Source organism: Sander lucioperca, chromosome 19, assembly GCF_008315115.2.
Source record: "Sander lucioperca isolate FBNREF2018 chromosome 19, SLUC_FBN_1.2, whole genome shotgun sequence".
Taxonomy (NCBI): Eukaryota; Metazoa; Chordata; class Actinopteri; order Perciformes; family Percidae; genus Sander; species Sander lucioperca.
The window spans coordinates 18,900,171-18,954,274 of NC_050191.1; the positions used below are offsets into that span (position 1 = coordinate 18,900,171).

General features: G+C 41.5%; 4 protein-coding genes across 5 annotated transcripts in view; 2 read left to right on the top strand and 2 right to left on the bottom strand.

The window, feature by feature from the left end:
* The window catches only part of si:ch73-217b7.1 (ensconsin), a 34,750-nt gene extending 32,970 nt beyond the window's left edge, over window positions 1-1,780 (bottom strand). The window contains exon 1 of the mRNA XM_031321906.2: window positions 1,697-1,780. Within this exon, the coding sequence (XP_031177766.1) occupies window positions 1,697-1,742 (46 nt within the window). The 5' untranslated portion in view covers window positions 1,743-1,780. The remainder of the gene's footprint in view (window positions 1-1,696) is intronic.
* An 8,175-nt stretch (window positions 1,781-9,955) lies between these two features.
* On the bottom strand, window positions 9,956-31,962 carry ppp1r14c (protein phosphatase 1, regulatory (inhibitor) subunit 14C). The gene is made up of 4 exons (XM_031321920.2): window positions 31,617-31,962; window positions 15,327-15,410; window positions 14,869-14,901; window positions 9,956-12,452 (listed from the first exon to the last, which is right to left on the bottom strand). The coding sequence occupies exons 1-4, from the start codon at window positions 31,848-31,850 to the stop codon at window positions 12,378-12,380; spliced, it is 426 nt and encodes a 141-aa protein (XP_031177780.1). The 5' UTR covers window positions 31,851-31,962; the 3' UTR covers window positions 9,956-12,377.
* A 1,384-nt stretch (window positions 31,963-33,346) lies between these two features.
* iyd (iodotyrosine deiodinase) lies at window positions 33,347-40,865 on the top strand. 2 transcript variants are annotated; one of them, XM_035995353.1, is made up of 6 exons: window positions 33,347-33,450; window positions 37,447-37,659; window positions 38,912-39,109; window positions 39,267-39,426; window positions 39,798-39,954; window positions 40,092-40,865. In XM_035995353.1, exons 2-6 carry the CDS (start codon window positions 37,461-37,463, stop codon window positions 40,272-40,274), a joined length of 897 nt encoding a protein of 298 aa, XP_035851246.1. In that variant the 5' UTR covers window positions 33,347-33,450; window positions 37,447-37,460; the 3' UTR covers window positions 40,275-40,865. The 2 variants fall into 2 exon arrangements, with proteins under 2 accessions (XP_035851246.1, XP_031177778.1); XM_031321918.2 differs by having other exon boundaries at window positions 33,368-33,460; window positions 37,455-37,659.
* Window positions 40,866-41,627: 762 nt separating this feature from the next.
* sec63 (SEC63 homolog, protein translocation regulator) lies at window positions 41,628-53,840 on the top strand. The gene is made up of 20 exons (XM_031321911.2): window positions 41,628-41,917; window positions 42,925-43,024; window positions 44,473-44,587; window positions 44,806-44,918; window positions 45,056-45,117; window positions 46,122-46,180; window positions 46,314-46,364; window positions 46,492-46,600; window positions 47,233-47,327; window positions 47,476-47,608; window positions 48,302-48,394; window positions 48,489-48,634; window positions 48,758-48,905; window positions 49,357-49,439; window positions 49,632-49,700; window positions 49,853-50,008; window positions 50,104-50,277; window positions 51,069-51,269; window positions 52,709-52,813; window positions 53,602-53,840. Exons 1-20 carry the CDS (start codon window positions 41,794-41,796, stop codon window positions 53,737-53,739), a joined length of 2,274 nt encoding a protein of 757 aa, XP_031177771.1. The 5' UTR covers window positions 41,628-41,793; the 3' UTR covers window positions 53,740-53,840.
* Window positions 53,841-54,104: the final 264 nt, after the last annotated feature.

Sequence of the window (54,104 nt, forward strand, 5' to 3'; positions counted from 1 at the left end):
ATACACCTATCTGAAAAAAAAAAAACTTCCCAACAACATACACATTAATTTCAAACTTTAACTAGTCTTCCTTTGAAAAAAGTTCAACTCCTGAGGCAAACTTATCCTGATTTGACTAACCAAACACGCCATACTGTGGACTATTTACAACCAGCACATTTTGTTAGTTAAAACATGTTGTTCATTCATCATTTTAAAGATGAATTCATAAATTCCAGGGTTAAACTAATGTTCTATCTATCACATGCCAGATTTCCACTACCACTTCCATAAGAAAAAAATATTTTAAAAAGTGTGATGACAAGTTTACGTGACAAGTTACACTGAAACAAAAAAAAAAAACAAAAAAAAACAAAAACATTTCCCAGTCAATGCTGCAATTTGTAAGGTTCTGCATGCTCAAACCCCAGGAAAGATTACAGAGCACCTGATGGCGGAGCATGATAGCATCAGGTTTGTGAGGTTATTTACTAAAGCAATACAAATAGACAGCTTGACATTGTCAACTGGACACCTTCAACACTGAGCAACATTTCAATGTTTTATCAGATGAAAGGAGTTCAGCTTTGAAATGTAATCCAGGACTGCATTAGGCCTACGTAAACAACTTCCAACATCCCAATCAGTGATGTCACAGCAGGTATTAGGCCATTGACAGCTAATGGAAAACACCTGCTGTCATGACTAATTGAGGTGTGGCCCGAGGTGAAACATGCAAATATAGGCTACTTGTAAATACTGCAGAAGACATTTTCAGTATTTAATTACAAAACAGTAATTAAATATTCTTTTTTCTTTGATGATTTTGGCGACATCATTGGCGATAAGTGGCCATTGCTTTGATGCTTTGCCCTGAGCCCAGCAAATTATTAGACTGACAGCAGCTCAAACACTGCTAAACACACCACCATTTATGTAACATTTTCACTATGCAATATGCATAGCCTAGGCTATAGGCCTATGTTTACTATAAAGACAAATTGAGATTCAAATTAGGCCCACAAACTGCCAGACAGAACAGAACAGTAAAACGTAACGTTACTGCAGAGTGGTCATTTTCAGTCCTAACGGTAATATAGGCCATAATATGATATAATAAATGACAACCCCATAAATGAACAGCTGTTCGGTGTTGTAGAAAGGTTTGAGGTAGCCTATTAACAAGCCAGTCCAAACTGTGGACAGTGTAACAAATTATTTTACAAACCCGTAAAGCCCGAGAACAAAGTTGTAGCCTGAAGACACATTAGCTATAGCTTCTGCCATCCCTAGAACAACCCTCTGCCCATTCCCATGAATTCACCTGTCACGTCAACTAATAATGAGGCATTTCGACGAGTTGACTAAATGTCAGCAACAGGTGTCTGCCAGCGCGAGAGGAGCTCAAACTGTCTTTCAACAACAACGACAACAAAGCTAAAACTGAAAACATCTGTGTAGTTTCGAAAACAGGTCGTGTTTAATAAACGTTAAGAAACCGGTTGGGTCAGTCGGTTTGATAGCCTAGTTAATCCCACTCCCGTGACCGACCCGGCGGCTCCGAGTGCTTGTCTCTGGAATTAAGCGGCAGCGTTCAAACACCGACACAACCAACTAAAGCCCCTCAGCTGAGCACTACTAACTACTTTAGGTAACATTCGAGCTTTTAAAAAGTTCGTTAAAGTTAACTTTTCTGTCTGTAGGAAGTGGAACTCACCTTGGGAATCGGGAGGAGATGCGTCGCTGCCATCCTGGTCCGCCATTTCTCCTGACGTCAGCTGAGAGGGATCAGCGGCAGGAACCCGAGCCAGGCCGGGCACCCTCCCACGGACAGGTGGAGGAAGACAGGCAAATAGGCCTACCTAATCTAAAGGTAAAATAATCTTATAATAGTTTAACATTAGCCTACATATTAGGGGCAGAATAAACTTACCACACAATATTAGTCTCAACCATTCACACATTTGCTTCATTATGGGCCTTAAATGCACCTAATAGGCTGAGCCTCACCTTGTGGAATTTGTGTTCTTACCGAGATCGATAAGAAATGTATAACTGGTTTAATCAATGTCTGAATAATATTTGTAGGCTAGGCCTACTGCTTGAAAAAGTACGGATTGATAAACTTGAGATGGAGCTAGGTGTACAAGTGAAACTATGGTCTCAGGTCTGTCTAAAGTATTGTGCTGACATCTACTGGCAATGTGGGTATATCAGTAGGCCTATGACATATTATTGCTACTGTTGGTCTTTTTTTTAAGAATATCGTAAGGATGGCTACAAATTACATCTAAAAGAGAAAAATAACACAAGACCAAATGTTGAGACTATAAAAGCTGGTGTTCACTACAGGACAAATGCTTTCAATGCCAGACATTAACACCTAAAAGCTATTTAAACAGTCGGTCCTATTCTCCTCCCATTTTACTTACTTCATATAAGCAAAAATATTGAACATTATGCAGTTTAATTGTTTGACTCATAATACACAGTAGCCTACACCTGATGTCAGAAAAGTTACTACGGATTGAAAGGGAACTATTTCAAGATTGCCAGAAATTTTGAACAAATAGGCCCTGCACAGCACACTCTCACAGGTGTTTTCAATAACTGGCTAATTAGACCTCAAGTCAGGTTGAAGTTGGGTGAAGCAAAGGTTTTACAAATAACATTAACAATGGCTCTGTTACTGTATATTCAAATGGCCCAGTAAGCCATTCAATTCAACAATGTTAATCCCACAAGGGGGAATTCGTTAAGAGCAGCTACAGACAACACACACATACATACAGCACATAAGCCTACATATAGGCCTACACCCTAGAAAGTAGTTATCCATGACAATGTGACAGTGAGACAGCGTGCACAATACCAGGACCTTGAAACTGAAGCAGCTAAATGGAATTCAGCCATCTTTAATTATATTATTTACACCTGAACTTTTCCTACTCTGACCTATCGACACGTTTCATGAAAAAGGCCTATAATAACGGTGTAATGGTTCCGTTCTACCAGGTGCAACAAAGCAAACGCGAGGGAGCTGTCAATCAAACACAGTCTAATCCGGAAATATAAGTGACAACACCTGTGTGGACTGACTATGGGTGTGTCAGGCTTTAACACATTATCTTGTCTTATATTTCCCAGCACTAAATACAGTAGGCCTACCAGTCAAAGGTTTGGACACTCTACCATTCACTTGAATGAGAAAGTGTGTCCAATCTTTTGACTGGTACAGTATAAAGTTTAGTTCTGTTACAGCTTTATCCTGACAAATATGAATATGAACTATACGTTATAGCTGTCTGGTGAAAGTCATGTATCTCCCAGAAAGAAAAAAAAAAACAGCACTGTTGTCAACCTTGTGACTATGCATTATTCTAATGATTCAATGTTTTTTTGTTTTTTATATATTAATATTATTTGGCTTAACAAGTAGGATCATTTTTTTTCAACCCAAAAAGGAACACTTCCTCTTTAGTTTGTATGAACAAATCCTTAAATGTAAAGATACATTCACTATACAGCGATTATAGAACAATGATATAGTAATAGCCAGAGGTTTTATACTGGCAAACCATTCCATGTATTACTATTGTCCTATATGTCCAGCAGAGGGAGCCCTCCTCTTACATTAATAATGTTTGACTCATCAAAACTAGCTTTTACAGTAATAGGGATTCAATGTCTTTCTCATTATGTTTCATTGATGCATCAATAAAATGTTTGAAACACAAGATTCAGCTAATTGCAGAGCTATTTAGAATTTATGAGGTATTGCTTAATGCCCAGAATATTTATGCATGAACGGCTTTGATTTATCCATGATGTCACATTCCCACAGATTCATCAATTCACCAGACGTCAAAATCTGGTGTTTGCCAAACCTGTCAATGAATCACACAGTGCACAGAAATATGAAAGGCGGTTTCACCTCACAAAGAAGCATTTCAATTATACAAAATGAAACGTGAGACAAAAATAAACCAGACCACTCTTATTTCAACTAAGTAGTCTGTAGTCATTTGAGCAAGGATTTGCTGTTCCTGGCTGGATGTATGCTAATCTCCGCACATATCGCTGCTATTTGCCAACTCTGCAGGTTTACCCCCCTCTGGACCCCCAGTAAAATGGCTACTGATTGGTGTACAGAAAATTGAAACCATGGCAACCAGCTGTTTGGCAATTCCTCTGATGGAGGAGACAGGAGAAGATTTTGGCCTGGAAGGTATATACTGGCAGACTCACACACTGACTGACAGATACAGACAAACACACACACACAATATGGGAAAATGCTGATTTCAACAGAGAACTTTACTTATTTAACTAGTCATATTTAACCCAAGCCCCTTATTCCCTGCTTATTTTTCAGACAAAACCCTTCTAGACAAAGCTACCCTCTGCTCTTCTTCTTTAGTGATTAGTGTCTGTTTTTGTTTGCTGCTTGTGTCAGAAGCCGAGAAGGTTAGTCAGAGGGTACAGGGCTCAGTCAGTAGGTGGTGGTTAAGCCTGGAGTGACGTTCAGGGTCATGTGCATGATGAAAGCCTCCCCAAACTGTCTGTAATTGGTTCCCAACGGAGAGGGATCTTCCCACACAGGAATCAATCTACACAATGAAAAGAATATACACAGTGAGTCTCTGCATGGCATGGAGTATTTACTTGCTGATCTGAAGTGAGGGAAGACACAAAAATATGTTGTGTATTTGCTTAACTTAAACGTGTGCAAGATTTAAAGGGAATGGATGTCAGACATTTCCACTTTGGGATGCTGATTCTCTGGTTGATTAATGCTCATGGCTCTACTATCAAGTAAGGGCGGCAGTGGGCTGCTGAGGAATAAGCAGATCGAGGAACTGATTGGTTTTGAGGACAAGCGGCCTCTTTGCTCCTCACTGATTTATTTGGATTTATTTGGATTTATTTGGATTAATTTGTGCGCTTATGTGTTTGTGTGTGTGCGCTAGCACAGGACCCACAGCATGGGCCAGCAAACATCAGAGTGGAGATCAGATACGTTTCTAGATTAAGCAGGACAATCCAGGGACAAACTGCATATTTTTATATCTGAAAGGATGTGGTAATAAAGCCTCTTAAAACTATTTCTATATAGCATTACCCATCCATGACTAAACAAGCAACAATCAAAGTTTAACTTTGAGAAAAAATATTTTGTGTATATCTCCCAAAATATTTTGTCTATAATCTATTATCTATAATAGTTTTATTCAAGAGTTCAAAACCTCAAGCCAATCTGCTTCATTGGGACTGTGTAGTTGTGGTTTGATTGGTTGGAATTGGTTAAAATCCTAAATACCTGATTGATGCACAGAAGTACGTGGCATCTCCTTTTTGTAACCAAGCCCCATCCACTTTAAACCAGTGAGACGAGCACAGACAAAACACACAAACAAATCCCTAATGTGAAATAACCCAAATTGTTCTAGCTTTGGCAGGAAGTGTGTTCAATATATATTCGCTCATAGTAAGAAGCTGATTGAGAACATATGTTTTTAGAGCCTTTAAAGTCTCTGATAAGGGCGTTATTCTTCAAACTGCTTTGGATTAGAGGAGAATATGGGATATAACCAAAAATAACCATTATTGTTATTACCTTAGGGAAAGAAATCTGTTTTTGTAAAAGTGAGAATGGGACATCTTTTGAATTTTGAGTGTCCTGTAAAATCCAGCTTTTCCTATTTGTACTTACAGTATAACTAGGCTGTTAAATCATGATCTGTCATTGCAATATTTCCGACAGTAATTAAAGGCAGCATAGCAGCTAATTATATGGTGCTGAACAGGTGTAGAAAATCAAGGAGATAATGAGGTAAACAATGCACAGGCTGCAAAAATTCATTAAAAACCAGCTTGTAGAGACATGTCGATGTTATGTGGGCAATAGTAACACATCGCCACCTACAAAACACTCGGCAGCACTGCAGGAAAGGCAAATAAATAGATGTCAGTGTAGTGGTTATATCTCTTCAGCCATGGATATTCACAGCTTAGCTTCCCATTTTCACAAGTCCCATAACCTTTTTATTGCATATATTGCCTGACAAAACGAGAATGAGCTTAATTTTACATTCATTCAGTTTTGCAGATGGTTTCACGATGGTGAAATCACACAATCCCCTGCAAAATAATAATGAAGCACATTGCTATGCAGGTTTAAATGCTGTCATCTCGTAAACCATGTATTCTGACAGTGCTGCCTTTTCATAGTAGAGACAAAAACAGATGATTAACTATACATTTTATTGCCATGATTGCACCACAGAGTACTTTTTCACTCCTGTCTTTTTATCTTATCATTCTTGCTTTCTGGCTCCACCTGTCTCTTTGTCTCTGTCGCTACATCTGCCTCTGTTGCCCTGTGTCTTTATCCTCATATTACCTTTCAAACAGCAGACAGATATGACCATCTCTCCATAGCAACACCTCACTTGTGTCACTGCTTTGAGAGCAGTTTCTGAAACCTCACTGTTCATTTTCCTGATCATATTTATAAAACAAAGGGCACAGCAAATCAGATGATTCATGTACTTTAACTTGCCCAGGAATGCTATTCTGTGGTTTCCCACTGGACTTTTTCTTTTTCATTTGATGAAATAATAATTAATGTATGGATCCAATAAGACCATTTAAGGCATGTAGTCAGTGTTGTTTTGGTAACATTATAGCCTCTTTAATGATCTTTGTCTCTACATAATTAACTAGAAACAGATGGCATAATAGAGAATGATCTGAACACACCCCCTGCAGATAGACAGATCCCCCAGCAGGACTCCCCCCATGTTGTCTAAATAGACTTGCCCTACCTTGAGCACACACACACACACTCAGCTGTACAGTGTATGCTGTATCTAAGTATGAGACCCTTTTACAGCAGACCAATCTCCTCCCTCTGGATATGCACAGAAAGGGCCAATCACAAGAAAGAAAACAAACCTCAAAAACAAGTAGTTTTTTTGCACAAACAGGCCAGCAGACATATGGCTTTGTGACCAGAGTAAATAGTGCTATTAATTCTAAATCTCTGACATTAATCCCTTTGGTGGTCCTGGTGGCATTGTCTACACTGCAGTGTTTATAACAGCAGTGTTTACTGACATCCAGGCATTTATTGTGTTGGATAGGCTTAGTGGGCAGCTGAACTATAAAGCTTTAAATACACATCTTGGCTCTGTATGCATCCCTACTGAATTTTGTCTACCACCATGACACTTCTATACATTTACATGAGCAGGATTTTAAATGATCGAGTATTTTTTACATTGTTATACTGGTACATTTACTTAAGTAAAGTATCTAATTACTTATTCTGCCACTGCTACACAATGAATGACTAACCCTATGAATACCCTCTTCCTTTGTCGAACCCATCATCTACCACTAGTGATGACAGTAACTGAGGTAAATATTACTATAAAGGCTTTGAACTTGATCTCACTGAAACAGCTTCAGACAAGCAGTTCCCGCTCATTCAGTCAAATCTGCTATGTTTGTTCGCCTCCAGCTATAGTAGTAGTAATAGTAGAAATGGAAAATGTTGGCAACGAAGTCTATGTGATCATTTACACACCTACATATTTTTATGCTTGAAGAGCAAGAGTTGTAACATTAATGTCTGGAGTGCTGGGAAATGGAATGAACTCAGCGTAGTGAAATTAAATAGATTTCCCACAAGATGCACTGCAGGTTTAGCCACACACACACATATGCAAGCTGTGTAAGTGGAACACATGCATGTGTGTTATAAAGTATTTACAGAGTTCGAGAAAGGAGGTTGTTCCCAGGATTCGGTTGTACTTAAAGTTGAAGTAGAATGAAATATTCAGGAAGTGCCAGAAACAGACAATCTTGCTGGAAATGACTCAATTTTGTTTAACTTTGTCTGGCCCACTTTGCAAATGCACTTTATTCATTTCGAGTAATGTTCCCGTCGTACTAGATCACATGCAGGTTACAGTAGAGATGGTAGGGAGTCCTGGAGTCCTGCATGACATGTCCTCCTTACCCACAATGCAACCATGGAGGTGACGGACAGATTCAACCCCTCTTTCTCTCTGTCTGGGTAATAAGTGACGCTGTATGGCTGGATTGCCTGTCATGTGAATGAATGAGCAGGCTATAACAGTGTGACACGTTGGCCCAGCATTTGTCTGATGCTGCAGTTGGGTTCCACAGCAGTGGAGACGAGATGGGATCTGTCTTCCAGATGAAGGGAACTGGAGGGGAGTCGCTGCTGATGTCACATCTCTCATCTGTCTCTTTACCGCCTTGGTCATATACAGTGTCTGTCTGTATTTTTTCTATTCTCAATCTGCTCCCCCATTCTCTCTCTTACTGTCTCCCTGAAGTATTGGCATCATGGATCACTGCATCCACAAGGGAAAGGGGGGGGAATATAGTCAAGTAGTAGAAGAGAGTCAGGGGAGCGGAGAGGAACGTATAGGATCAAGAGAGAGAGTGGCAAAATGAAGAGGGGGATGGGAAGATGTAAGATTTAGACTAGGGTCTGCTGGGCTATTTCACATTAAGAGATATGATGTGTTGCTGTTGTATTCATTGGGAATTTACAGTGGCTTTACACAGTAATAGCCATTGACAGCTCATAAAATGGCCCCTCTTTGCTCTCATTTCAATTCATACATCCATACAATTTCCTTTCTTCTGTCAAACAACTGTCTAGATTTACACCAGTTATAATAGTCTGAAACACCATGACCGTCAGCGACGAAGCTGGTGTGAGATTTGCTGGTGTGCAGCCAGCTGACTGATCCGGGCGCTCTGGCTGTCGGGGAGGGGGATGCTCCCGTCCTTAACTATTCTCCTCACATTCACCTTGCAGTCCCAATTATTCAAGGCCGCGTGCACGAGCGCTCCCTGCCAGCCAGCCCCAGCTGTGAAAAGTGGGTCATGGAATTTAAAGGCACACACAGCCTTGTTGCACTGCACAGCCGTGCTGGCACCGCTTTGGCTTTCTGTTCCTCCCGACATGCAGTATGTGTGTGCAATTCTGTTTCCTGCAGTGAAATCCACGAGGCTGTTTGGGAATGTGTGTGAGTGAATCAGAAGACATTCATTATCACGTTCTCTGTGGGAATAAAAGCTGTGGGACGTTCACTAAGTGTGTCATTCTCGCTGTCTGTCTCTGTAAACTGGCCTATATTCTTCCACATGACTTACCTTTAGAAATTAAAATGTTTGAGCTTTGATTTGCAGTGAGGTTGACTTGTGATGTAACATTTAAGTTTCAATGTGATTATTCTTTCTTTGCACCCTCTTAAATCTGAGATCAATTAACACTCTCTACCTTGCAACAATGTACAGTAGGCTAGTCCATATGGGGCTAGACATGCTGCAGAGAAAGGCTACTCATGCGCACATTGAGCAATAATGTCATACCCTGATGAGCTCTTTACAGAATCAGACCGGGCTGTCCTACTAAACTACTGCCACATTGTATGGCACTGAACACATTGGCAACCACCATGCTCTAATATGGCCCTTGTGAAGAAACACAGGCATGTGAAAGCACACACACACACACACACACACACACACACACACACACACACACACATACACACATACACACATACACACACACACACTCAACACATCCACACAAATGATATTTTGGGAAATATGCTTATTCCCTTTCTGGCTTAGAATTAGATAGAATTATCAATAGCACGCTCATATCTGTCCTCTAAATACAGCTATAACCAGCAGCCAATTAGCTTAGCTTAGCTTAGCATAAAGACTAAAATACAGGGGAGGGAAACGGGAACTTGTCATTTTTACACTTAGGTTTATGTACAGTTTAAACAAATATGTTATAGTGTGTTAATTAGTGAGCAGACAGACGTGAGAGTGGTATTGCTCTTCTCATCTAACTCTTGGCACAAAGACACATCCTTTACCCATAAAAAAACGAACACAAAAAACACACCGGAATGGCATGTTTAAACAGTACAGTCCTTCTGCATTTTTATTTTCAGCAAAAACAAACCACACACCACATTACAATTTAAAAACAAGAACGCTAATTGTGGATGTACAGAAAAAAATCTGCAGCTGAAAAACTGAATATTTTAGTCTTAATAATAATAATAAAGGTATAAAAAGGAAAGTGTTTTATTTTGTAAAATAAAAACGTTTGGGCCAACAAAATGTTCCCCTCAACATGCGACTTTAAAAATACATGCAAACGTAAAGCTTTCTAGTATGGACACTTTCAAAATACTCTCCACATGAAATCCCATAAATTATAAAATATCAGCCTATTGCCCCTGAACTGTTTCTTGACGGAGAAAATCCTAAAGAGTACCTCGACTTGAGACCTGGATGTAGTTGCCTATAATGGCTTCCTCTTCACATTTTCCTTTCACTTCACTGATCTAGAAACACATGATCTTTTTCATACAAATTAACCATTGCTAGCTGAGTGTGTTGACACCCATCCAGCCCAGTCCAGATTGAGGAACGGAAATGCAAAGAGGACGCCACTTTAGACTGTATGCACCCCTTAAATAATACAGACACGTTTCTTTCAGACACATTTCTCTGGCATCAATTGACAGTGAAATTGTGTTTTATACAACCAAAACCTGGGAAAAATATCAAAAACAGCACCATTTTTAAAATGTTCCTGTATTCTCTCCAACGTGACCTTCACGTTGTTTCAACACAAAAAGTTCTATAAAGTTAGACATGGTAGCTAAGTCAAAAAAGTAGTTTTTGCTTGATTATAAGTTCATAATATCTATACTCTTTATTAGTGTTTTTTTCTCTGTTCTTAGCATGCAAGACGGGTGCTTTGCAAGTGTTATGTTAAAATCAAACATTGCCCTGCTTTTGTCTTTGGCAGCTGAGGGTATATCGTAGGGCAGGTTTAGGTCTGCTCTATTCCGGTCGGTACTCAATTGACTGCTCGGAAGTGAAACCGGGCCCAACCCCATAACAGAGTCATGATTGTACCAGAGCTTACAGGTTTTAGAATGTGTTGGTGCACATTAACAACAGTATATAACTAAATCCACCTCTCAAACCTGGGATTATGCAATAACAACATATTTTCTGCAACCTGGAAAAGTTTTAATCATCTTAAAATTCCCCGTCCCCTTGAAGATGTTTCACAAACTTGACAAACAATCTCTGTGGAAATGCTTTATGTAATACTCCCAGTTTTGGCACACCTTCCCTTACAGGACCTGACAGGTTTCAGTGTCAAAGTTTCAAGTTGTCCTCAGGTTCTGACTCAACCATATTTGCCTTTTAGGTTGTTAAGGTTCAGTGCTGAGAATAAAAGTGAACTGATCCTGAATGTCCTTAAAGGCAACATCAACCACTATTAGAGAGGCAAGTTAGCAGGGTTAAGTGAGCCAGAGTGTAAGAAACAACTGCAATGTATGGGCTTTGTGTTTAAACCTAAATGACCAACTGATATGTATACTGATGGAGAGAACACTGCATAACATTATAAGTGAAAGGCTGCCAATCATATAGGTGTTTTACACAAGAACTGCAACACCCATCATGCCTTGCTGTAGTGAAAAGTATTCTAGAACAGTGGGTAAAAAGCAAAAATCTTCACACTATTTTAGCCTAACTTGCAAAAATATCCCTTTTCCTCTTTCCAGAGTTTACACATCACTGTAAATACTTGTACTTGATGTATTAACGCCTTGAGCTTAAAATAAAACTACAGAGCTCCCTTACATTTGCAAGCACTGACGGAGTAAGAATAAGCAGGGTGACTTTAAAGTAGGAAAAATGAAAACTGTTGAAGACCACATTTCAATCACATGAACAATAAATGGCAACATACAGTACATTTTATTTAAAAGAAGTAACAGCAAAATACCTCAGTAAAAAAATGACAAAACCATGAAGCACCGTGTTTACATAGTGCTTCAGTTAATTTCACACCTACTGCAGTACAAACATTTTTTTACCACCTCCGTTTTTGTTGGTGTTTTATGCTATATGCCTGTTGGGATTACAGCATCAGATTGTAACATGGCTCTGAAATGTGGAATAAGGTGGTATTCGTGTTAAAGCACAGTTGCAGTTCTGGCACGTTCCAAGGCATGACATTTTATTGTGGCTGTAATGCTATTTAACCATGTTGGCTCTGTTTTGCTTACGTACCTTTCAACAGTCAAATATTATAATACACCTTGTTGTTCTACGTGATTGTGAAAAGAATGACTAGTGCTATATGCATGGAGTTTATGGTGCCTGTTTGCAAATTGCAGGATAGTTAGTAATGCTGTTATGTTTAGATACGTTTTTCTGAGTGATGACAGTCCAGGTTGAGTGGGTTAAGTAGGTGGAGCTGAGATGAGTTTATGGTTGATTGATAGTTGAAATCACAGCCATTATAGGCCCTTCTTAGTTGGCGCACTGAGTTTTCTCATTCCCCTTATCCTGCCCAGCAACTCGCGGACAAAGACCTGCAAGGAAGAGAGGAAAAAAGAGTTAGACAAACGTTGCACACACCCATTCACACCAGAGTTGATCATGTTTCTTTCTTTAATGGTTTAAGATGCAACAAAGTTATAAAATCGGATTATAACAGTAAATGCTCCCAGTAAAGAAGAAGACCATAATTTGAATCTTTAGATGTCCACAAGCTATCTTCCGTTTCTATTTGATTTTCCAGACTAAAGCAGGCAAAAGTGTCCTGCTTTTATTTGTGTGATGGCTTGGATGGGATGTGATCGACCGAAGATGGGTCCTGCTTAACTGTTCAAACATCCGAACCGCTCAGTTCGCTTGTCTTGGTTCGGAGCGTGTGTGTGTGTGTGTCGCACGGTTCGTCAGTACACCGTTAATGTGCACTAACCACTTACTGCCGTAGTGCCCACTTTATACATCTATGTTAAAACACTTACTGGAAACGACAAGGGGGATGAGCGTGACGAACGCAACACATGGCAGCTGATTGGACGAATGCGTCACATTGTTCTTCCTGCTCCCGAATTTCAAAACAGACTCTAATGGCGTCTCGTTCTGAATACGATCTCGTATTTTACAAAAATAGTTCACCGAAAAGTGTTTCTGAAAACATTTTAAGCGAGAAATAGGCCATACAGTTGCTGAATCGGTCTGCTTTTTTGATCGACAAAGGTCAGTTTAAAAGATTTTCGTCAGATTCTGAGAGCCGCCAAGCCAACCAGTCCTCAAGTGGGGTGTGGAGTGCGGAGTGCTGCTGCTGCAGGTCACGTCACATGGAGAAATGTCAAGTGGGAGAGATAAGGAAGGCTGCCCGGAGTTGGAGGATGCGCTAGCGTCGTATATAGTCTGGTGTGTGGGAACATTTTGGATTTCATGTTACCTGTGATGACAGTGGAAATAAAACAATAGATAGAACTGCCACTGTGTGCATGTATTGTGCAACATAGAGTCAATATGCTAATTTTAGCTATATATCATATGCTGAAGTATATTTCTGGAGTGTTAAAGATTAAAAGAAAAAATAACAAGAACCGAAAACCGTGACCCTAAAACCGTGATACGAACCGAACTGTGGATTTTGTGAACCGTACCACCCCTAATAACTGTAGAGCAACATACTGAATTATGGTGGTTTTGCCCTTTAAATGACAATAAAGAAAAACTAGATTATGAAGAAACTAAGTCAGTAAGGAAGAAGGACAAAGAACCCACATCTTTTAAGCAAGAGGTTGTATAGAGGCCTGACTGAGGTGGAGAAAATGTTGGAATATAATCCCCCTCATTATATCAGGGATGACTCTGCTCATGACCCAATTACTGATGATGTACCTTTTTTCGGTTACACTTGAATGTATCTAAATAAGAGTGACATGACACTGTCATGAACGTGTCATAAACATTATAAACAAGTCATAAACGTTATGACATAACGCTTCTTTTAGTAAGTGTCATTTGGTTTTTGTCATGACAAGTTAGGGTTATGGTTAAGGTTAGGGTTCATGTGTCATGACTGTGACATCACACTGTCATGTGTTCATGACAGTGTGATGTCACTCTTAGTCGATACCTTTAAGTAAAGTGTTACCCCTTTTTCTAACAGTGCTCTCATTCCTTTTTTCATCTTCCCTCCATCACTCCCTACCTTTGTCACATTTCTCTCCATTGCGTCTGTCTTTCACTGTCTATCCCCAGCTGATGCCTTCTCTGTGGGATTCTGTACAAATTGGCATCTGTGCTACTCCTTTCTCTTACTGTGTGTGTGTGTGTGCGTGCGTGTGCGTGTGTGTGTGTGTGTGTGTGAGACATATTGGCATCTGTCAACCTGATTGGACACTTCTGTAGCTTTGGATACCAGTGACCTTGTAGGTGTTGTAGGTCACAGTCTGACCTAATGACACACACACACACACACACACACACACACACACACACACGCAGACGACAGATGGGGAGTCTAGGCTTAACCCCACCTCACCCTAACCCAAACGCTTAAGACTTCTATACACACACACACACACACACACACACACACACACACACACACACACACACACACTCACCTTCACACACTCACCTTCACACACACACTCAAATCCCTTAACTAGTAAACAAATTTAGTGTGTGTGTACACATTTATTTTGCGAACAGCTTTGTGTGTTTGTAAGAAGTCCTTTCAACCTTTCATCGTATTTAGGTCAGGATGACAGTAGAAAGAGAAAATTAATGCGAATGTCACAAGAAATTAATTAAGCACACACATACACATGTGGGGCATGATGCTTCAACATACAGTGCTCTATATACTGCAAATCGAATGGTGCATGTGAGCATTAATAATGTCTATCTACACACAAGCTGCTGGGCCAGTGATATTGAGCATTTCATGGTATGACAGACACCAAACACACTCACCTCTGTTGGTTTGTAGCAGTCTATTAATGATTCCTGTGTAAAAAGCAAAACAGGGGAAACAGAGTTGTTGATGGTCTTGACAGCTCTTGGATTTTTCTTTTTTTATTCACTAAGGCAAAATGTAAAGTTAATGTACAATTTGGTTTTTCAGTGGTTGGTGAGCATGATGTCAGGCTTTGCTATCATTCTGCCAGAATCAAACAAGAGTGTCTTTGAATGCACCGGCATTAAGAATCATACAGAGAGAAATCCATCCTACAGTAAAAAAGGCAGCAATGCCGATTTCTCCACTGACATACTGTACTCAATAGACCAGCATGCAAAGCAGTCACATGAGAAGTTTGACTACAAAGTGAGGATTTGGCTTCATCTCATCTAGTAAACATGCTGTCTAGCTCTTAATGTGTATTCAGATGATGTGTAGGCACAGAGACAGACACACAGTCTCAGAAGCATACCTGCAGTTTGCTGGCTCTCTCGTCGTCACTGTTGACCTCCAACAGATCGTCTATGTCTATCTCTACCTCTGGCATCTCTTCCTCCTGAAACACAAAAACACTCTTGGTTAGTGAGCTGCTAAAACAGATTCATGTCACGAAGACAATGACATGAAAACCAGCAAGAGGAGAGGAAATAACAAAACGCTGAGGCACTGACTCATGTTTTTACACCCTTTTTCTTTTTTTAGACTCTAACCCCTCACCAAAGCCAACCCCAAATACACACTTTCTCTCACTTTCAGTTCCTTCATTTCACCTCTTTATTTAAAACACTGTTTCCACGTCTCTGCACTCCAAGCTCCAAACAGCCCGAACGTATATTTGCCTATCAGGAGCAGACATCACATGGAAATGTCATTGTGCTATGCCGCGCTGCCGGGGCTGGGCCGTTTAGTGGCTCGGGGGTTAGAGGCTGTGTTCTGCTCAACACCACTTCAAAGGTCCTGTGTTCCTCCGGTTCATTTTATTTCACCACAGGGCTTGTGCAAAAGAGGCACGCAGGGAGGATCAACCCTTTCCTCCCAGCTACCACATAATATATCTTACAAAGTCTCCCTTCTGGGAATTAAAGCCAAAGAAACCATGTGCAACTGCAGTTTCTTCATCCAAGTGGTTGCCTTTACCAACCGCTGAACTGCTCAGTAACAACATACTGCATGGTTGCAGCAAAATGGACTCTGCTATTTCACCCCAATATTACTCAGAAATGCATCCATATCGGATGAATCCGCACCTCACAAGTTATATCCAATGCCAACATTAATTGTCAATGCAGGAAGTAGCGTGCCCTTTATGTAGTGAGGTGGGAAGTGAAGGTGAATGGGCATGTAGCAAATGGGACTTCCATACCATTTGCGTTCCATTGCAGACATGCAATTATATTTGCCTTTTTATTACCCATAACCATCATCTTTTCCTAACTTTAACCAAGTGTTTTAGTGGCCTTACCTTATAGTTAAATGTAATACCATAACCAATATCAAATATCAAGCAAAAGCAAGCAATTTAAAAATGTAGGCATTGGACTTTGATACTGAACGTATTTTGGAGTTGTGTAGAATTTTCCAATATGGACGTTCTTGTCTTCCTGGCTATTCAGCAGCTCCTTCCATCAGTGCAGTCAGGTTCAAATGAAGAGCCATGTCCAAGCTCCATTTAGTTTATTTTTGCCGTTTTTTTTATAATCCCACTGAGAATCAACACCCAACTCTTCAGCTATTTAGGTTATTAGATCTCTTTCAGCTTATTGATTTGGTATTTGGTTGATACATAATGGCTTTCACTAATCCATGACCATATAAAACCACACTCCGCTGTTTCCAGCAAATGCATTCACACCAGCTGACTGCCACAGTAAATAACTGGCTGATGATACGCCGGTCATACTTTGTATATATAAAGGTTTTGTTGTTGTTTGAAAGTTTCTCATGCCATCGATGATCAAAAATGGGTTCAATGGTTCAATTCAACTTGTTGAACCTACACCAAAATAAAGAAGGGCTATTATCAGACTGATCTCATGAAGTGGCGTATGTATGACACGCCAATTCGTATGCCATTATTGGCGTGTTATGAAGACGAATATACACTTTTTAGCATGTTTATGAACGCCGTTTGGCCTCCATTGACTTACATTACCTTGCGATTGTGTGTGAATTGATGCCGTAGCGAGTGGTATGAAACGGCTAAAATCTGCGTAGGGAGGACCGTTTGTTCTTTTCCTAAACCCAAAGCGCGTGTCTCGTTTCCTAAACCCAACCGTAGCTTTATTCTTTTCCTGAAGCCAACTGGTTCTTCTTTTCCTAAACCCAACCCGCGTGTGACGTTTTCAAAACCCAGCCTCGCGATAACACGTAGCCTCGCGATAACACGTAGCCTCGCGATAACACGCCACGTGGCTTTAGAAAGTGGCGTGTGTGTTTACGTTGTGACGTTGCAGACTGCCGTCCGCTGTATACAGCGTAGACATACACGCAGATAGCTGAAAATGCGTACAGATAACACGCCACTTGGCTTTAGGAAAGTGGCATGTACATTTACGCGAAGTCATGATGCCATATTGCTATTTTAGACTGAACACCCTTGTTCGGCAGTGAAAAATACTTTAATACCATTTTTGATGCATGGATGGTCCCTGGTTCCCTTTGCCCAGGCTAAAACATTTTCCAGTTTTAAATAGTATTGTGTGTGTGTGTGTGTGTGTGTGTGTGTGTGTGTGTGTGTGTGTGTGTGTGTGTGTGTGTGTGTGTGTGTGTGTGGTCTTGTTTAACTATATTCGTGGGGTCCAAAAACCGGGAGTCCAGTATACTTGTGCGGTCCGGACAGCTTTGTGGGGCCAAAATGCAACTTTAAAGGGCTAGAATTAGGTTATGGTTAGGCATTTAGTTGTGATAGTTAAGGTTAGGGTAAGGGGCTAGGGGATGCATTATGTCAATGACAGGTCCCCACAAAGATAGTGAAACGCAGTGTGTGTGTGTGTGTGTGTGTGTGTGTGTGTGTGTGTGTGTGTGTGTGCGTGCGTGCGTGCTCTCAGAGGGCTCCTCTATGCTTTTGCCTGGAGCGTGCACTGGTAATTTGATTTTAGCTCTCAGCATTAAAGATGATTGATGTGCACAGAATAGAATTAGCTCACAATTATACCTTTGAATTTACAATACCAAAGACAAGTAAGACAAGTGGCAAGAGTGGTACATTATGTGCTCTGTGTTTGACAGCATGACTACAGATGAATTTCCAACTGGAGTTTTTCATATCAATCCTTAACTGTGAGGATGCAAATTAAAAACAGCAGGAATGTACAGTATATGCTTCTGGTTCAAGCAGTAAACACAGAGAACTTACCTCAAAAATCCCACATGACATAAGTGACACTCACACCTTGTGCACATATCTCATTTGAATTTGTTCACACACACACACACACACACACACACACACACACACACACACTTGGCACTCATACACAGGCATTTGCACACAATGCTACCCCACCTTAATCACCATTCCTGAGCCGTTAAGAGGCATTTACACAACCTGCATTTTAAGCATCTCAGTCTCTCTACAGACAAGCGTCCCCTTCAACCTCTTTCTTTGAAATCTCTCTCCGCGTCTTAGCGAGAGGGTCTCGCTCTGAAATCCCCCCTCATTAAGGAAACAAAAAAGTAAGGTGGAGAAACGAGGGAATGTTACAGAACATACAAAAGCCCCTCATCTATTAGTATAGATGTGTGTGCGTTGTGGAACCAGAGGACTGAGGTTATATGCAAATGATAAAAAACATCAGAGAAGTTGATGTGAAAGAAAATTTGGATCATGGAACAAGGCAGGCAGACTAATCTCATGAAGTGACGTATGTATGATACAACAATTCGTATGCCATTATTGGGGTGTTATAAAGACACATACTCTCATTTTAGCGTGTTTATCAACGCCGTTTGGCCTCCATTGACTTACATTAACTTGCGATTGTGCGTGAATTTACGCTGTAGGGAGTAGTATGAAATGGCAAAAATCCACGTAGGGAGGTTGGTTGGGGTGTGGGGTGGGTAAAACACAGGACTTTCACCCAGGAGACCGGGAATCGCGTCCCACGTGTGGCGTTTCCTCGCTCTCTTGTTTGTGTAAAGCCAACCCTGTTGTTCTTTTCCTAAACTCAACGGTCGCTTTCTTCTTTTACTAAAGCCAACCCCGTTTTTCTTTTCCTAAACCCAACCGGTTCTTCTTTTCCTAAACTCAACCATAGCTTTCTTCTCGCGATAACACGTTGTTCTCGCGATAACACGGCAAGACGGCGATAACACGCAACATGGCATACACACAGATAGCTCAAAATGCGTACAGATAACACGCCACTTGGCATAAGAAAGTCGGCGTGTATGTCGACAGACGAGTTCGAGCAGGTTTCATTCCCTTAGGACAGATGAAACCCATTAGAGATCCAAACTAGAATTTCAAGAACGAATCATTACGGCTGCTCCTTCTTCAAAGGTCAGCTTGTTTACACCTGACAGCAGCTACCTGCCAGTTCTGAAATGTGAACAGAGCACAGAGATCATGGCCTCGGTCATGAATGCCAAAAAGAGGATACAAGATGTATAAAAACAAAAAAAAACAGTGAGTGGTGTACTGCTCACACACTGTGGTCTGCTGAGTTCCATAGGCTACAGCAGGGGTTATCAACTACATTTTTTCAAGGGCCAGAATGTTTCTAAGCAGACACTCCAGGGGCCGGACTTACAAATAAAGAAAATAAAATAAATTTATACCTAATACGCCTATTCTTGTATGAAATTTTCACTTTCTTACCGAATTAATGCTATATTTTTTTTTTTTTTTTACATGTATTAGTGTGAGCAAACTCCTAAAAAACATGGAAACTCCATAATGATAACTAGCTCTTTAACTAGAAAAAGATCTCAGACTAGGAAGCAGTTCACTGAGGAGTGATGGTTAATGTCTGTGGGAAACATGGTTGTAGTATGCAGCGTCCTGATTGGTAGAAAATGCTTGCAGAAAGAAATGGCTGTTGTCAGGTAATGGTGAATGATGAATGGACTGATAAGCAGGCTATGCATTCGTCATGTATGCCCCATTTGCAATGAAACGATGCTGTTGCAAAATAATACAACCAGCATCATCATCAACAATGAAGAACGCGAACATAACGATCGCATCATTCACGTGCATATTAAGTAGCCACATGCATCTGTTTTGGTCTTATAATACATCCATAGGTTACCGCTCCAGCGGAGAGGATGGCTCGTTCAGCCAGCGGTTAAATTTATAAGAATTTGTCCAAATTTCAAGATTCCCAGCAAACTAAGATAAACAGTTAGACTACAAACAGACATCTTTTGTTTTAGCTTGTTTGTAAAAATTCTCTATTTGAGAGTAGAGCTGTGTTCGCGTAAAACAGTGCGGTGGACAAGAGTGGACTGAGCAGACGGAGCAGATTGAAATATCGCTTTCTACATGTTTATGCCTGTCTTTACAGGTGAGTGCATTGATAAGTATTGACTTTTTACTCACAAAGGTTTTATTGTAGCCTACTTACAGTAACGAGACTAGCGTGAGTTGATCTGCCCCAGCGGCCATTGGTTATCCTCTTTGTATCGTTTCCAGTCAGGTAGTTTTAACGCACACACATCTCGGCTCAGCTGTGTGTGTGGAGTGCAGGCATCGCTGTGCAGAATCCCGGCATGTGAATAGAGATGCAAATACAGGGGCTGGGTTTGTGCTCTACCTGTGTAATGTTACCTGCTGTAAATGCTTGAAATGGTAAATAACAGAATGCATTTTTTCCTCTTCACATTTTCTGAATCCATGATTATTCTGCGGGCCAGACTAAACGCTTTGGCGGGCCGGATGTGGCCCGCGGGCCACCAGTTGATGTTGCCTGGGCTACAGAGAGAAACTTTAACCTAATAATACAGATGAATCTATAGTGTGTGTGTGTGTGTGTGTGTGTGTGTGTGTGTGAGTGAGAGAGACTATTCCACTTGAAAGCAGGCAGTCCATCACCCTCTGTCACTGTCATTGGTGATGACTAGGGCATGCATGGCCTATGTGTGTGAAGCATGACTGCAGGCAATCGCCAATGACGTGCAAATCTACACACACGCGCACACACGCACGTGCGCGCGCGCACACACACACACACACACACACACACACAAAGTGTTTGCCACCATCAGTCAGAGAAATGCTCACCACAGGGCTTTGTCTCTCTGTGGAGCTTGTGAGAAAGTACCGTACTGTGGCAAATACACTGCATGCAATGACAAGAATGGACACACTCATACACACTTAACATGACGATAAACACTGAACTTGCCACCGTCCTGCTGGTGATTGAGAGCCTGAAATAGTTGAGGTCACACCCACTGCCCCCGGGGAAAATCATTTTCCATCTTGCCAGCAGTGGAAGCACGACAAAATGACAGTACACAATGCCAGGAGACATAAAGGGACAGGCAAGATGCAGACACTCACAGGAATACATTACAAATAGTACCAAAATAAGTCTAAATAAGATCTAATTTTGCGCTGGTTTTGTAGACAGTAGACACTTGTTGAAAAAGCATTCATACAGAACCTCATCCTAAAAATACATGTTTTATGGGATATATAGTGAGTGCCAAAATATTGCAATGGCAACATTATAGTAGTATGTATAGTTTACAACGTCTATATACAGTAGTGCGAAATTAAGAAGCAATAAGAATGTTTGTGTATATGTATTAGAGACAAATAGAAGCACCATTTGTTGCAAATTTGTTTGTATAATGCAGAAGAAAGACATAGCGATGAAAACGGGAAAAGAAAAAGTTAGTGTGTATGCTATGTGTAGACGATAGTGTGTGCAAGAGAGATAACAAGGAGCTAAGTGTTTGTTGTAATGAAGGCAACTTTGAGTCAACTTCGTGTGAGAGCCAGCAAGCAAAAGAGAGCGAGACAGGCCAGCCAGTGTGTTTGTTGTTGTGTTTGTGCAGAGAAAGTGTGTGCATGTGTGTCAGACTTGTTTTCACTGACAGCTAAGCAGCCGGCAGCGTTCTCAGTCTGGTTTAACTGCAGTGAACTGAATCAAAGGTAATGTAAGCGGCCCGACCCTTTGACTCACCACAAACTCTTTTCATACTCTATTCAAAACACTCCCCACGAACAAAGAGTCAAACTCCTGATGACAGGGAATCACTTCACTCAGGCCAAGTGATTCATGATTATTCCTATTCATAGCCTACTTACATGAACTAGAGCTACCAGTTGTATTGAACTGCAGCTAAAAAACTTCCCAAAGAGATAATTGCTTAGGTCAATAGTAAGATTATTATGTTTGGCAGGTTCAGTATTTTTTTGTTGAGGTTTTATTTTAAGTATGCCATGCACAAACGTCCACAATCTACAGTTAATAATTAGATAATATCTAGTTAATGATTAGATAATCTCTATAAACAGATATCTGCATACGTATGCAGGTAAACAGTCTGTGTGGAGAGCAAAAAAGGCGGAACACATCGGCCAAAATGCAATCTGGGAACCTAAATATCGTCGGATGACGATTGAGCTTTTTAATAGCTTTTTTTATCTGCATTCGTATGCAGATATCTGTTTATAGTGATTAGCCAAAATGCCGTCTGGACCTGGATCTGGTTGCTAATCGGACTGTTATCAATAACCAACGCATGGAAGAGGAAGCCTTGGCCCAGATATCCGCTGGCTACACCCGAAACACCTGAAATATTGTCAGTAGGCCTAAATTTCTAATTTTGTTAAATAAAAACACATAAAACAACGTAGTCAAACCCAAAGCCAGTGTAGTCTATAAGATAATATTGTTATAATAGCTTACTCAGCGGGCAGCAAACATGCTAGCAGATTAGCTTGCTAGCGGTATTGCTAGGTCGGCTACCCCCTTCCGTTACATGAAACCTTGCAGGAATTAAACTTTTTGCCTCTATGCCTATTTGTTAATCTAGCTAGGTTGAATGTGCAATGTTGAAGACTTTATTTTAGAGAGAGGAAATATAACTGATTAAGTGTGTGTGTGTGTGTGTGTGTGTGTGTGTGTGTGTGTGTGTGTGTGTGTGTGTGAGAGAGTGAGAGAGTGAGAGAGAGGTTATTTTTGAATGGTGCAAAGAGCCTCTGCCTGTAATGGTATAGCCTATTTAAGTGTCTCGGCAATACACAGAATGTGGCCAAATTTGACAGATCCCCCACATAACACATAACTAAAATATTGAGCACACACACACATACATAGTCTGCAAAGTTTTCAAAGTGAATAAATAAAATAATAACAACCATGCCTTCTTTAATCACAGCTCTGCATGCAAGTGATAAAGATTATAGAGAAATATTAAAAACAGAATTGGCAGAGAAACATAAGTAAGGGGAATTGTAATAGTAAAATGTCAAAGTCATTAAAAAAGATCATTTTTCATTACAAAAGAAACAAAGAAAAGAAAGCAAATGAGGAAATAATTCCATAAGTCAAACAATGAAATAACAAGATATGAGAGTAACAGAGATGTAAACAAGACTGCAAAAGTGAAAAGAATTGAAGAGAGCTATGTATGAGAGCAATAATTAGAAAACATAAGGGGAGAAAATAAGATGCAGGGAGATGGAGAGCGCACAGATAAGTGGGTCACTGTGATGATGAGGCAGAGGAGGATTGTGCAACAAAGTAAAACCTCACAGCTCAGCTTTCTTCCTCTCACTACACCGCCATGCTGTGTCACATCAAAGGGACAAATTCATCTTAGGAGACTGTGTGAGCTGAGGGAGAGAGAGAAACTACTGTACTAAGAGAATGGAGGGTGAGGATGGGACAATGTCTCACAAAGTATAGGAAACAACATGTATACTTGGAACACTAACGACAGAGGGTGCAATGTTAAGAAGAAGTGTTTCTATAGCTATTTCCCCCTCCCTTTTCTCCCTCCTTCGTTTTGGACCACCTCCCTCCTCCCCCTCCGGCGATGCAATTTGCAGAAACCATACGGCACGGATGATGTGACTTCACTGGATAAAGTTAGCTGCTGCAGCAAAAGCTCTTCCCCACGCTGATTCAGCTCTACTCTAGAGGACATTGTATATCAGAGAGAGAAACCGGTAGAAAGAGAGGGTTGGGAGGGAGGAATAAATCCTCAAAGGAGAATTCCAGTCAAAAAATAGCAAGAATTCTGCAGGCTGAATTTTTGATGTAATGATGTAATTGTCTAATTCATTCAGTGCTCATTGTGGTGGTTGCTTCTCCACAATAGGGTTTTTAGTAGCCCTGCTGTCGTTTTCCTCAGGCCAGCTAGGTGTGGTATTGTACTCCTCATTCATTCATCCTATTATTATCTGGGGAGAAAGCCACACACTTAAAAAGTGGTTAACAACAGTCCCACTGTAGATACCTATAGCGTAGTGTTTTTATTTAAAGTTACAGTAAGAGTCGGATTGTGTAATACGTGATAAGACCGTATTGTGCTTTAATTATATTCCCCACAGTATCCGTCTTTACATTCTTTTCACTTATTGATACAGAGTGATGGTTAGCTATGCCTCTAAGGTGCCAGTATGCTTCCTCAGAAGCGCTTGTCGGATGGTCGAATAACTTCGGGAAACCCTGACACCTTTCCGAAGTCGAATTGTGGGGGGCTGTGTCTGTCCATTTCTGTAATTTCCTGAAATTCTTTTTTTTTATCCGACATCCATGCCTACTTCATGCTGTGACTGGTCAGCTGCGCAGAGGTGGGAAAGGAGCCAGGCTTTGAACTTCTCTTTTCTCTTTTTTTGTCTTTTTTTAATTTGTTACACAACTACATCTGCCATTTTCCATGTAAACACCTGAGTACAACACTGAATGCCTTCCAGGTAAGTCTGAAAATGTGCGCCATTTTCCCCATATTTAAACAATATCGAACAATATCATGTACTTTAAAGCTAGAAAGACAACATCATCTGCAAACAGCAGAGATGCCACGACACTGTCACTAAACTGAAGACTCACCCAGACATCAGAAGCAGCTTGATGTGCATAAACAGTAGATTTGACAACAGGCCTCGTTATTGGCATCTCACATTCACCTCAAACAATTCTTTCTTAAAGCTTTGTCTAGCCACTGCTGACGTGCACATGCTGTCTTGTGCTATAACTGTACAAGGTCAAAACCCATACAGTCATCTCATCCTCCTTTATTCAAAATCCTGATTTAAAGCTCAGACCAAGTATTGTTGTGGATTCAACCATGAAACAGTCAGCATCTGTCTTGTGACTCCCATTTCACAGTTTTGTGATTTCGGGGGCGCATGATTCATTTTACTGTGTTTACCAGGCACAGTTTCTCCCTGAGGCTAATGTATTGACAACTGGGGCCCATTTGGACCTTTGCTCTCAGTGCAAAGCAAAGCTTCCAGCCAAACTGGACTTAAAACGTCAATAGCACCAGGGTCATATGCTGTCAGCCAGTCAAATTAATGGATTTATTAAATTTCTGAGGCAATTAGAAACCCCTTTGTTGTGAGGACAGAGTGTAAGCAATAAACCAACTTAAACTTACCAAGAAAAAGGTATTATTATGTTATCTATTACAAATGTAATAGATAAGAGTGCTTCCTTACTGATTGGATCCATCGTTGCCAAATGTGCACAGTCATTCACATACAAAGGTAGACATACAAAGAAAACTACACACCCACATGAACACACCCCGCTGACTTTGAAAGTCAAAACAATAATCTTCCTTCTCTCTGTCTTTCCCTCAGTCTCATTCTCACAGACACGCGTAAATGACGACAGTGTTTTTGCATCTTTTTTCACAGTGCCAACCACAGAGAGTGAGTCAGTGTTTGTACACAGCCAGTTTATAAATTGTGTCGGCCTGGCGACAATGAAACCAGTGATTAACTGCATCATCTTGGGATGGGGGGGGAGGGGATGTCATAGGAAGACAAGAAAGTCAGTGTGTGAGTGTGAAAATTCAACATTTCTTACCTTTCACGGTCTCAGCAGTTTTCCATATTTGCATTTCCACAGCATGTCACTCGATTATGTTTGCCAATTGCACTTGCCATTTTAAGATTTAGATTTTTTTTCCGTACCACTATGTCTTGAGACTCGATGGCTATTTCATTCATTATTTGCAAGACCTGTAATTCAAGTAAATAATCTGCAGACAGGTTTCATTTTTCACCCTATCCACCCTATCCATCTTTATTTTCTCTTCCATGCAGCAGACAGACTGATATGCCTCCCTGGAGTTTGTAGAAACATCTAAAAACCACCATGACATCCTTGTAGTATCACAGTTAAAGCCATAAACACAGCGTACAGGGTGAAGATGAAATCATTTTATAATTTCATTACATGTTGGAGTAATGATATATTTCAGCACTGTGTTCTGTGGTGGCATCATTCCTGGCGAGGTTATCACACTATCGATATAGCAAATAAACCTTTTTGTATACTTGGAAGGCATATGTGATTAACAGTGTCAATTACAGACATAAAATGGCAAATCTCCATATATGGGAAAGCCACAGGGATGACAGCAGAACAAAAGGGAGAGGAGAGGGAAGAGGATAAGAAAACAGGTGGGTGGGTGTCCCGGTGGGTTGAAAGTTGAGACGAGAAAGAGGAGGGAAAGGGTAGGGAATAACTGCAGGAATGAAGCATGTAGAGAGAATGACAAAAAGGGGAACAAACACATTATAACCTTTGCACCCTGTTTTGCTTTTGAGATAGACATTTGACGCCTTTCTGCTGTTTATAACCGTTTCAACAGCTGGGGGCTCTCCGCTCGCTAAAAGGCCATCTTGTCAACACCTCTGATTTGTTTAGCAGCAGATGCATGTGTCTGCAGGTGCTGTGTGAAATGTGTCAACGCATGCTCCTCGGACACAGACGCTAAGTGAGCGTCTATTTTTGTCGATGTAATTTAAATGGCAGGGAGATAAATGTCTTCCCTGCCAAGCAGAGATAACAAACACAAGAATGACCTTCCCCACCAGATCCATAAACACATCAGGGTCACCCATTAAAACAAATATCCAATTGACTAAGTCTCCCACTGGGGGTGGATCTGTCAGCCTGGCTGTATTTAAATGAATGGTGGCCATTCCATATCCATAAGTTTTTAAGGTGTGCATGTATGTTTCTTCCTCTTTTTCAGTTTAATTCCCACACTTCCTCACTGCTCTTTCCCCTCGCTCTCTTTCGGCTGATTATAAATGGACTCTGAGCTGTAACAGGGAGCCACCATTTTCAAAATAATGAGGTAATCAAGCTTAGCCCACTTCCTGTCATCAGTCAGAGTGTGATGGGTTCAATTGATCACTGAATTCACCTCTGACAGTTGATGGATGCACATTTAAATGGGCTAATAATGAAGACACACCTTATATACCTGCAGTATAACAGTATCCTAGATGATACAATAGTATCTGCTTACAGATGTATGTCTACAGTATGTGTAGATATAGTATATATCTAGTATAACCTTAACGGTAACACAATGCCTTTGTGTGTCAATATTTGTGTGTTTATCCCCAGCGTGCTATTCTTAAACCTATTGAACGTTGCTAATGACTTGGCTTGAATTGCACCTCCACCTTTGCTGCCCAGTGAGGTTCACATCATACACGGCCGTCCTCCTTCTCAGCAAGAAAAACATGAAAGGCGAGCGAAGGGGAATGTTATTGACAAGGGCAAGGGAAAAGCAGGGGGAGGAGAGGGGATAATGATGCACAGAAAGAGATGAAGATGGGTTTTTTTTCTACCTACAGTAGAAGTCAGTGTTTATGTCAGCAACAAAACCCACATTCCTTTGTCCATTGCGCGCACACACACATACAAACTCTGCCTTGAGACAGCCCTCCTACACAAAACAGTATGGAAATTAACCAACCCCCCATATTGTGGGAATGATCTAGAGAGAAAGAGGGCAGCAGACCTAAGAGTTAGTATTATCCACGAGAAGATGCTCCATGTCTTAGTTCCTCTTGCTCTATGTGGTCCAAATATGCACATGTGTGTGTGTTACATTTGAGTTCAAGGGCTCATGCTCATCCATTCATGGAAAAGGAACCATTCGCCAACCCAAAAACTGCCAAAGAGATGCGGAATCAACCCACAAAAGCATGTAGCGCCTCAATTACACACATCCATACAAAGCCAGAGACAGACACAAACACACACAAGGCCCAAGGGGTAGAGCGCTGTATGTCGGCAGTGTCTGCGCTCGCACACATGAATAAGCTTCATTGAGTGGGGTTCTATTGACGCAGAGCCATGAAAAAGTAGGGCATTACAGAATCTCTCTTTCTCTCCTCTCATTCTGCAGCATGCACCCCAACAAAACACACATGAAACTGCAGAGTCAGATTTACCACTCTATCAATCTCTGTCGCTCTGCTAGACTCTCTCATACACACCAAGTAAAGACCAACGTCTGTTTCTCAACAACTTCCATCGATTGTATGGAGGTTTTTATTTTAGCTTTCTTGCAGAGACTTAGATGAGAAGATTGATACCACTCTTATGTCTGTACGCCGAATATGAAGCTACATCTGGGAGAGGGTTAGCTTAGCTTAGCATAAAGACTGGAAACAGCTGGCTCTGCACCTAATTTTCCGTAAACCCCCTCCTAACAAATTGTTTCTTTACACTTTTGTTTTTGTACAAATTAAACAAAAATATATACTGTGTTAATTAGTTACCTTTGGACACAGCCAGGCTAGCTGTTTTCCCCTGTTTCCAGGCTTTAAGCTAAGCTAAGCTAATTGACTACTAGCTGTAGCTTCATATTTAGCATACAAAAGTGAGAGGTGTATCAATCAACCCTCGGCAAGAGATGAGCGTTTCGGACTTGCAGGTATTGTTTGAGTATACTTTAGGTCTTTGTTTGTCCTGGGTTTTTCAACCCACGACCTGAGACATATTTTGGACAGGACAAATTGGTAACGGAGATTCTCACCCAGCTTTTATTGAGAACAAAATCCAGTTTCATCTGAGTTGAACCTCTTCTGCACTCCATTACCTTCAGCATCATCACAGGGCCTCCACCCCCACACAAACACACTGTGATGCTCTGTAATATCAGGTTTTCTTATGAAACCGATACAGAAGCTGACCTTTAAGCCAGACCAGCACCGCCAAATCAGCAGTCTCTCCCTCTATCACACACACACACACACACACACACACACACCTTGTCTATCTTAGGTCTGAACATGGAGGTGTTAACAGGCATGAAGGGAGTGTGACTTCCTGTTTACACTCATGTGATCATCATCATCAGTAAAGCAGTAAAGTCCACCTGCTTAAACACTGCCGTCATGTATCTATTCATGGATGAACAGATGAAAGTAAGCCTTAACAATGCACCACGGTGACAACGTGTCAAAATAATGATGTACTGGTTTCATTCCCTACTGTCCTCTGAAATGCAGCCAGTTTGTATGTGTTTCTACCACCAGTCAACACTGTGCTTATTGCAGCAACCAGCATGATTTCAGACTGGAGAGGGGGGGATTATCATATTATCCCATTTGCTGTGTGAAAGATATAATATGAGGAGGTGTCATGCTGCTGGGAATATCTCCTGAAATCTGGATTGAAGTCAGGGAAAAAAAGGGACGTCTGCAGTGGAGTATTTTTTCAACAGTAATGCTACAATAGTGAAATAAAAGATTGATTTCCATCCAGCAATGGGGCTAGAGACTTACTGCAAGACTCTAGCAAGACAGCGCGTTTTTGACTATTGAGCTATATGCATTTGCATTAAACAAATAACAGGCTAACATCCATTGGATCCAAATATTGCACGACCGAGATATGACTCTAGATGCACTCCAGCCCTTATCGCAACATCAAATAGCTCAGTCGATCCACGTGGGGAAGTATCGTACGACTTGTAGATCAAGCGCACCTGCTGATGGCAGACTGACACACAGCCAAGAGCTCAGCCGGCTTTGAAATGTAAACCAGTCCACACTCAGATGGGCTATGCTGTTCTTTTCAACTTAAGTGAGAACCACAGCAGCAGGACTAGAAAGAGAGGAGGAAGATTGCAAACAAGACGACAGCTGTAAAAACAGCAGCTTAGGTTTATAGATGACAATTCGCTTTCGGTGATGGTAGATGGAAGCAGTTTTGGAGCTGCGGGAAATCGTAATTGCTTTGCACACATGCAAACAGCCTATTTGCATTCATTATGAGAAAGAGATATTTGCATTGCAATGCTCTATCAGCAGACAAACTACTGGGACAGACAATAATGTTGACGTTCAATGTCCTGCTGTGATTTGTGCAGGTTTCCCTTCTGCACATGCACGCACACTGTAATCAATCTTAGTTACGGTAAGAGATGCAGCATATCACATAAATGAACATCCACATGCACATCAATGATGTGTACCCACACATAGACACACACACACACACACACACACACACACACACACAGACACACACAGCTTTATATTTAAATAAAATGCATCCCCATAGTGTAGTTTGACAGGTTCATGTGTGCAGGCATGTGTGGATGCATGCTCACACCGCCTGTTTCATCTCTGATTGGCTGAGTCTGAGTTGACAGGCTAACTGTGTGCCTGCGGTGTGTATGTGTGCTGCATATGTGTGCGCTTGTGCAGACCCTCTGTTGCGAGGAAGGGGGTCAGAGACAGAGGAGGTGATTGGCTGGTGATGAGAGTCACAGCATCAGCACATCCTTAACCCACTGCCCTTCTTTCCTCTTCCTCCAGTCCACCCCATCCCCCAGCAGCATACTATAGGGCACACTCATACATGCACTTACACATCACCCATAGAATATCTTTCTTTCTGCACCCCCATCTATCTCCACACACACTCAGACCTGCATGCACACAAACCCCCACTGCGACCCCGTCACACACACACATACTTGCCACTTGTGAACGTGAGAGCAAAGAATGATGGGACTGGCGACAGATCATCCCTCGAAAGGTGAAGAGTGTTTAAAGGGTCAGAAATCTGCCTCAGAAACGACTGAGGAATTAATTCCGACAGAAAACGCACAGAACGTTGCTTCAAAGGGAAACTGAACGACTATCATGGCCTCTTAACAGGCCCTTTGCTCTCGAGGAGTACCCGATTTAGAAAAACAATACGAAAATGGACACAATCCAAAAAAGACCAAGGCGACTGGTGCGTAAAAGGCGCAACCGTGCGGTTTCTCTCACCTTTCTCATTCTCGGTTTAAGTAAACCAGCCATCTCTCTCTCTCTCTCTCTCTCTCTCTCTCTCTCTCTCTCTCTCTCTCTCTCTCTCTCAACGACAGAACGGATAATACAATACATTGTGTCAAAGTCAGAGTGAGTAAAGACCAACAACATTATTAAACCAAACAGCTTTTGTGTCGCTCAGACACCCCTGCTATTCTCGCCTCGGCCATAATCCACCAGGTATCAGTGTTGCAGAGGACAAAGAGACACCGTTAAACTCTTAATGAAGGATGTTAGGGTTCGCTTTAAATATGGCCTTATTCTGACGCCTTTGCAAAGGATCGGAGCATCGAAAATCACATGAGATGAATCCAGATAATGCAACTATCAAGGCAGACATGGAGTGTAAACTCGGTCAAATTAAGTGAGTCTAAATTTGACATATAGCCTACGGTTGGGTTAAACCCATTAACCCATCAAATTGATAAAGCAGGTATTTTGGACCATTTCCACTGTGTGTCATTCTGTGTGATTTAAGATGTATTCCCCACTCACCTCACAGTCATACAACTCGCTGAGCTGCTCGATGATCCACTCCTCCAGGACGAGTCTTTTCCGCAGCTCTTTCCTGTCGTACTTGACCGTCACTTTGCCCTGTTTCTTCTGGACCGGGTCGTCCCCGGTGATGGGGCCGGACCCCACGCAGCCAACTCCGGGCGCACCTTGGAAGAAGACGCGGCTGCCGGCGGTGGGCAGCGGGGCGCTAGTCTCGGTGCTGGCGGCCGACATTGCGGGATGCGAGGGCTTATTATTTAAGAAGTGTGTGAAAGAGTGGGGTACTGCTGTGCTGAGTGAGACTGCGAGCTGCACAGCAGACAGGAGAATGGTGAGGAGCTTTTAAACAGCTGCTATTTAAAGCGCAGCGCCGGAGACAGCCGAGAAGGCGGAGCGAACACTGCAAGAAATGAACATCCGAGGCGCTTGTCTCGTGTTAAAATTGAAATCGATGTTTCCATTAAAAAAGGAAACCCTCTTCTGTGGAGTGGTCTTAAAAAAACTCAAATTGGCAGAGTATTGAGGGAAGTCATTCTATTATTTTAATTGAGGACACTTGACTCTGAAAGACGCCATTCACAGGCTCAAACGCTTGTTTTATGCAGGAAAACGATCTTTAAATAGTGATATGTGGTCAAAGTATTTCTTATAGTTGGTATTTTTTGCAGTGCACCAGACAAATTCCCTCAACGGTGCTTGTCTGTGTGTGCACCAGCGCGCACTGAAGAGCGAGCAGATGCTGGAAAGCTTGAGCAGAGGCTCTTTCCCAATTCTAGCCATGCTCTTCTGCCACCTTATGTTATTATTCATTCATTGAAATGCATCTTTTGAGTATTTATGTTTGTGTGATTCACATATGTGTCTAAAAGTATCAGCATCTTTTTTTAAATAAATAATTTTGAGCCCAAAGATTCTAGCCTGGCATAGGAAGAGTTTTTTGCGCCACCTGTTGGTCATCGGGAGAAGATTTGGTTTTGCCACATAGATAGGCTACTGTATGAAAATCCTCAGCATAAGCTTGATCATATACACAGTATTTACATATCTTATGGGGCCATTATTGTAACATGCAAATGTGTGTAGAGAGTTGTGCAACTGTATCTTAATCTGTGTATGCATTTCTCACTTTTGGATAAAATCATGTTTGTTCAACTAAAATACAAAAACAATAAAAGAAAAACGTGACACATAATTATGCACTGGCAATTGGAGCTCTATTTTCATAACATAGTATTGAGAAAATGAAAATTATTGAAAAAATTGAAGTAAGCCTAGCCAACAGCAAAACTCTTAAAGCAGTGCGTAACTTTTTATTTTAAGAATGTCCGTTACATTCAAGCCATTGCCAAAGGGTTGCTACAAAGCTAATCAAGTATCAGCTCCACAAAACGCTCTGTATTTCTCAGTAGATTGTGGCGTCCGGTGACTTTCCCGCGCAGAAACTCGAGTGAAGATCATTACTAATTATTATTAAAATAATTACTTAGAATTCCTCGTGGGGACGGCAGAAACTACGCACTATAGCTTTAAGAGTAAGTGCATTAGACGTGAACTTCAGGCTCAATGTAACAACGCATTGAGGCCTCAACACAGGTGAGTTTTAACTTTGTAGCACATGTAAAAACTAAAGTCTAGCCTATATGTTAGCCATAGTCGGATTTCTTGACATAAATTAGCAGCTGCTGGTCGCAGTGGGGCTGAGCTGCAAGCTGAGGGAACATTTCTAACAAAGCTAACATAGCTCTGACTCAGCATTTAGACCCATCCCAGGTAACAGTAGGGTTTCATAACATCAGGTATGCACTCGGCTGAGTACCCGTATCCTCTTCTCTCCCGACAGGTGTCTTGCCAAGGTACTTATCCCCGCCAGGATTTGTATCCCCTGGCCGCGGGAGCGCGCGTGCACTCAAAGTGGAGTTTAACTGCTGCACTTCGAATTCACCTCTTAAATGGAACTAATAGCGACGTGGGAGACTCGACCGGGTTTTCCATAGTAACAAGGGTCTCATTTATCAACATAAATACGTGTATTTGTCTGTTACATTAAGGCGACGTGTGAATTGTTTAATGCGTCGTTTATTACTGTAGATTAATCGACAGTGTTTTCCAAAGTTCCATATTGACATGCACCATAGCTACATAGGCCGACTGATAGGCCTGTCTATGTCAGTCATGCTGGTTTATGAACAATATTTTGTACTCGTCTTTGCTAATCCGTCCCTCCCTGCCCTCTAACGTGATTTCTATTTTAATTTAATTTAGTTTAATATGGCTTTTCAATTAACCGCTTTGTTCACCTGTATACCATATAAGTTACAGAGGGGATACACAAAATATCAGGCTGTTTTTCACCTGATATATGTGTATCCCCTCCCCTAACATGCAAAGGGTCTGTCCTGTCATCATGTGTGTTATTTTCTGTGTCTACCAGGTCACAGTGAACAGCCTGAGATAATATGGAGATGTCTGCTGTTTTCTAGCAATAGTTACAGAGGGGATACACATTATATCAGGCTGTTTTTCACCTGATATAATGTGTATCCCCTCCCCTAGCATGCAGGGTCCGTCATGTCATCATGTGTGTTATTTTCTGTCTTTTCCAGGTCACAATAAACAACATGAGATAATATGGAGATGTCTGCTGTTTTCTAGCAATAGCACCAGAGGGGATACACAAAATATAAGGCCGTTTTTGTCACCTGATATTTTGTGTATCCCCTCCCCTAACATGCAAAGGGTCTGTCCTGTCATCATGTGTGTTATTTTCTGTCTACCAGGTCACAATAAACAACTTGAGATAATATGGAGATGTCTGCTGTTTTCCAGCAATCGTTACATAGGGGAAACACATTATGTCAGGCTGTTTTTCACCTGATATATGTGTATCCCCTCCCCTAGCATGCAAAGGGTCTGTCCTGTCCTCATGTGTGTTATTTTCTGTCTTTTCCAGGTCACAGTGAACAACCTGAGATAATATGGAGATGTCTGCTCTTTTCTAGCAAAAGTTACATAGGGGATACACAAAATATCAGGCCGTTTTTTCACCTGATAAAATGTGTATCCCCCTCCCCTAACATGCAAAGGGTCTGTCCTGTCCTCGTGTGTATTAGTGTGTTTTTGGTTTGTTTTTTATTCAGTTCAAAAGCTGTATTAAAAAATACATACAGTAAATAGGCCTTTACAGATACAAATGTCAAATATACATACTTATACATACATACATACTACATTAATACAAATTAGCCTGTACGTGTAATTACCAAACATGTGCACAATGTTTAAATAAGATCATCTCACCTCACTTTCCAACTCCATGTTGGGAACATGTCCTCTTAATGTCCCAATAAAATAATTTATAGGCCCCTAGTTTTGAGAGCAGGACATGGGCATCCCGTCCCGCCCAAGCATCCTGTACATCTGTCAAAAACAATGTAAAATTATATAATGACAATAATCTACACCTATTCCAAAAAGAGTTGGGACGCTGTGTAAAATGTAAATAGAAACAGAATGTGAGGATTCACCTCGAAACCCGATATTTATTTGAATAGAATTATTTAATTTTCTGTGCTCATTTTCAATATGATGCCAGCAACACGTTGAAAAAAAGTTGGGACACACTGGCAACAAAAGACTGGAAAAGTTGTGAAATGCTTTAAGAAAAGAAGTGATGAAATGACCCACATTTAATCCTACATCAGCAAGAATGGGAAAACATTTTACATTAAAAATAAAAAAAATTGGTCTTCTCAGTTCCCAGATGCTTGGTTAAAGAGGAGGTGATGAAGAGAGGTAAACATGACCCTGTCCCAACTTTTTGGAGACATGTTGGTCACAGAGACAGGACAGACAAGAAAATTATTTGTTTGTATATTGAAAATTGAAATATAATACGTACATTTCTCAGCAACAGCTTGATTGTATTGAAGTGCTCCTGATGTTGCGGCCAGTGGAGCTGCGGCTGGTGGGGCTGTGGTCCAGAGGCCACATCGAAAGCACATACAAGACATAACAGAGGCAGGCAGCAGAGATGGAGCGACAGCAACAATGACTATGTCACATCAAACACACATCACATCTGACAGTTTAATGTGTGCAGTAATAGTTATCGGACTGCCATGTTTTAAGGTGTGTTGTAAAGGTGGAATATGTATGTATATCTTTGATTGTAGTGGGCAATAAATTCCAGTTTTGTAATGCCATAACAGAAAATGATAATTGGCCAAATGTACTTTTCCTGAATGGAATTAGAAGGTCACCTCGTGCGGTGCTTCTAGTGATCTTCTGTTGTTACGTTGGGTTATGAATGAGTTCAAAGGAGGAGGAGCAGTGTTATGCAGAATTTTGTACACCAGACAGATGTTTTTGTAATTAATTACATCTTCCCAGCTCAGCAGTTTACGGTTATTTAGGATAATACAGTGATGCGAGCTGTTTGGCTTCTGGTCCAAAACTTTGAGTGTTTTCTTGTAAAGAGTAGCTAGTGGCTTTAATGATGAGCTGTTAGTTTGTCCCCAGCTTGTCAGACAATATGTTAGATGTGACATAATCATGGCATCCATAAATAATTTGGCAGTATTAAAAGTTAGTGCATTTCTAATATATTTAAAATTTGCTAGGCTAAACTTGACCCTATTGCACACTTTCTTAATACGTGCTTTAAAAGCAAGATTAGAGTCGATAATAATGCCCAGATACTTAAATTGTGGCACAATCATAATGTTTTGCCCTGAGATGGTTATATTTGACACAATGTTACATTGTCTTTTTGTGAAGAACATTCCTACAGTTTTATTTACATTAAGTTGAAGGCAAGAACGATTTAGCCAATTGGTGATCTGATCCATGGCTGTGGTAAGTTTGGCAGCAGCCAGATGTTTTGTCTTGGCGTGCTAATATACTATGGTGTCGTCCACATACATTAGTGTTTGGACTTCTGGGCAAACAAACAGCAAATCAGTAATATATAAACTAAACAAAAGCGGACCAAGTATCGATCCTTGTGGTACCCCTGTGCATAAGCCAAGAGCTGATGAACGATTACTGCTCACAGAAACATATTGTTCTCTACCAGTTAGATATGACTCAATCCATTTTGTTGCTAACGGGGAGAAATTAAAATAAGACAGTTTGGCAATAAGGACCTGATGGTTGACTGTGTCGAATGCTTTACGAAGGTCTAAAAACACAGCGCCAACAACACCTCCCTTGTCAACCAATGCTCGGATCGTCTCTGTAAAGAAGCAGTTAGCTGTTTCCGCAGAGTGATGGGCCCTGAAGCCAAACTGCATCTGATGACGATTAAATGGACCATTATTTAAAAAAGAAACAAGCTGCTCTGATACACATTTCTCAGCAACCTTGGAGATCACAGGCAGAATACTGATTGGGCAGTAGTTACATATGTTCAGAGGGTCCTCGCGGCTGGAAACTCGGGAAGTCGGGCCTGGGCACTGGTGCACATCTCCAGACATGCTGCATGTCAATATGGAACTTTGGACGTGCACTGTCGATTAATCCACAGTAATAAACGACGCATTAAACAATCCATCCGTCGCCTTAATGTAACAGACAAATACACGTATTTATGTTGATAAATAAAAACCCTGTCGAGTCTTCCACGTCGCTATTTGTTCCATTTAAGAGGTGAATTCGAAGTGCAGCAGTTAAACAATTCAAAGTGCAGCAGTTAAAGCAGCACTATGTAACTTTGAGCTGCAGCTGCAGTTCCAATGAGACAACCTGTAGGGGGACCGAAGCTCCGCTATGAGTGCACGCGCGCCCCCGCGGCCAGGGGGTACAAATCCTGGCGGGGATAACTACCTTGGCACAACACCGGCAGTCATGGTTCTGCTCTCCGTCCTCACGCCTGTTCTGGTGGTGGTCCTGTGCCTGGTGATAGGCTTCATGCTGCTGGGGTCACGGGAGACGAAGACCACCTCGACCTCCCCGGGAAAAACCGAAGGGGCTTCAAAAGCGGACTTTAGACCGTGGGTGGACCAGGATTTACAGGACGATACAGAAATCACAGCAAAAGAGGGCGGTAAGAGCTGAACAGAAACTTGTTTCCCCTACTTTCTCTAACTTTTTACAGGCTGGTTGAAACTAATGATATTTAGCCTTGGCCAAACCACCATATCATCACAATATAAACACACTTGGAACAATGTAAAAACCCTTTGTCAAGTGTAGGCCTATGTGTTGTTTTGGACATATAGGCTATTCATTTACAGCTGGTAAGTGGCCTAGGGTTAGCATGTGTGGACGTAAAATTGACGTCGACAGAGAGAGTGACTATCTTTCCTCCAATTCAATTAAAAAAGCATGCAGTTATGAAATTATGCACAAAATAAATACTTTGAAAATGTTAGTTTTACACCTTTGTACCTGGTTTCCAAAAGGTTGTTCAAGTAGAATGGTGTATGACAAACTGCCTGCGTTATGAGACATAACCAGTGGTAGACAGTAACCAAACTAAGTACACTTTTTTAGGTACTTGAACTTTTTGTACTTTTTACTCCACTACATTTGTTTGATAACTTAAATTACTAGTTACTTTGTAGATTCAATAGACCTACAACATATAATCAACTAATAAATGATTACATTCTACATTATTAAAACTTTATTCCCCGGGCAAATTGACAAGTTACCCAGCGGGATATGAAGTAGTTAAAATAAGCCCGCCCTTTACCAGCTAACATTCAATGTTTACACATAAAGGCTTCAGTAAATGTAATCCAATAATATAATATTAATATAATATACATCATTGCATACAGAAAATGATGCTTACATGATGCATTCTAAATATGTTTGTGATTAATTAAAAAAAAAGGTGTCTGGTGCAGCAGGCAAAATATAATGAAGCTGACTGTTGTAGTCTGCGATGTACTTGATGGGTACTTTAAGGTAAGAGTGCACTTAAACAATGTACACAATGTGCATGCGCCCGAGCAGGTTAAGTCGACTCTGGCTACAACAGACAGAAATGAGCTTAAAAGACCTGGTGTATAATAATTGTGCTTAATAGTCAGTATGGGGTGAATAATGTGTTATAATGTGTAAGGTGCCAGTCTGTCACAAAGTATCCGTACATTATGTGTGTGTCAACATAATGTCATCTAAGTTTTAAATGGAATCATTATTTTTTGCCTTATCCAATATGTCTTTAACTCGTCATTACAATGCAAGAGTGCTGATTTTGCAAATGCCCTTATTTACACCTAACAATTTACAATTTTCATATCTGAAGCTGCTCACTGGTCCTGCTTTCTGTCTGTCAACCTTTTTAGAGGATGGTGATTGGGCGGACAGCAATGAGGATGAAGACCTTTTACATGTGCCTTACTCACCACCACGTTACCCAGAGGAGACGATGCTGGCGAGATCCAAGGATTTGTACACTCTGATGAACCAGCGGAGGTCTGTCCGATTCATCAGCCCAGAGCCGTTCCCACAGGAAGTCATCGATAATGTCATCCGCACTGCAGGCATGGGCAAATTTAAAACAAATGGGCCACTTTTAATCTGCTATCAAACAAAATAAAAAATAAAATTGGTCTAGAGTTAGATGCAGCTATGTAATGTTTGGGTCTTTCTAATTATTTTCGGACTACTTGCCCCACCGCCTCTCCTTCCTCTGGACAGGTACGGCCCCTAGTGGAGCACACACAGAGCCCTGGACGTTTGTTGTGGTGTCAGACCCAGAGACGAAGCACAAGATCAGACGGATAGTGGAAGAAGAGGAGGAGGTCAACTACCGTCAGAGGATGGGGGACAAGTGGGTCCATGATTTGGCCAAGTTAAAGTGAGGACCTATACTTATTCCACACACAGAACAAGCAACTGTAAGCTTGATGGTGTTTTAAGCCCCCAGTGTCTCCTTCCAGGCAGCGCTGCGACTGTTGATTTCAAGGCACCTAACCATAACCATAACCATTGCCTAATCCTAGTGCCTTCCAGGCAGCACTGCCTGGAAGGCAGGAGATGTTGGGGGCTTAAATCACGATAAACCAACTGTAACTGCACTGACAGCATTCAATGCCTGTCCCCTGATTCTAAATGTAAGCCTAACATACGCAATGATTATGGGTTATTTAGGACCAATGCAAAGTCTAACCTTATTTTCTAATTTCACCCACATCTTCCCTCTTTCTCACAACATCCTCCTTCATGCAGGACAAACTGGATCAAGGAGTACTTGGATGTTGCTCCATATCTAGTCCTCGTCTTCAAACAGACCTATGGGATTCTACCAAACGGCAAGAAAAGGACACATTACTACAATGAAATCAGTGTCTCCATATCCTGTGGACTACTGTTGGCTGCATTACAGGTAAATAATAATAGAGTTAAGATTGTATAGAACTATATGGATTCACTTATAAATGCATGCAATTAAGGATTAACTAGTACTTTACATGTCTGGTAAAGCAGTTGAATGACTGTTCTTTCTGTCCATTTGCTAATCAGAACGTGGGTCTTGTCACCGTCACAACGACACCCCTAAACTGTGGCCCCCAGCTCAGGCTCCTCCTCAAACGGCCAGCCAACGAGAAGCTGTTGATTTTACTTCCTGTAGGTTATCCTGCTTCTGACGCTACAGTCCCTGACTTAAAACGCAAGCCGCTGGATGATATTATGGTGCACATATAACAAAATCAGTCTGCAGAGAATGTTTTTTTTCTCCATCATCTTCTTTGTCCACAGCTGAAAACATATAACCTAATGTGATTAGAAATGTTTTAAAATGGATGCCATCAATCTCTTCATAGACTTCAAAATAAACCCCTGATTGACAAGCATAGTTTAATATGCCATTACTTTTATTTTGAAGGGAAAGTAGCCATATAGACTGTTTAATTCTGATATGTCCAGAGTTAATAAATGGGGAAATAAACAGCCAATCCTGTTGAGTTTCTCTTAGTAGAACTACTATTCGATGCAAACAATAAACATTTAATAAAGGTAATTCCTTTTTTTTTGTTTTATCATACTACTATATTTTACAGTCCATTTTGTGTCTTAATCCTAATCATTTTAACACACTGTTATGGTTTAAAGAAACAGGTGTAAACATTGTGCATCATTATATGGGATGACATCTCACTGCGATATAATATCCACTGGTACAAATGTTAAATCAGTTAAACCAGCAAAAGGTCAACCACACTCTTACTAAACAAACTGAGATCTAGACGGGTTCCAGCACTGCTGCCAAGAATAAAGTACAATCTGTTTTCAGTTGTTTGCTCTGTGATTGCTTGTGTAATTTCTTTTTGTAACTATAACAGAGCTGACCAAAATAGTTCAGACATGTAATGTCCTTGGGCATCAAATAAAGAGTTTAAGTTATGTGTTCGTCTTATAATAATGCCCACCAGACTTCTTCTTTTTCAGAAATGTAAATAATAAAAAACTACATTAAAATAGCTATTCTATATTTTTTCTTTTCCACATCAGTTAGGGTTAGGGTTAACCCTAAAATGTAATATCCCCTTGGGGATTAATAAAAGTATCTCTTATTGTTATTAATATTATTATTATTATTATTATACATAATGTATAGATATGCACACGATTATGTGTATTATATGTAGCTGTAGGCCTACCACACTGCATGTTTTCAGAGTGGGATTCTTGATGAGTGGGGTATAGTTATATCTTTGTTATTTTAGCATATAGGCTAATAGCTACTCAATAATAAGTATTCTACAAAAGGTAGGTCTGGCAATGCAAGACAAACAAAATTATGACCCAACCCTGAAAGAATATTGTACCTCTAAGTCATCTCTTTACTACTACAGTATGTGTTAGAGTGGCAGAATCTGACCATGTAGCTCTTAATGAAGTCATCGGGTATGTTATGTCTAACGTCATATCCATTTGACTGCTTTAATAGAGTTTAAAAAGTCATACTCCGCATCTCTGCCCTGCCTATGTTGCCACCTAAGGGGTCAGTAGCGCCAATGAAAAGCACAAAATCATTGAATCACCCAGTGAAGAAGAAGAAAGGCCACATTGCGCAAGCGTACACCACGTACACCGATAATCAGAGCTGTCTTGGCTGGATGCTATCTGTTGGCTAGCTTACGGTCCGTTAAGTCGCACACATTGGGCTAGAAGGGGGAAGCGCAGCGGTGGAGAAGAAGGGCGACCCAAGCGCCGCTACGAAATGGCCGGGCAACAGTTCCAGTACGATGACAGCGGCAACACCTTTTTCTATTTCCTAACGTCCTTCGTCGGACTTATTGTGATCCCAGCAACATATTACCTCTGGCCCCGGGATCAGAATGCTGGTAAGGCCCGATGTCTTACTCAGTGCTAACTTAGCTAGCTAACTTACTAACCACAGCTAGTGTAACGTGAAGTGTTCAGTCAGCAGCTTGTCTTGTAAATTAACGTTAAAAGCTCACCAGTTGGCCGTCTGTTAATCTGGCTAGTTTGCTGATATCTAGCTAGCTAGATGCAGAGGGCTGTACGAGCTAATCCAACCTTAACGTTACATTAATTTGTAATTTCAAGATAGCAAACGTTGCATATATGATGCCCACGTCTCTTTCACTGTTCAGAGTTTAGTACACGCCAGTCAGTGTTAACACAGTTAGCTACCACACCAGCTTTACCAATTACCATCCCATTGGTTATCCATCTGTTTTAATGTCACATATCTAGTCAGTATTGCCTTCATCAGTGGGTGAAAATTAAGCTATCGCTAAGTGTTGGTTTACGTTAGCTAGTTAAGATAGAGCTTCGATACCAAAAGGCAGCACTTTTGCAGGTTCTCAAGTTTACCTTTGTAGCTTTATTGACCTTATCCCGATATATCCATATCTTAGTCACTAGCTACAGCTATCTGTTCCTATCGGTTAACAACAAGTCATATCTAACATGGGTTATGTCACGTTAACATATGCTAGCAAAGTTTACTCAGCTGGTCTACTGGGAATAGTTGAATGACGGGTCACCATAGATTGGAGCTTATGACGTTGCTAACAGTTATTATATTGATATGTTGATTTAAGACTAAATATGGTATTTTTAGTTAGGCTATCTTAGTTAACATCATGGCATTAACAATTAAAACATTAATACACATTTCCTATTTCTAGCTGAATGAAGCTAACATTTGCCTCTCCCTGCTTGGTTAACATATCCACAGTAATTATAGCCCTATATTCTCAGTGAAAATATCACTCACCCCTGGCCCTGATTTAGATTGTTAACTTCAACTATCAGTACTGATTGTGACTGGTTTGATGGTACTAATGTGTCAGTAATCTCTCTCTGTCCATCCTCTTACCAGAACAACTGCGTCTGAAGAGCCTGAGGAGGGTACATGGCAGGTGCCTGTGGTACCGACTCAGGCTGATGAAGTCACAGCAGAGCTTTGTCCCAACACTAAAGTGAGTCCAATGATTTGGGTTTGTAGTTTTCGTTGTAAAAATAAATACCATGTGTACACATATTCAGGAAGGGTGAATTCTTATGCTCGTTTTACTTAAAGTTGGTCTGAGGCGACTTGAGTTGATTATACATTTGACTTATTCACTGTTTGTAGTTATTTATGGAACTAGTCCAAGTGCAGCTTCAGTTTAATGATGTTTACATTTCTTGACATATGATTGGCCATAACTTGCTTGGTAGTTTAATAACAGGTTTGTTTCCTTGGTTGTATGCTCCCGTCTCCTTTGTTGTCAAATGTCACATCACCCCTGTGACATGCCTGAGCTATTTGCATTGAGAAAGCTCACTCATACATCCTTCAGTCATGGAGCTGTTCCTGATATCTTACTGATTCACTCAATGAGTGTTTCCAGATGGACAGAGACGTCATTGTGTGACGATGAGGCAAAGGCCACGCTGTCCATAACGTAGGCAGACTCAAGCTCATGAGTGTGTTTTTATATTGGGTCATTTTTGGCACAAATTCGTCTTATGTTGTTTTCATGTGTAAACCGCTCAGTAGCGTGTGCTGTCAGTGTAAACATTGTGTTGTACTGTTTAAAATTTCTCTTAACACAACCCTGTTTTCTCAGTGTTGTTTGTTCATTCTGCGTGTGTGGGTTAATGGAAGGATGGGTGTTCAAGTGCGGCTCAGCGTCTCACTCTGCCTATTTTCTCTCACTCATTTGCCTCCTCCGTCACAGTGTTTCTGTCTGAGCATCTCCACTTTGTTCGGTCTCTGCCTCCTCGTCTGTTTGTCTTCATACGTTCACTTTCCACTCCTTCTGTCACGAGATATACATTTTGTTTTTAGTCTCAAAATTCCTAAATTCTTCATTTGCATGGTTGCATTTGTGACTAAAGCTGGTGGAAGCATCCAGCATGTTTATTAGGTGGAATGAATCAGCTTTTCTCTCAAAATCTCAGCATCTGTTTCCTTTTCACAAACTGTATCATAACCATGGTGTTTAGTATGGGAATCCATCATGTATTTTCCTGGTAAAGCCACCCAGACAACTCAGGCCAGTGAGTGGTTGCCATGGCAACGGATGCTGCAGAGCTGGCCATAGGGTTTTCCATTGTCATGGAAACAAGTTCAACTTCTATGCATAAATACCAAACAACAACGTCAAAACAGGTCCTGCCCTTCTACTTGCACTATGCAGTAGATTAAACTTCCTGTAGTCTTTCAAATGACTTTAAATGCTGAGGGCTAGTTTGGATTGCAGATTGGTTCTGCATAATATCCTAACTCCAAACAGTTATATGTCTTGTAAAAATGAGACAGGCCTGGGGAAACCTCTAGCTCACCTGGTAGGCTTAGTCCTTGCCAGCGGCCCAGGTTCAAATCCAGACGTTTGTGTGTGACATCTTTTTCATGCTTGTGTGTGTGTGTTGCCATTTTCAGGAAAGCAGCCTTGTTGTTTGGCTGGGCTGTGTTCCTGCTGCTAGCCTACAAGGTGTCCAAACTGGACAGAGAGTACCAGGAGTATAATCCATATGAAGTCCTCAACTTGGACCCGGTAAACACACACAAAACATAAAGTCTGCTGTATTCTACACAGCCTCCCAAAAGACACTTTTTATATTGTGGGACGAAGATAACTTGTCTTAGATAAAACACAAGATAAAAATATCATCTTTCAGGACTTTTGAGACTTCATAGTATTCTCTATTTTTAATTTGTATCTGCTACTTACACCTGTGTGGTAAGGAGTTATAAACATATTTCTGTCTCCAGGGTGCATCGCTGTCAGAAATCAAGAAGCAATACCGTGTACTGTCACTCAAGTACCATCCTGACAAAGGTGGTAATGAGGCCACATTCATGAGAATTGCCAAAGCCTATGCTGCGTAAGTGTCAGTCAGGTCTTGACTTTGTAAGCCAGGCAGCAAGACTTCATTTGCATATTCAATAAACTGATTCAGTAATTGAAAAGCCAGAATTTTTAGGCGATTCCTTAAGTTTTTATTTATCTTTTTTTCTGCAGTTTAACCAATGAACAGTCACGACAGAACTGGGAAATATATGGTAACCCAGATGGTCCAGGGGGTGAGTGAAGCTACTTTAAATCTCCCACATTTTCATTTTTTATGTGCTGCCTGCCACACCTTCTTTGCTCGATACTGGTGAGCCAGCCTCTTGTGGTCAGGAATGTGTTGAACAAGGGAAGATGAATTAAAACATGGCAGCCCAATTTATTCCAGTAAGAGCTGAGCCTACAATGAAAATATGTGTGTGGGTGGGGGGGGGGGACAGGGGGGGTTGTAATCTTTCAGACTCTCATGGTGTCACAAAAGCCTCTTTCCGACCGGAGGGATTTTTGCAGTTCCTAGAACATAACGTTCCTAGAACCCTTTTGCCTCTCGTGTTCCGACTGGACCAATTTGGGGATTATTAAATTCCTCTGACCACAGTTCCTGTAACTCTTTCAGCTCCTGCTTCAGGGCAGGGTCTTTTTCCTTTTCCCTTTTCCGCATAGGAACCCTTAGTGACCTAGCAACGTCTGAAACACAAACCGTGCATATTCTTCACTGTCTGTTGCAATTCGCCTACGTATGCTAACTCATAAGACGAACATCACGCATTCAACCAGCTAATTGTTAATGCCAGTTAAACGTACCCGTTGTTTCGTTTGACTGTTGCGCTCTGCTCTTCTATCTTCTTCCATCATATTAATTAGGATCATATTAAGCTAGGGCCTTCGTCTTCTGTGTTTCTCTGTTAAGTACTCCAGCCTAGTCTTTAAATGCCGCCGTTCGAACTCCGTTATGAGGATCCTATAAAGACGCTATAAAGACCGTTGCTGTACTTACCCCTCCTAACAGTTCCTATGGCCACTTGGCCAGTGCGAATGCAAATGGCAAAACCGGTTTTGGGGGAGAGTAGTTAGTAGAACTGTTTAGAAGTGGACTGTTCCTACAACTACGTTCCTGTAACTACTTGATCTGAAAGAGGCTAAAGTTGCCACACAGCCCAGTGCTGTTGCAGGGTGCTTTACTGCAATATGAGATTTTGCCATTTTTGTCCATTGCCTCTTATGTCTCCCTGTCTAGCAACCAGCTTTGGTATTGCCCTGCCTGCCTGGATTGTTGACCAGAAGAACTCTATGCTGGTATATAATTATTGATTATGCCAATGTTGTTATAACTGATAAACCTAGCGTAATTTTCTTGAAATGTTTTTGTATTCTAGTAGCAGTGCGCCAATGTCATCAATAACCCAAAGAGTATTGCTTTCTTCTGTAGGTGCTGTTGGTATATGGACTAGCCTTTATGGTCATCCTTCCTGTTGTTGTGGTAAGTCCCTATCGTCTCCTGTGCAGTAGATTGTATGAAACGGATGCCCTCTCTTCTTTTTCAATCCCAGGGTTTCTCATTCTCTCTTTCTATTCCTTTTTTGTTTGTTTTTGCTTCTATATTGTAGGGCACATGGTGGTACCGCTCCATCCGATACAGCGGAGACCAGATCCTCATCAACACCACCCAGCTCTTCATGCATTTCATGTACAAGACGCCCAACATGAACATGAAGCGTGAGTTTCCCTTCCTATACTGCAGTGTCACGCAATATGTAAAACAAGAATACCAGATACAACCACAGTTTAAACTGTACAAGCAGTAAAACTGGGATACAATGAGTGTTCATGTGGTTAATATGGTTTTAGTCTATATCCTTCGCGTTCCACTTCCAGGATTTCTCTGGTGCTGCAGGAAATTCCTCCGCATGCATGTATTTTCCATTTCCTTCCGCTTTCTTTGTGTTGGAATTTTAAACTCCGGTGGATTTATGAGGACTATTGTTAACTGCTCCTCAGATCTCTGCAAGGTCAATCCAGACAGCTAGCTAGACTATCTGTCCAATCTGAGTTTTCTCTCGCACAACTATTTTGCAGCGGCTCTGTGCGGAGTTTAGCACCGCCCATGATGATTCTGATTGGTTTAAAGAAATGCCATTAAACCAGAGCACGTTTTTCTCCCATCCCCGAATGCTGTGTGGAGTAGCCAGACCCTCCTCCTGCGCGCTTTGGGGGAGGGTCTGGCAAAGCGAGACTAATATGGTTTAAGTTGGGGAAACGGTTATGATTAGCAATGGATTCTCTCGCTCTCTCTCTTCACCTAACAAAACAAGTTCATGAATCTGTTTCTTGTCAACTCTGCCCTCCAGGGTTAGCCATGGTGTTGACCGCAGCATTCGAGTTTGACCCTCGCAGCAATAAAGATGCCACCATACGACCAACAGACAACATTGAAGTGCCACAGGTAATGAAAGAACACAAATGCCTATGTATGTATACATGTGTGTAAACAACTTTATCCGACTTGCAAACGTTTGTATCTGTGTGTGAGAAATTCAAAAAGAACTCAACTTTAACAAGGGCAGATTAACTTTCTCCTGTCTGTCTTGCAGTTGATTCGCGAGTTGGGAAATATCAATGTAAAGAAGAAGGAGCCTCCATTCTGCTATCCTTACAGTTTGAAGGCCAGGGTCTTAGTGCTTGCTCATCTGGCACGCATGGAAGTATCGGAGGAGTTGGAGGAAGGTAAGACTCTAATGCTTTACGATCCAATGAGATGTTACAATTGCTGTCTCTTCAGATGAAAGTTTCTTGGAAGAAATATGTGGTAACCCTTTCACATGATAGCACAATGAGTTTGCTCATGTAGCTTCATGTCAGCCTTCTCCAGAGCAACGCAAGTGGTCAGCAACTGGTTCTTTAGAGCTCCAAAAATGGGAAACAAAACAGCTGCACAAGCTGTGTGGAGTGATGTCGTGAAGACGTACGATTTCATTACAAATACACAACCCTACCCTGTTTATATGTTTACACTCCTGCACACAGGAAAGGTTACATGCTCAACTAGGACAATCTGTTTAGAGTAGTTTCCCCAGCTGTTTGTGAACTGTAAAGATCACAATTCTGGCAAGTTGTGTTGTTTTGGAGAAGGCTGAGTTAGAGCTGCAGTAGTTAATACACTGTATGATGTGAACACACACTTGGGACTTTTGTGAATGTTATCCAGACACTGGGAAGTTTTTAATGACATTTAGAAGTGGAGGGCAATATTCAAACATTAACTGCGTAATAATGCTATCCTTTTTTTTTTTTTTTTTTTTTTTTTTTTAAAAGATTTCCTAATAAAATAATATGAAATATGAGGACGGTCAGGGACATGTTATTTAGAAGTTTGTGTGTGTGTGTGTGTGTGTGTGTCTGTGTCTGTGTCGGTTCCAGATCAGAGGTTTGTGGTGAGGAAGAGTCCAGCTCTTCTCCAGGAGATGATCAACGTGGGCTGTCAGCTTACCATGATGGCCAACAGCAGAGGAGGTACAGTGTGTACACACACACAGGTATCACTTTGAATACAATTCTCACAACCCACATAACAACTTAATTGATAATTTTGCCCATTGCTTTTCAGGTTTCCATGCTCCTCGGCTGGTAACCATAGAGAATTGTATGAAGCTGACCCAAATGATAGTGCAGGGTCTACAGGAGTCAAAGTCACCCCTGTTGCAGCTGCCCCACTTTGAGGAGGAGCACCTCCGCTACTGCATCTCTAAGAAGGTAACTGCACACTGTCTGTGCGTGCACACATACATGGCACTTTAGCAGTTTCAAGAGAAAAAAGATGAAGAGAGGTTTTAGTCGAACAATGGGTCAATGGATAATTGTCCCTCTTCTCTCTAGTATAAAGTCCGGAGCCTACAGGATCTGGTGAGTCTCAAGGACTCGGACAGACGCAGCATGCTGCGTTTCTTGGGGGAGGAGAAGTACGACGAGGTCCTGTCTGTGCTGGGCAGCTTCCCTCACATCACCATGGACACCAAACTGCAGGGTTAGTCCTAAAATACACGCATACAAACACACTTTGTTTGGCCACCAGCTGACCTGTGACATGTCTGCACCTCCACATGCAGTAGTTCCATCTTAGTCTTGGTCATTTTATGATACTTCACTTAAGTATGATTGTTGTCATTATAGATGCTGGTGTTACTTAACCATGGAGTATAGGAAAGATAGCATTAATACACAGAGAAAGGTGCATAACATATAGCGTGAAATGTAGTGAGATCGCATAAGCATGACAGCAGTTTCTTTGGAGATGATTCAGTCAAAGTCTTGCATGCAGCTTGAAAAAGGTGAGGCAGTCTAGTTTAACTGCTAATTAGTTAGATTATAAATAATGACCACAAATGCATTGTGGAACTGTTCTGATTCTGTACTCGTCTTTGTCAAACATTTGGCTATTAAACGATATATATTATTTTCTCTTCCTGTCTTTGCAGTCCTTGATGATGAAGACAGCAATAACATCACAGCAGGCTCTATTGTCACAGTAACTGTCACCTTAACCAGAAAACGGATGGCGGTAAGGAATGATTGACTGCCATTATCTGACATATGAATGAGTTACTAAAAAAAAAACATTTGTGAATCAAATGGATTTTTGTATGTGCCCTTGGAGACACACTTCTGTGGATGACCACTAGAGTGTACTGTTGACTGCATGCATTGTTGAAAAGCATGAGTTAACTGTATCCTGTGTACTGTGTCTACGTAGGAGGTGTTTGAAAAGGAGCAGGACTCAACACCATGTCTAACAGAAGAGGCTGCCACCACAGAGGAAGCAGTAAGGATAACACACAGCACATGTCAACTCAGACCCATTTAGACACACATTCACTCTGTTCGTGTCTGATTTAGCCAAGATTATTAGCTTTATGGTTCAAGAAATAAATAAAAAAAAGTGTTTACCTAACCTTATTTTATCTGTCTGTGCAGCAGGGAGACTCGAGTAAAACCAAAACAAAAGTGTGGCAGAACAAGAGTAAAGGGGCAAAGAAGACAGCCAAGTCCAAGAAGAAAAAATTAACCAAGAAGAAGGCCACTCCTGCACCCGCCAAAACCAAACAGGCCAATGGCAACGTGGCAGGAAATGTACGTATCCAATCACGTTGCTGCTTGGTGTTTTTTTACACACATTTAACCGCCGCTTAAATCATAAATTGCTGTTGTTGATGTTGATGCCACAGGAAGTCGTCGTAGCAGCAGCAGCAGCAGTGAAGGAGGACGAGGACGAGGTCTCAGACAAGGGCAGCGAGTCGGACGAGGGCGAAGCCAACAAGGACTCTCCCAGCGAGAGAGACGAAGACAGCGACAAACAAAGCGACACAGAGGTGGACGAGATAGCTGGCGACGATGAAGAGGTCAGAGAACTTGAACTGGGGGCATATGTTGGTCTAAGGCAGTGGTTCCCAACCTTTTTTCCTTGGCACCGCCCCTACTTATGTCTAAGTAAAGCTGAGCCCCCCCCTCCGAAACCGAAGTTGAGGTAACTCTCGAGATAGAGCCTTACTTTCTTTTTTGATACAGAGGAGTTATCAGCACTTTCACGTTTCTCCGCTATGTTTCATTCATAAAATAGTGATGCCGTGGCGGCAGGAAAAACGAGGATGATGGCAGCTAGCAGCTGACCTGATGACAGCAAGGGTCACAGGTTAAGAGGTCCCGGAGGTTTGGCCTACTAAGTAGCCTGCCTACAATTTTAAGAGAGAACAAAAATATATAGTTTTTATACAGACTTTTGTATACATTATATATTCTAGTGTATTATCATAATTTGTTTAACATGTGCAAATATTTTTTTTTTTTACCTCAACCTCAAACCAGATAAAGACTTGCGCACCCCCTGTGATCTTTGCCGCCCCCCTGAGGGGTCCCCGGACCCCAGGTTGGGAACCACTGGTCTAAGGCTTAAGCAATATGATGAAGATATCATTTGGTCATCATGGGTCTTGTGTTTCAGTCCTAATAAATTCCACACCGGGAAGCACTAAAATGCAGCGCTCAGTCTGTGCACCGTATTTCCTAAACATGAGAAGAAAAAAAAACACAAGGCCCTGATTTCCCAGTAAAGCTAATGAATGCACAAGAAAAGGAATCACTGCTTGCATCTGTACCCAACCTAATCCTCCACTCTTCCACACCTGCCCGTCAGGAGTGGGAGGCGTTGCAGCAAAGCATCCAGCGGCGAGAGCGGGCCCTGCTGGAGACCAAGTCCAAGGTGACGCACCCCGTCTACAGCCTCTACTTCCCCGAGGAGAAGCAGGAGTGGTGGTGGCTCTACATCGCTGACCGCCGAGATCAGACCCTGGTCTCCATGCCCTACCACGTCTGCACACTAAAAGATACAGAAGAGGTGTGTGTGTGTGTGTGTGTGTGTGTGTGTGTGTGTGTGTGTGTGTGTGTGTGTGTGTGTGTGTGTGTGTGTGTGTGTGTGTGTGTGTGTGTGTGTGTGTGTAAAAATAGGCAAATCTAGTTTAGCTAACACACAGGAGTGTGACTCTGTCAAGATTTTCTATTAATTTGTAGTATATAATATAGCATAACATTGACCCGTCAAGAGGCATTATATTTTCTGAGAGCCCTAGGTGACATTTTTCAAATTACTTGTGTTGTCCCAACAAACAGACCGAAACCAAAATATATTAAATTTACAATGATATTGAACTGATAAAAATCTGAAACTCCTCACATTTGAGAAGCTGGAACCAGCAAATGTTTGGCATTTCTTCTTGATAAATCACTTAAACCATGAATTGTTTATCAAAATTGTATATATACATTATATTAAAATACTTTGTGGTTGTAATGTGGCATATGCTATAATCTGTCTGGAGTAGAAAGGTCTTAATAAGTTGAAGTGTGTGTGTTCTTGTTTCCTGTGCACCGTAGCCTCTTGCACATCCTGTTGCTAGGCAACCCTTTGCACTTGTGTCATTATTTCCCTCAGAGGAGGGTGTGCGTGTGTGTGTTTATTTTGCACCTCTGGTCCGGGAAGGAATGTTATGGCAAGAGGTGACCCGCCCATGCAGAACAGTTCACTGTCTAACAATCAATTAGTCTGTCACTTCACCAATTCCTTCTGTTGTTTGTGTTGTGTGGCTGCTTATGCGCTGCATGTTTGACAGACATGTTTTTTTAGGGAGGGCAGATTTGCTTTCATCAACAAGGAAGGGGCAGCTCACCCGCTGAATAATAATTAGCCTCATTGTGCTGATAATTAGATGTTTGCCATATGTAAATTGCACAACAGTAATCGCAGCCTGAGGTAATGCTAGTCTAATATTTACAGTTGGATCCCATCATCATGTCAGGTCAATATTATTCATACAGCCCAATTTCACAAATCATAAATTTGCCTCAAGGGGCTTTACAATCTGTACAGCACAGGACATCCTCTGTCCTTAGATGGTTCATTTGTGATTACCTACCACTGCGTCTCTCTCTGCAGCTCAACGATAGTGCGTCATCAGTAACGTCACGTTGTCTTTTTTTATGTTCCTAATATTCAGCAGTGTAAGAGTGTTTTGTCCTTTTACAGGTCTGCCTCCTTTTGTTGCTTCGCTTACTGTTTCTGTTGTTGACGTAGAAAAAGACGAAGGCGAACATTGGTTAACTGCTGATAACAGTCACCATGTTTCTTTATGTGGTGTTCATTTTATTTAGCCATCAACAGTAACATCGCCTTAACATGCTTTACTTTCACACTATACTTAATACATCCAGCAATCATGCCCTCACCTGGAGTGCTCCTGTGATTAGATTTGACAGCTGTTTGTGTGTGTTGTTCCCCAGGTGGAGCTGAAGTTTCCAGCCCCCTCCAAAACAGGCAATTACCAATATTCTGTCATCCTTCGTTCTGATTCCTACCTGGGACTGGACCAGATCAAACCACTCAAGGTGACAAAAAAAGCTGTGTGTGTGTGTGTGTGATTGCGTGTGTGTGATTGCGTGTGTGTGTGTGATTGCGTGTGTGTGTGTGATTGCGTGTGTGTGATTGCGTGTGTGTGTGTGTGTGTGTGTGATTGCGTGTGTGTGTGATTGCGTGTGTGAGTGATTGCGTGTGTGTGAGATTGCGTGTGTGAGATTGCGTGTGTGAGTGTGATTGCTTGGAGGATTCCTGCCACTGCCCAAAACAGTTTGCCTGCCAATCGGCTGAGCCAATAGACCCGCCAGCGGCCACCACCAAAATGCACCAGCAGCTCGCTGAACAATGGTGTTAATATGCTGTCATGGTGTTAGGAACAAACGCATATGTTACAAGCCAAATGGAGCATAAACTGTTACTGTTATTTCATAAAACCTGATAGACATTAACATAGAGTGCACTTGTTGCTGTAATCGATCAGACATTGATGAGTTTCAGAGATAATGAGAACATACCTTCAATGCTATTTGAAAGGTTGTCCACAGTGCATAAAGTGATTTATGTAATTCATTTAGACAAGGTGACTCCGCATGCTCTCTGTTGCACATTCAGTTTGCAGTTTAACATTTGTTTTTTGTCCAGTGTCATTTAAATGTATAAGACATTGCTGCTTTATTTGTGAAACGGTTGAAACAAGTCAAGATGTTGACGAATACTGCACTCTAATGGTCAATGACTAGAGAGTTAGTAATGGCCTCTGTTAAATGACCAAACGTAGGAGTTCCATGCTCTTATACGTATACATCTTGTGCTTTCCCAGCTGGAGGTCCACGAGGCCAAAGCCATGCTGGACAACCACCCACAGTGGGACATCCCTGACACGGAGGAGGAGGACGAGGAGCAGGAGGACAGCGACGGTATCGAGGAGAGTGAAGACGATGACGAGGACAACGACTGAATGCGGATACACACACACACTCAGCCCCCCCCAACAGCACCCAAGAGCAGCGAACGAGGAGCAGCAAAGCTGTGCCCACAACACACACACGCACGCACACACACACACTCACAGAATTACCGGGGACAATTTATACACACAGATCCCTCCTTCTTCTCCTTCCCTTTTTTCTTTTCATGGACTGCGACCCCCTCCCCTCCATTTCCCCTTTTCTACAGAGACTTGTTCATTTACTTTCCGTTGCTGGCGGAAGAGAATCCTGTGAATACTTACCCAGGCCCGTGTGTGTGTGTGTGTGTGTGTGTGTGTGTGTGTGTGTGTGTGTGTGTGTGTGTGTGTGTGTGTGTGTTTGTAACCTTGTATGT

Bases quoted from the DNA above. Each gene is read 5' to 3' on its own strand.
- ppp1r14c (XM_031321920.2), bottom strand. From the start codon at position 31,850: ATGTCGGCCGCCAGCACCGAGACTAGCGCCCCGCTGCCCACCGCCGGC. The intron at 14,902-15,326 runs GTATGCTTCTGA...CTTTTTACACAG, and splicing joins AGAGAGCCAGCAAACTGCAG to GAATCATTAATAGACTGCTA. The intron at 12,453-14,868 runs GTGAGTGTGTTT...TCTTCCTTGCAG, and splicing joins ACTGCTACAAACCAACAGAG to GTCTTTGTCCGCGAGTTGCT.
- iyd (XM_035995353.1), top strand. From the start codon at position 37,461: ATGGTTCTGCTCTCCGTCCTCACGCCTGTTCTGGTGGTGGTCCTGTGC. The intron at 39,110-39,266 runs GCATGGGCAAAT...TCCTCTGGACAG, and splicing joins TAATGTCATCCGCACTGCAG to GTACGGCCCCTAGTGGAGCA. The intron at 39,955-40,091 runs GTAAATAATAAT...TTTGCTAATCAG, and splicing joins TACTGTTGGCTGCATTACAG to AACGTGGGTCTTGTCACCGT.
- sec63 (XM_031321911.2), top strand. From the start codon at position 41,794: ATGGCCGGGCAACAGTTCCAGTACGATGACAGCGGCAACACCTTTTTC. The intron at 44,588-44,805 runs GTAAACACACAC...TTCTGTCTCCAG, and splicing joins AAGTCCTCAACTTGGACCCG to GGTGCATCGCTGTCAGAAAT. The intron at 48,635-48,757 runs GTAACTGCACAC...TCTTCTCTCTAG, and splicing joins GCTACTGCATCTCTAAGAAG to TATAAAGTCCGGAGCCTACA.